At 39.1% G+C, this 72,089-nt stretch overlaps 1 protein-coding gene across 2 annotated transcripts; it reads right to left on the bottom strand.

Moving 5' to 3' along the window:
* Window positions 1-38,110: 38,110 nt before the first annotated feature.
* On the bottom strand, window positions 38,111-71,270 carry MTMR6 (myotubularin related protein 6). Of its 2 annotated transcripts, XM_044381700.3 has the most exons (15): window positions 71,055-71,238; window positions 59,539-59,655; window positions 55,560-55,722; window positions 54,157-54,314; window positions 53,518-53,646; window positions 50,876-51,010; window positions 50,119-50,232; window positions 48,599-48,731; window positions 47,766-47,875; window positions 47,237-47,362; window positions 44,442-44,491; window positions 43,820-44,020; window positions 41,956-42,087; window positions 41,744-41,870; window positions 38,111-40,303 (listed from the first exon to the last, which is right to left on the bottom strand). In XM_044381700.3, exons 1-15 carry the CDS (start codon window positions 71,076-71,078, stop codon window positions 40,043-40,045), a joined length of 1,980 nt encoding a protein of 659 aa, XP_044237635.1. In that variant the 5' UTR covers window positions 71,079-71,238; the 3' UTR covers window positions 38,111-40,042. The 2 variants fall into 2 exon arrangements, with proteins under 2 accessions (XP_044237635.1, XP_026348802.1); XM_026493017.4 differs by lacking the exon at window positions 50,119-50,232 and having other exon boundaries at window positions 71,055-71,270.
* Between the last annotated feature and the right edge of the window lie 819 nt (window positions 71,271-72,089).

Below are 72,089 nucleotides of genomic sequence, written 5' to 3'. Positions count from 1 at the left end.
CTTCCAGTCATTTCCCAGTTTTCTTAGGACAATCAAGTCTGAAATCCTTAACCTAGTCCATATATTCCCTGATGACATGGCCCTTGGCTCTCTGTCCTCCACTTCCTACCACTGTCCCCTTGTCCACTAGGCTCCAGCCACCTGGCCCTGAGCACACACCCACTCCTACCTCAGTCTCCCCATACACCAGCTCCTCACAGCCCCTCCCACATCCTGCTCCAGGTGAGTCTGGGACTCAGCTCACAGCTTGCCAACCCTGAGAACCTTCTCTAAGAAGGTCGCTTGCTAAAAACTCTTAGGTACCCTGTGCCTTCACAGCATGTCCCTCCATTGGAAACACGCTCTCCGTGGTGTAATGGTCCTCTCCTTTTAGACTGAAAACTTCGTGAGGCACAACCTCATCTTTCTCATTCTTCTCCACCCCAGTAACCAGCACACGCGCTGGCCCAGAGCGGGCTCACAGTGACTACTGCGAGCGAGGGCGGAGAGAGGAGGAGGTCCGCAGCTCCCTCTCTCCCACCCACTGACTTACAGGCATAATAGGAGGGGCCAGGGACAAACTGATGGCTTCCGCAGGGGACTCATTTCATTACATCCCGTGCTCGCCCAAGAGATAGTCATTTTAGGAAATTTTTCTCATAAAATGATTGGTTTTACCATCTTAATTACATTTTAATATTAGTCTGTGTCATTAAAGATGAATGTTCTCAAAGGCTCTCCACCAGAAAAGTGGTATGGACAGCAGTGTTAAGCCTCTTAAATAAGCCATTTCTATAAAAGAAATAATTTCCACAAACTGAGCATAATGATGTAGATTCTCTGACAAGAGAATAAACATGGGTGAGGCGCCTGGGTGGCTCAGTCGGTTAAGCGTTTGCCTTCGGCTCATGTCATGATTCCAGGGTTCTGGGACCGAGCCCCACGTCGGGCTCCTTGCTCAGTGGGGAGCCTGCTTCTCCCTCTGCCTGCCGCTCCCCCTGCTCATGCTCTCTCTCTGTCGAATAAATAAATAAAATCTTTAAAAGAAAGAGAGAGAATAAACGTGGGGACTCTTGGAAACTGCTTTCTCCTAGGTTTACGTTCAGAGGCCACCCCGCCCCCATGGGGCTGGCAGAGGCATGTTCTGAATCTCCTGGTTCTGTGTAGCAGACGAGGGCTGTAAAACCGGGAGCCTCTGTCCCTACCGGGCCTCACCATGTGCCAGGCACCCTGAGAGGTAGGACTGACCACCTGTCCACCGCTCCGCTGACAGGTGACCTGAGGAAGGGACCTCACCCCCTGCACCCCAACTTTCTCCTTCATAAAGTGAGGATAATAATACTACCCCTCTCAGGGGGTTGTAAGGATCAAGTGACAGAATTCATGTCAAATGTCGAGCCCGCGGGAAAGCGCTCGGTGGGAGTTAACTGGGGTTACTGTTCAGCAAACCATCTTATCACATCCCCGCAGCACACTCAGGACGGATGTGTGTGCGTGTGCACGGTGCATTTATTTATTACAGCCCCAGTGTACCCAGGAGGAAACTAAACTTTGGGAGTGGGGGGGAAAGCAACTTTCAGGGAGTCAGGCTGACCACATCAGATTGTTGGGGGCTGGTTAGTCCACCAAGCCCTCCTCCATCACGGCTGTGATCTGGAAAGAGGAGAGGAGACAACGCACTGACAGAGCAGGATGTGAAATAGCAGAACGAGCAGCCCCGCAGCCAGCCTGGCCATGACCAGGCGGCCCTTCTCTCTCTCTCTCTCAGGAAATGGGCCCTACATGGCGCAGCCAGGAGCAAGGTTCAGCACCAGCTTACACTGGGTCGCTGGGCTTTCTGAGCTTTCCATTCTTTGACTCAAGTGAGAACACTCCTTCCTGCTACACCTAATCTATAGGGTTGTGGTGAATGTGAGCCCTGGTACCCACGCAGCTGCCCCAGGGTAGGACCTTGATCCAAGTCTCGGGACCTCTCAGGCTCTTCTTCCTCACTTGCAATGCGGGAGTCAGCACAGCCCGTCCCTGGGGAGCTCTGTACCCCTGATACTCTACCGGAACATCTCAGGCCATTATTCCCCCTGGGGGTGGGGAGCCCCGTTCTGCTGTTCTCATTCCATGGCTCCGTAAATTGCTTCGCTGTGTGCCCCCTGGGCGGGAGGGAGAACTGGACCTACCCAAAGGTCTTTTCCGGTTCTAGTTCAGACTTCATCCCTCCCGCACATGATACTGGTGCTGATGGAGTGGAGTGGAAGCCAATGTTTCCTTTCCGGGGGCGGCTCTCAATACAACGGCTCCTGGGGCCAAAGGAAAGGGTCTTGCCTGTTGCACGTGTAGTGTGAGGCTCCACGCATAACTCGGGTCTCACGAGAGCAATTGCAGAGAGAAAATATATGACCGATAGAATACTTCTGGAATAGTGATTCCGCAGGCTTTGATATAAAATAATATTTATGAAATATTCTAGGCTTTGGGTTGAAAGTGAAACATGAGGGTCATAAATATATCATCTAACTCATTAGGCAAGCCACGGTGCTCATGTCACATAAAGTAGGTCTATAGTTCTGCGCTCCATTCGTCACATTATTCAGTGATTATCTCGAAACCAGTGCTGAGTCCCTTTCAGGGGGAGTGATGATTAAAGATGAAATTTATAACTCGGGAGCACAGAAGTCCATCTACACTGCTGATACTTATGGAAGTACTGGCATGTGAAAGTTAGACCATGGCTTTGGGGCCCCGCCATAGCTGTGGCAGAGGATGAAAACTATACTGGGGTGCAGAGCCTGTGTAGCAGGGCCCACCTTTACCCCTCCTCCAGAATGAAGCCTTTCTCCGTGCAGGGAGGGAAGCTGGGGTCTACACTTCCCCAGACTCAGTACATTCAGTCTCATATAATCATTCAAGCATCACCTTTGCTATATGCTCAGTCTCTTAAGTAAAATGCTGAGTCTCTCAGGTATTCCCCCCTCTTCCTGCGTTTCTCCAAGACGGTGAATGAGAGGTGGGCGTAGCTAATGACAGTGTGCAGTGGTGCTGGGGAATCTTGTCTCCCCTGGCACCTTCCACGGACCCTCTGGTCATGACTACAAGAGGGGCTAATGGGGCCAATTCCCCATTTGCTGAGGATCACAGGACCTGTCTGGATTGGGGGTGGGGGCAGGGATGTGCCAACACCCTCAACAGGGGTCCTCGTTACTGCCCCTGGTACTAAGTAGGCCTGCACCTGTCAGTGGGCTCTCATCAGCACCCTCCCACAGGGGCCGCTGGGCCATGGCCTCCTGCCATACCAAACGGGATTCACTGGGGACCAGCAATAATTACAAAGATACCTTCACAGAAAACGCATCTGCTTCTCAGCAATGGCAGTGGGAAGACTGACGTCATTATAGGCAGTATGTCTTATGGCAGATGGTTTATCAAGGATAGTGGTGCAAATGAGGACAAGCAAAGGGTGTTGGGATTGCTGTCCTGGGTCACAATTTGGGCCCCTTTCACTCACAGAGAGGTGAATGAGCAGTTCGCTGTCAAAAAGATAAGATAAAGTGAAGATCCCAGATATGAGCTCTCCCCTGAAGCCCGCCTCAGACCCCGCTCAGCAGGAGCTTGAGGGTTTGCTCCCCCTGCCCGGCCCCCAGCGCAGGGCTCATTCTCCCAACACCATCACTCACCCGTCCGTCCACACACAGCACAACCTCGACCACGGCACCAGCTTTTCTGGTGATTACCCCAAGTTTCCTCTCCCTGGTCTCTCTTTAAAAGATGGAAATGTGCTGACATTGTGATTGTCTTTTTTTTTTTAATTAAAGATTTTATTTATTTATTTGACAGAGAGAGAGGCAGTGGGAGAGGGAACACAAACAGGGGGAGTGGGAGAGGGAGAAGCAGGCTTCCTGCCTATCAGGGAGCCCGATGCGGGGTTCGATCCCAGAACGCTGGGATCATGACCTGAGCTGAAGGCAGTTGCTTAACAACTGAGCCATCCAGGTGCCTCTATGATTGTCTTTTGAGCCAAGTGTCCTCCTGGGGCCAGAGGGAAGGAGTCCAGCTCCTCCAGTCACTCCTGAGTCTGGAGCCAGGAGGTTTCGGGGGAAGCTCAGATCACCCCCTGCCATGCTTTCCAGCCATCTTCACTCCGGTCCTCTGGTCTCCATTGCTGAGCAAGACAAGGATGGTTCTCCTTGACCAAACTTCCATCAGGCTCCACAGTCCTCTTTTCGACTGGGTTTCGTCCTTGGCCCCGTCCTCGGTCTCTGGAGTCCAGTTTTACGGATGACTCTAAGTCGGCTTATTGAGAACCCCCACTCTTGAGATCCAAGCAAACTCCGCTTCCCCAGCCCCTCAACCTCAATACGTAACCACATTCCTCCTAGTAATTTTCCATCCATTGTCTCATCCTGCCAGTTGGTCATAAATCCCCACTTGTTCCTATTGTATTCCCAGTTGCATTCAATCTCTCTCCCCTGCTGCAATAGTCCACTCTATTTGCAATTGTTTTGAATAAATGCTTTATGCCATTTTCACATGTCAGAATAATTTCCTTTTAACAGTTCCAAAACTACCCCCAAACTTACTCTCTGGAAATTACCATTTGATTTTGTTCACAGTGCAGAAAGGCATAGCGGAGCAATGTGTCTCTGATCCATGGAGCGCCAAGTGGGAGGTTGGAGCTGGAGGAGCTGCTTCCGACACAACTTCTTCACACCCACGTCTGGTCCCCGGGTTCTAGGCCCCTCCGCCTCTACCCGGCTTCTCATCCTCGAGGGCCCCTCCCTGTGCTTGGGGTAGTCTCACTGTAGTCAGATTTTGTACATCCCAACAGAGGGATATTCTACAAAATACCTGATCAGTACTCTTCAAAACTGTCAAGGTCATGAAAAGCAAGGCAAGACTAAGAAATTGTCACAGACCAAAGGAGGTTACGAAGACACGCACTGAAATGGAATATAGTAACCTGGATAGGATCCTGGAACAGAAAGAGAGCATTAGGAGAAAACAAGTGAAATCTGAGTAAAGGATACGGTTAAGTAGTAACACACTAATGTGAACCCCTCAGTTGCGAAAGACGCACCGTAGTAATGTAAGAAGTTAACAACGGGATCCTGGCTACGGGGATGGGAGTCTCTGGACCATCTCTGCACCTCTTCCATCAGCCTAAGACTATTGTGAAATCAAACGTTTTCTAAACAATTAGATGAGCCTAAGCGACAGCAGCATGAAATCATTTATACAAGACTAAGAAATGGAAAATTGACAAAGTCTAAGCCTCGCAACACCTCCGTCCTGTACCCTCAAGAGTGGTGCGGATGACACAAATGGAATCAAAAGACGATAATGACATTACCAGATGCTAATTACCTCAGATTTGGGACTTAGGGTTTTGAAATGATCAGTGACAGTACTCGGAGTAATTAATTACAAAAGATTAACTAGACTAAGATTCAATTTGAATTTTGAGTTGCAGATTTTGCTTCTTTTTCTTCTGGGTAATCCCAGTTGAATACATCTCTGAACTGTGAATTGCATTTGCAATGATACCAAAGGAATGTGAATCAGAATGTTCTCCTCCAGGAAGAAGACTAAGGTTCAGGAGAGGATGGCCAATCAATCCCTCATCCTCTCTCCTGCCTTCAGGCTACCAGATGAAACTCACCACAGGCAGCAACTAATCCTAAATTATGGGAGCAGAAAAGGGGATTTAACTCCAAAAGTGCTGGTGAAGTTGATACTGGGGATGCTGGTCGGAGCAGCGGCGTTTTCCCACAGTGGCTTCCCAGTGGAGATGGTACCCAGACGCCCATTTGGCCATGGCAACGGGGTTGCTGACTTCCAGTCACGCTGCCATTTGAGTGGCAGCTCAGTGGGGAATCCAGCTCAACACAATGAAGGCCCCGCTCTTCAGAGCCGGCTCAGGCTTTAAGCATAGCTCTTTTCCCAGGCCTTCTGAGAGGAGAGAAGAGGCCAGGCCAAGGGCGCTGTGAAAGTGCCCCTTCTTTCCGCCATCCCACTGTTTCATTTGCCATCGCTGTCTTTTTCAACGAGCAAGCATTCATACCCGAACAGTGGTAATATCGTGGTTTTGACAGTGTATTTGATTTTGCGTTCCTAAGAAAGGATTCACAGAGAGGACAAAGGTTCTTTTTATCACATTCTAGTGTAGCACAAGAAGGAGACTGGCAGGGAAAGGCTACATATGCAGTGAGGGGGGTTAGATTTTATTCCAAGTGCACTGGGAAGTCATTGGAAGGTGCAGCCATTCAGGGACAGTGTGTGCTGGCGAAATTAAGAGACTTGCCTGGAACTGGGGGAACGTTTATTGGCTCTGTCTTCTCCCTCATAAATTTTAATGACGTGTTAGAAAATTGGGGTCAAAAGAAACAATTTCCCAATGTCTTGATTTCCTGAAAGGTTTACCCTACAAGCAGCTATTTTCATGGGATCCCAGCATAAGACAGAATCAAGGCTTAATTCGAGAATAGGATCTTGGCACTCTGGGCTATCATGCAGCACTTGTTCATTTCATCAGTTAGTAAGTACTGATTCGGTACTAGCAATGTGCTAAGCACGGTGCTAAACACCAGGAATAATGATGATCAAGACTCAGCTTCTGCGTTTAAGATGCCTACGGCTTCGTATTGGAGAGAGGCAGGAATGCGTACTGGTTGGGAATGACTCATTCCAATTTCATCTGGCTTTTATATGTTTTATAAGCTCACCCCAAGTTAGAACATCTACAGAATGATACCCAAATTTTCTCTGGTGTTGAGATCCTGCAGCTTTTCATGTGTTAAAGCCTCCTTCAATCACGTTTAAAGTCTGTGTGATTAAGAACAACTTCTTCGGTTGATGCTAGTCAACCCACCAAAGTCAACACCCATCCACTCAGATGCCCGGAAAGTTGGGACCATGGCCAAGTTTGATTTGGTGACTTCCTGTGCATCTTTCCATATCTTTTCCACTCTCTTTAGAATTCCAAATTCTCTCACTCTCTCTCTCTCTCCACTCCAGCCTCTCAGGAGAGAATCTAAAACTTACCCACATTGAAGTTTAAGGAAATGATGAAGCTTGAAGTGTGTTTCAATAGGGGCCAAGTTGTTTTTTCCCCTTTTGGCCTGAGATCCACCAAATCCCATGGTTGGTTAATATATGTTGAATAAAGGAATAAATGAATACACAAGCAATAAATAAATAAATAAATAAATAAACAAATAAATAAACAAATAAATACAATAAGATGTATTAGAAAGACCAAAAGGGAAAGTAAGTTAGGCAGATAGAACGGTAGCATCCCATGATTCCAAGTAAGGTCATCAAGCAATGAGCAAACGAAAACAAAGAAAGGAGACGATAACAGCTAAAAATGTAGAGATGACATGTTCTCAGAAACAAAGATCATCCATCCCAGGAGAAGACAGTTCGCAGCCTGATCCAAACACATCTGTACACATCACGCTGTCCTTCAATCATCTTGCCAAAGACTGGGAAAACCTTACGATGGCCTGAAGCCAGCAGCAGCCCACAGACTAGCTAGTGTTTGGGGCCACTGGGCCAGGAGATGACCCTCCTAATAGAAACTCTCTTTTTAACTAGAAGGGATAGAGAGCGTGATGTGGAAGCAATAGAATTTTGCACTCAATGTGTGTGCTGCTCTTTTCTTGCAAGCGGAAACCTCTGATTTGCAATATCTGCTACAGTAAAAGGTAAGGACTGCTAAACTCATAGTCTCCTGATGCCTTTGCTTGGGAAGAGGCTGCCACCCTCCTTCCTCCATTCAATTTCACTGCCTCATAGGGTTCATCATTTCCAGAGATCAATTAACTCTTGATTTCTTTTTCCAAAAAGGAACACTTAGAGGTCTTAAATTATTCAACTTGCACCAATTGATATTGACTCCTTGGGTAATTCTTTTTGCAAGCTACCCTTACATAGCACAAGAACACTGCGTTTTGGGTGTGCAAGAACACTATGTTCTTGCCCCTCTACTTTATCTAAGTGGCTCTTATCTTTAAGATTTAGAACTGCTTCCTTAGCCTCCAAACTTCTCTGTAGGGCAGTGGACTTCTTAGAGAGAAGAAGAAAAACAAAACCACAATCAATGGGGAATAGTAATATTTTCTTAGTGAAGGCAACTCTGGTTCCACTTTGGAATTATGACAAACTGTTTGTTTCAGACCAGGTAAAGAATGCAACGATTTACCGGTATGGATGCAAGTTTTCATCAATTTTTAGATATTTATCTTGCATTCAGCCTCTTTGCTGATTCTTTATCAAATGAAATGGGTCTTTAATTGACTATTTGGCACTTTCTTAAGTAGACAATATTGATTGCAATTTTTTCCTCCTTTTAAATAATTATTTATCCTATTTATATTTGATATTTAATTTATTGCCCAGAACTTCCAGGTAATGGTGAATAATAGTAACAGCAGACATCCTTGAGGTTCCCCCACAATTTTAATAGAAATACTTTTAGGATTTCATATTTAAGTTAGCTGTTGTTCAATAAAATAATATATTCTATCCCAAATGTGCACCTTCATATCCCTAGTGTTTTAAAGATTTTCTTATCTCAATAGGACAAGAAGAGCCTTGAATTTCACAAATATCTCTTCAGCATCTAACAAGATAAACTTTTTCCTTTTTAAGTTATTGGTTTGGTTTATTAATACACTTTAATGTAGTTATTCTTGAATTTCTGTAATAAATCCTACATGATCATAATCAATTGTTCTTTAAATGTGCTGTCAAATTTAATTTATTAGTATTTTACATAGGATTTCACATCTATCTTAAAAGATGAGTCTGGGGGCACCTGGGTGACTCAGTCAGTTGAGTATCTGACTCTTGGTTTCCACTCAGGTCATGATCATGAGATAAAGCCCCGCATGGAGCTCTGCGATGGGCAGGGAATCTGCCCGAAGATTCTTTCCCTTGGTCCCTCCCCCTGTTTGCATGCTCTCTCTCTCTCTTTCTCTCTCTCTCGCAAAGAAATAAATAAGTCTTAAAAAAAAAAAAGAGTGAGTCTGGTCTACAGTTTTTTATTCCAGAATTTGGGGGAAATACATTTGTAACAAAATTTTTAAATTTATTTTGTATTATTAGTCTATTCAAGTGTCCCATTTTGTCCAGTTAAAGATTTTTCTATTTATTAGCATTTATTGCTTGTAAATAATATTTCAAAACTCCACTATACTTATTCATTTGTATCTTCACTCAACAAATGGCGATTGAACCTGACTTTATAGATTGAATTCACAGTAAGATGTCTGCGATGGAGACTTCACATTTTAGGGGTTCAATCACTGTGCCGGGTGCTGATTTAGCTGCTGGTGACACAGTTGTGAATGTGCCTTGAGAAGTGTTTTCCAATAAGAGCTTACATCCTACTGGTGGAAACCATAGATGAAGTAAACAGATTGATTGCAGTGACAAAAAGATGAAAAGACAAGATCATGTGAGACATGGGCAAGCATGCCTGCCTGGAACACAGTGGCCAGAGGAGCTGATTTCATGGGAAGCAGGGTTCCAAAGGCCAAGAATTGCCAAGGCTCCAAAGTCAGAATAAGTATGGCAGGATAAAGAGCAAAAAAAGGACAGGAAGAAAGGGCAGGCAGGTAATGATATAGGAGGCCAAAGAGGCAGGCACAGGTGAAATCACTCAGCCATTGCACGATGGGAAGATAGTAGAGGGTTTTATGCGTGGTTGGGCATGATTCAATATATTCAGAATATTTGTTTGGCTGTTATTCAGAGTGTTGGGGCAGGGAATAAGAGTGGCAGCTGAGAGACTAGTTAAGGGGTTTGGTGGCTGCCCAGGCAAGAAGTGAAAGTGTTGCCATATCCCTTTTCTCAATGCGTGTTCGAGTTCTTTTCCCCCTTGAGCAGGTATTCTGGAAGTTTGCCTATTTGATTGCTTTTGTCTACGAAACAACTCTTGCATTTCCTGACTTACTCTTCTGATGTTGTCTTGTCAATAATTCAGTAATGGTGTTTTTACCTATGTGATTTTTTTTCTATTTTTCTTTTATTTCTTGTCCTTTTGCTCTTCCGATTCTTAGCTCATTTGTTTGTTGCTTTCTTTAAAATCAAAGATATTTAGAGATTTCAGTATATCCCATAAGCCTGATAGGAAACAAAATCTTAGTTTCAGCAGACACTGCCAGTTGGGGTGCTAATGGCATCACATTAATGGTCCAGATTTCACTAGGTCAAGGTTCCACGTGGATAATTGTTATTCTTTTTGGACCCTGTTATGTTTGAGGAATTCCTTACCATATGAAACACAACCTGTCTACCCTATTTCAAGTGGAAATCCCAGATATTTTCCCACCTCCCCTTGCAGTAGGACATGGACTCTAGACTCTAAATTAGAAGCCAGTGCCAAGAAGAACTGGTGGCTGTGAGAGCCCCGCTGAAATGAGGCAGCAAGGGCCACAACCAGACACAATGACAGAAGAACTTACAGAAGCTGACAGCAGAAAAATTTCCATGAAGGAGGGATGACTACATATATTCAATATTCCTAGAAAACTAGATAAGGGCAGCAATGAAAGCTGGCCATTGGAGGTGGCAACAGGGAGATTGGGGGTAGCTGGAAGCTAAGGCCACTTTTTCTGATGGCACCTCAGTGAGTGCAGGCAGGTCAGCACCTGGGAGGAAGGAGGCACAGGGAAGGTTGGAGGTTTGAGGAAAGGTGACAAGTGGGCCCACACTGAAAGGAAGACCATCAGCTACTGTGGTTGGCATCATTTTGAGATTTCTTGAGCATTTGAAACTCCCTTGACATTTCAAAGTTTTTGTAGCAGTCAATCCTCATAGCACATGTGTGCTTTTGTTTCAGAGGATGTAAGAATGAAAGCTGGATAAACTGAATCGCACTCTAAAGCTGGTACTGAGAGAGAACCCAGGTAGCTGGAAAGGTCTACCAGATGCCCAGGGTCTGCAGAGGGTAACAAGGATTGCTTAGACGGACAGACTGAGCAGGCTGAGCAGTGGGTCACCCAGCAGGGACCATACTCCCGACATTCCTAAGCAAAGCAGAACCACCCACCGAGGTAGGGCCTCATCTTCCATGAGGAAATTGGACTTAATGTATTTGGAAATTATTTGACTTTCACTGATGTGGACCTCTGATATTTTTCTTCTTCCATAATATCCCTATAATTGCAAAAACTAGTGAAGGCTATTTTACATACTTGCTTTTGCTTTTACTGAATAAAACATGTTTCTTCCTTCCTGAGAACACATTTTTAGCGCTCCCCATCAGGGACCTCAACCCTTCCCTGTGGTTTCAATGCTTATCTTTGAATGTACTCCTATTCTGGGGCACCTGGGTAGCGCAGTCGTTAAAGCGTCTGCCTTCGGCTCAGGGCGTGATCCCGGCGTTCGGGATCGAGTCCCACATCGGGCTCCTCCGTTGGGAGCCTGGTTCTTCCTCTCTCACTCCCCTGCTGTGTTCCTGCTCTCGCTGGCTGTCTCTCTGTCACATAAATAAATAAAATCTTTAAAAAAAAATAAATAAATGAATGTACTCCTATTCTATGGGTGAGTTGAATAGAAGTCAAGTACATGAATATTTGAGATGGCTAAAAGCAGGCTCTCCCTGTCAAAACAACTGTACTTTACCATCGAAAGTGAATCCCAGAACTTAAAAGCCTTCCTTGTAGCCTGTATGCCCCGGACATCACCTTTAACCTTATCCTTTGGCTTTCTGATGACTGACTGTCACTCTTAAAAGACTGAGACATTTTCCCCTTGCACATTGCCTATAATGTCAAATCTCTATGACTGAGACCTAGTTATGAGTTGAATCTTAAAAGTGAATGCCAGAGACTAGAATCCTAGGTTTCGCCACATTACTATTTATGAAAAGACATTTGACCCTCTTTCGTTTTCATGTCAATGTGAACTGTGAGCTGTACACTATGAAAAAATAGACACAAGAAGTCTGTATTCCAGGAGTGACCTACTGTATTTGATTGTGGATGCGAAGCCACACCATTGAGTGGGGATGTTTGCAATGTTGCATTTGAGCCCTGTGATAGGACTATTAAAAATAATTCTTTAAATAGCTTATTCTCACCTATTTTCCAAACACACTGGTAAAACCCCTGTGGAGAACAACAGAACATTCTCTAGGTCAGACCTTGAGACCATAAGTAAATAGAAGATGACAAAAATAGATAATTCAAATGAATAAGAAAAAATTCTTTATAGCTTCAATTTTAACTGGGCCCATATTAAATCAAGACACAGAAGCCAGAAGAGATAGCCTTTCACAAGTAAATAAAGCGACCAGAGAAGGATGAAGACGGTTTAATTTTCCAATCACACAGAAAATTTGCCTTATACTCAGAAGTTTTTTTTTTTTTTCTTTATAGGAACCTATCATCATGGAGAGGTTACCAAAGTCAAAGGTTCTTTTCAGGGGGTATTTTCTTTTGCTGCTTTGTTGCATTTCACGTTATGGATCATTCTCCTTTCCAAACCTTGCCGCCTCTTGACTTCCTGTATTTGCTCTTTCATTCAACAAATCCTCGAGTGTCCACTCTACACTAAGCCCCTGCGTTACATCACACACATGAACATCCTTGTCCTCATGGAGCAGATATGTTCACGGGAGCTCCCTGAGAGTTTAAGGGCTATGCTGCAAATGGAGCAAAAGGATGGGCACAAATGGGGCACACAGAAACCAGTGTCAGCTCGCACCCACCCTCACCCTTGTTCCTCAGGCCTGCCAGGCAGCTCCTGCCTTGGGGTCTTTCTATCTGATGGCCAACTCCTCATCCCCTGCCCATCTCTGTTCCCATGCCACCTCCTCAGTGAGGCCACTGTTATCACCCTATGCAACCCACAGCCTTCCCCTCCTCCTAAGCCCAATTTTTTTCATAACACTTACCAGTTTCTACCATACAATACAAATTACTTTCAATGGTTATAGTTTATTGACTGCCTCCTTCCTCCCTAGCAGCTCCTTTGAGTCTCCTCCAGTATCTCTTGTCCTACCCATACTTTACATATTCCCTTGGGTGTCATACTTGGTTCTTTTCAACAATGATTTAGTGCCTGTGATATGTTAGATATGTGGGCATTGAGGAAACAAAGATGAAATAAGCCTTGGCCCCTGTCCTCAAGGAACTTATACTTGAGGCAGACTCAGACATTTTCACTCCACAGTGCTATGCTGAAGATATACACAGATTTATCCGAATTGCTGGGGGATCACAGGTGAACCAGTCCTGTTTGATCACGAGTTCAAGGGTTCACTAACCCCAGAGGAAATTTGAAGGGTGAGAAGTTAGCTAAGAAGAGTGACAAGAGGGAGTATGACAAGGGTTACACCGGCAGAGCCAATAAACTCCCCCGATTCCAGGCAGGTCTCAGTTCCCCAGCACGTACCACCCTTGGATGGCTGCATTTCCCAATGACTTCCCAGCACTCTTGGAATAAAACCCAAGCACCTAGCCTGTGAACCTGCCTCTCTGCCCTCCTCTCCCTCCTGCACTGCTCTCAAATGTGATCAAGGAACTTCATCATGAGTCCCTTTCTCAGGAAGACAAATTTAAATAGAAAAGTATGATAACATAACTTTTAACAAATGAACACTGTCTTAGTAAAACAAAATGAAAACAAAAGCAAAACAGTGGCATGATGGGAACTTAAAACAATGGGATGCAGGAAATAGGGGTACTTTCAGGGCACTCTTAGCCATACCCTGACCTTTCCTCTCAAAGTCTGGGGAAAGAGCTACATTTAACTGATATTAGACCCTCAATATATGTAGGTGCCCTCTCCTTCCTGTATGCTTACGATTCACAAAACTCCCAGGCAGAGACCTCTTTCCTGAGCTCCAGACTCTTGAATCCAACTTCCTACTAATCATCTCTATCTGTATTTCCCACAATGCCTTAAATTCTTCACATGGAAATTAGAACCCATATTCTCCCCCACATACACCTTGCTCTAACAGCTTTATTTCTCAACTTGGTTAATGACTCTACCATCCTCCTCAGCAATCCAAGAGACATCAGAAGTCCCTCCTTTTCCACCCCACACATTGAATTGGCCATCGAGAACTTTCCATTCTCACTCCTACAACCCTCTCCACTCCTTCCCCGATTTGACATCCTGGCAATTAATATTTTGCTTTGATCCAGGGCGCCTGGGTGGCTCAGTTGTTAAGTGTCTGCCTTCAGCTCAGGGCCCAATCCCAGGGTCCTGGGATTGAGCCCTGGATCGGGCTCCCTGCTCTGCTGGGAGCCTGCTTCTTCCTCTCCCACTCCCCCTGCTTGTGTTCCCTCTCTCACTGGCTGTCTCTCTGTCAAATAAATAAATAAAATCTTTAAAAAAAGAAAAAAAGAAAAGAAATATTTTGCTTTGATCCTTTATCATCTTCACCTGAACTACGGCAAGATCTTCCTCTTGGTTACCTTCTGACCCAGCCCGGGTGTCCCCCTTCCTGTCCTAACGCAGAGTTTGATTAGAACCTGCTCAAGGCAGCAGGAATGAGGGAGCTGGGAGAGTGGTGGGAGCAAAAGCCAATATAAGGATAGGCGACTAAGATCACCTCTGTGGGTAGCTGGGGCTTGATCCCATTCACAGACACATGCAGATTTCCCTCGGAATTATTCACTGAGGAGAGAACAGGAGAGGCATTTAGCCACTGACTCCCATTCCTCACCATGAGGGTGTCAAATCTCCTATACCTGGGAGCCAGGGTGAAAAGGTGTGGGGCCAGGTACCAGCGATAGCTGACACCTACCCTGTTGAACCCACCTTTCTTTAAAATGTCTCTCTAGAATATAAATCTGATTATGTAACTCCCCTGCTTAAAATCCTCCAGTTGAGTGAGCTTACAACACAGCACCCATACCCATTAGAACAGAGTATACAGCCTGCGTGATCGTACCACCACAGCCTTCCTGACCTCCCCTCCCACCTACCCATTCCCACCAATGCCCTGGCCTCCAGCCATACCAGAGGTTCCCCCTGGACTAGTCGTGATTCTTCTCTCTCCTCTGTGTTTGCTCATCCTTCCATCTTAAATGTTGTTCTCTACTGGGTGAATTCTTACTTACCATCTAAAACCCAACCCAACTACCACCTCTCCTATAGAACCTTCCTGATGCCCCCCAGCTTGGCCCACAAAGACCTAAAGCTCCCCTCCTTTGCTCCAATAACAGGTAATTATAAGGAAATCTTAGAGGGGGAATAATATACACACTTTGTATTTCCACCTATCTTCTTGTTATACATGTGTGCCCCCCTTCCCCACTGTCTTGTGAGGCCCCTGAGGTCAAGGGACTACTATGCCCTATTTAATTTTTATTTTCAGTGACTTAAACAGTGTTTGACCCAAGGGTCATTCACTAAATATTTCTTGAATAACAACACAGCCACTTTGCTAAGCATTTAATGCATGTGTCATATAAGTGCATGGAGGAATCAAAAACATGCCCAAATAAAGTACACCTGAACCCTGCCATCACGTGGTCAGAGAAGTACTAAATGAACAGAGTCAGATACAAACAGCTGAAGGTTCCATCCCTCTACCACTTATCCTTCTCTGCATAGACAGCAGCTTCTCTCTCTTCTTCTTACATTTGACACTTTCAACTATGGTCCCGTAACAGCAACTGCTGTCAATGTTACTAGTTCAGAATCCCCGGAAACTTGAAAATGGACACTAAACCAGAGGCTTCGGAGATAGCATGGGACAAGGGCAAATGGAGACAATGGCAATACAGAATAAGAAACTGGATTAAAACATTCGATGGGAACAATCGGGGAAAACAGCACCAAACACAAGGTCTTCACAAAGAGGACAGCACTTTGTAGCAGCTGCACGAGAAGGAGGAGCATTAAACATTTATTAATATTGCCCATTTTCAGAAACCATTTGGCCAAGAGCCACCTGGCCTGACTCCTGGAGCAGTGGCCCCAGCGCCGCCTGCTAGGAGGCTGGCTTCAGAGCACACGAGCCTGCTAAGTGGCATCTCCACAGAAGGGCACAGGGCTCCGAGCAGCATTAGCTGTATCCCCGCTAGGATCCGATGTTCTTACTGTCCAGGAGCAACATACAAATTTTAAAATCGTAACTCACTTCCAAGCTCTAGAAGATACTAAAATATTTAGATTAAATACTCACATGAAATTATGACGGAGGGGAGAGAGAGCTTATTAGAAGAGAGAGAGAGAGCAATCCTGGCAAAGTGGGAAAAAATAGGCCATTTGAAAATTAAAAGCATCATTCTTGGTATGTATCAATATTTTAACATGGTTCCTTTTAGTTCCCTTTCTTTTGACTCCATTTGAAATTAGAAAAAAAAAATAATCTTAAAAATTCTGGGCCTATTAAATAAGTAAGTAAGTAAGTAAAACAAATAAATAAATTCTGGGCCTTTGTATCCATCTACCCACCCAATCTATAAAGCTCTCCTGCACAATTGCTGGGTGCCTGGCAAGATGCTCAGGGGTTGTGGATAAAACGAGGAAGACACTCCTTGTTATCAAAAGGCTTGTAGTCCAGGACCAAAATCCCCTATGGGACATTTTTTTCTTTTTCCATGTACATTCTATAGGATATGTTCATTTGGGTTTTTAAAATCAGTGACTTTAATACTTTGATTTTTTTAAGAGTTATATAAATAAGTTCTTTTTTTCTCCCAATTATAAGTATAGTTTCTAGTCATGGTCTTTACTAGCTCACCTCCCATTCAGCCATAAAGCCACTGAAATCTGATTTCTGCCTCCACGATCTAATATTGAAACTGCTCTTGCCAAATGACAAGGACATAGACAATTTCTACTCTTTAAATTAAATGACCTTTATGGCATTTGACACAGTAAATAACTTTCTCAGACTTTTCTTCCCTGGAGCCTATCTGACTTTGATTTTCCAATGCTCTCGCTATTTTGCAATTTTTTCTTGGGCTTCTCCTCTGCCTCCTTCTCAAGGTCTCAATCTCCAATCTCTTATCTTATTCTAAGACCTTCTGATAAATTTTGTGAATACCCATATCTTAATCCTCCACTAGAAACTGGTGGCTTCCAGACTTTCCATTTCTAACTGAGGTCTTTCCTCTTAATACCAGCCTCGTATTCCCATATTTAAGAAATATCTTCACTTAGATGTCTCATTAATATCTCCAGTGTAATATAACTAAGCCCATGAGCATCTTTCCCCCACATACCTGATTCTCCCCTTCTCTTCCCCACCTAGGTGAAGGGTAGTGCCACCCAACCTAGTTACCCTACCAGAGAAATCTGGAAGTCGTCACTGACTTGTGCCTATGCACACACTCAGGCTCTCTGCAATGTATTGGTCAGCAAACCCAGTCTACTCTAGCTCTCTCTCTATTCAGATCCCGCCTTATCCTTCATCAAAATCTCATTTCAGGTCTCCATACCTTTTCTCTTGGGTTATCTCAGCAACCTCCTTTTGACTCCCTCCAGTCCAGAGCTATCCTAAAATACAAATCTGACTTCACATCACTCTTGCTTAAAACCACAACTTTGAACTGCCTTCCGTTTTCTTCAACATAACATCCAACATCAACTCTTACTACTCTCTAGTAACACTTTTCATTATGATCATGTTCTGAACTATTTGGGGTTCCCTGCAAAAGCCATGTTCTCCCATATTTCTGTGCCTTTGTTCTAAATAGATAACATTCCCCTTTTCCTTACCTGGCCAAAGCCTATAAATCTAGCCCAAGCCTACTCATTCATGCAAACAGTTCAGAACAAAGCCTTTGATGGCCTCTCCCCAAGCTGGGCTAGGATTTCTTTATGCTCTGATGGTAATAACTCCCAGCAGCAGCAAAAATAAAACATCTAATATTTACTGAGGGCAAACCAGTCACAGTGGTTCTCAAATCTAAATGTGTAAAAGAATCACCTGGGAATGTTAAAATGATGGTCTCCAAAGCTCATTGCAACATTCAGATTCATCAGATTGGGGGCTGGGATCAGGAACTACATTTTTAACAAAATATTCAAACTGATTCTGACACAGTTGATCTAAGAACCATATTTTGAAAAACAGTGAACATCGAACTGGCTTCTCATCAGTTGACTCAATACTTTGCCACCAAGTTAATATATGCATAAAGTACCTTTTACAATCTTAAAATGCCAAGTACTTGGCACCAAACACAATTATGTGCTTCACACACACTTGTCAATTATCTTAAGCTCAGTAAGGTTGGTATTGTCTACAGATAAAGAAATAGAAGGTTGTGGAAATTAATTTTATCAAATTCACAGATAGGAATGGTAGGATTTAAGTTTGAGCCTTGTTCCAGGATACCATATCTTGAATTGTTCGCTGACATATAAAAGCAATAGCCAAAAGTTTCAATGGTGTCCCTATGACACTCAACTGAATTAAATCCTTGACCTGGATTTGAAGGCCTTTAACAGTCCTGCCCCTTGTGATGGTTAATTTCACATGCCAACTTGACTGGGCTAAGAGATGCCCAGATAGCTGGTAAAACATTATTTCTGAGTGTGTCTGTGAAGGTATTTTCAGAAAAAAATAGCATTTCAGTTGGTGGACTGCATAAAGCGGATGTTCCTCCCCTGTGTGGGTGGGCATCACCCAGGCCATTGTGGACCCAAATAGAACAGAAAGGCAGAGGGAGGGTGAATTTACTCTCCTTTCTTGACCTGAGACATCTGTCTTCTCCTGCTCTTGGACATCAGCCTGAGCTTTCACACTGAGTCACATCATCAGCCTCCCTCTCCCTCTTTCTCACATCTTTGGACTCAAAATGAATTACAGCACCAGCTTTCCTGGTTCAACAGCTAGAAGACAGCAGACTGTGGGACTTCTTGGTCTCCTCTACTTGCATGAGCTGATTCCCATAATAAATTTCCAAAGTCCATATAAAATTTATATCTCTATATATAAATACACACACACAGAGGCATAGTTCAGAAATATTACAGGTTCAGTTCCAGACCACTGCAATAAAGTGAATATCACAATGTCAGTCAAAGGAATTTTTTGGTTTTTCAGTGCATATGAAAGTTATGTTTACATTATACTACAGTCTTTTAAGTGGACAATAGCATTATATCTTAAAAACAATATACATACCTTAATTTAAAAATATTGCTAAAAATGTTAATCATCACCTGAGTTTTTAGCGAATCACAATGTTTTTGCTGGGAGAAGTTCTTGCCTCGATGTTGATGGCTGCTGACTGATCAGGGTGGTGGTTGCTGAAGGCCGGGGTGGTTGTGGCAATTCTTAAAATAAGACAACAATGGAGTTTGCTGCATCGAGTGGCTCTTCCTTTCATGAATGATTTCTCTGTAGCTTGCCATGCTATTTGACAGCATTTCACCCACAGTAGAACTTTTTCTAAATGCAAATCAATCCTCTCAAAGTCTGCTGTTCTTTTATCTGTTAAGTTGATGTAAGATTCTAAATCCTTTGTGGTCATTTCAACAGTCTTCACCGCATCTTCACCAGGAGCAGATTCCATCTCAAGAAACCCTTGCTTTGCTCATCCGTGAGAAGCAGCTCCTCATTTGTTAAAGTTTTATCATGGGGTTACAGCAATGCGGTCCCATCTTCTGGCCCCACTTCCAACTCCAGCTCTCTTGCTGTTTCCACCACCTCTGCAGTGACCACCTCCACTGGCGCCCTGAGCCCCTCCAAGTCCTCCGTGAGGGTGGGAACAAACCTCTCCCAAACTCCTGTGAATGTGGATATTTTGACCCCTTCCAATTGTTTGTAATGGCATCCCATTTCCAGGAGGGATTCAATTGACTTTGCCCAGATCCATCAGAGGAATCACTCTACATGACACCTATATAGCCTTATGAAATATGTTTTATTAATTTATTATTTTTATTATTTTATTATGGAATGCAGGATGGATATTGTGTGAGCAGGCATGAAGACAACATTCATCTCACCGTATATCTCCATCAGAGCTCTTGGGTGACCAGGTGCATTGTCAGTGAGCAGCAATATTTTGAAAGGAATTTTTTTTCCTGAGCAATAGATCTCAACAGTGGTCTTAAAATATTCAGTAAACCGTGTTGTAAACAGATGTGCTGTCATCCAGGCTTCATTATTCTATTTATAGAGCATAGACAGAATAGATTGAGCATAATTTCTTCGGGCCCTAGGGTTTGGGGAATGGTCTATGCGTTTGGCTTCAACTCAAAGTCACCAGCTGCATTAGCTCCTAATGAGATAGACAGCCTGTCCTTTGAAGCTCTGAAGCCAGGCATTGACTTCTCCTGTCTAAGTATAAGGGTCCTCAATGGCATCCTCTTCCAGTAGAAGGCTGTCTCATCTACACTGAAAACCTGTTGTTGCGTGTAGCCCCATCATTACTATTGTGGCTGGACCTTCCAGGGAACTTGCTGGAGCTTCTCCACCAGCACTTGCTGCTTCACCTTGAACTTCGTGTTACGGAGCTGACTTCTCTCCTTAATCCTCATGGACCGAACTCTGCCAGGTTCAGACTTTCCTTCTGCCGCTTCCTCACCTCTTGCAGCCCTCACAGAATGACAGAGTTAGGGCCTTGCTCTGGATTAGGCTTCGGCTTAAGGGAATATTGGAGCTGGTTTGATCTTTTAGCCAGACCAATCAAACTTTCTCTGTATCAATAATAAAGTTGTTTCACTTTCTTATCTATCATGTGCTCACTGGAGTAGCACTTTTCATTTCCTTCAAGAATTTTTCCTTTGCATTCACAACTTGGCTTGCTGTTTGGCACAAGAGGCCTCATTTTCAGTCTGCCATAGCTTTCAACCTGCCTTCCTCACTAAGCTTTATCATTTCTAGTTTTTGATCTAAAGTGAGAGGTGTGCAACTCTTCCTTTAACTTGAACACTTAGTGGCCACGATAGAGTTATTAATTGGCCTAATTTCAATATTGTTGTGTCTCAGGCAACAGGGAGGTCCAAGGAGAGGGAAGGAGATGGAGGAAGGGCCAGTCAGTGGAGCAGCTAGAACACACACATTTATGGATTAAGTTTGCTGTCTTCTGTGGGCATGGTTCGTGGCAACCCCAAACAAATTACAACAGTAACATCAATAATCACTGATCACAGATCACCATAACAAATATAATAATGAAAAAGTTTGAGACAATGCAGAATTACCAAAACGTGACCCACAGACGCAAAGTGGGCAAATGCTATTGGTGCCAATAGACTTGCTTGACATGGAGTTGCCACAAACCTTCAGTGTATAAAAAACACAGTATCTGGAAACAATAAGCTAAAGTGAGGTACACCTGTATGTCCTGTTGGTTCTGTATCTCTGGAGAACCCTAACACTCACAGATTTTGGTACCAAGAGTGGCTCTAGAAGAACAGAATTTTAGGGATGAGTTTTCTGAATTGGTTCTTGGGTTTGGGGAATTGGCATTCTAATCAGATTAGGTTTAAAGATGCTAATGAGGGGCGCCTGGGTGGCACAGCGGTTAAGCGTCTGCCTTCGGCTCAGGGCATGATCCCAGCGTTATGGGATCGAGCCCCACATCAGGCTCCTCCGCTATGAGCCTGCTTCTTCCTCTCCCACTCCCCCTGCTTGTGTTCCCCCTCTCGCTGGCTGTCTCTATCTCTGTTGAATAAATAAATAAAATCTTTAAAAAAAAATAAATAAAGATGCTAATGAATCTATTTCCAGTAGTAAAGAGAGCACTGATAGTCCATGGTATGAATCATCTATAGAAAGAGGCAAAATGGCTGCATTAGATCTTCTAATTAAACAATTTTAAGAAGTAAGATACTAAATGACTCTGCAGATGATATTTTGGAACATTTTTGGAAAACTAAGGCATATAACAAGGTTAGTTGGTTGATTCTAATGTCACTGGACAAAGTGCTGAAGGCAAAGGATGAGCTACTTAATCGCCACCATACTGCCACGTGAATGCCTTCTAATAATTTTCTGATCAACATTCCCTTTCCTGTTATATTTTGTATCTCTTCTCTAATCCTTTCTAAGTGCCATAGATATTCGGATCTTTCTTAAAGAAAATTTTAAGATCTTAGAACTGTAGGAAGACTTAGTACGCATTGTCCCTTACATTACACGTGAGGAAAGTAAGAGCCTTGCCCGGCGTGCGGTGGCAGAGCTAAGACTAGGGCCTGCTTCTCCTGGCCCTTGGGTCAGTGTTCCTTCCACACACAAAACCGCCTCCCTTCATTTATCAAGAAAACAAAAACACCTTGCTCTTACTAAGAAGGAGCTGTATGGAGTGATGAAGATGTTCTGAAACTGGATTAAGGTGAGGGTTGCACAGCTCTATAAACTTATTAAAAATCACTGCACACTTAAAATGGTTGAATTTTAGAGTGTGCAAATTGTGCCTCAATAAAGCTGAGAAACAATGAAAACTTATCCTTCGATAATGGCATTTGGTCAGAAGCAGGCTCTACACAGACAGCAGTAAATTACAGTTATTGCCTATTACTGTTTCCTCCTGCAGCTGAGGTCCCCATCCCTCTTTTAGTATCAGCCTTCTTGCTTGCTGCTACTAAAAGGTAAGATTCTCAAGGGCAGGGACTTTTTATACCTTGTTCCCTTCTATATCCCCAGCCCCTAGAATAATCCTAGAGTAATCTCTGGTACATGGTAGGCCTGCCAAATATTTGCCAAATGGATGAATAAATGAGAAATATGCAAACCTTTATTTTCTTACTATGCACTCTCTCTACCACATAGATTTTGGCTTCTTCCTCCAGGGAGGACTTGACAACCAGCCCAAAGTCTACAGATACTTAGGGGCTTGGGGGCAGAGCTGGGATCAGCCAGGCTCCGACGTCTGTGCACTTAATCCCTGCTCTATGGTGGCTTCCATAGCACTGAATAAATGTTAGCTGCTCTTATCACAACTCTGCAAATAGCTAGTTTCCCTACATCCCAAGAGATAGCCAAATTGGCTTGTATTTCTTCATTTAAGAGAGGGATGTGTAAATTTTTGTCTAAATAATAAGGGTTTTGGAATAACAGAAAGAGAGCAGATTTTGGAATCAGAAAGGTGAAGCGTGAATCCAGATCGCTAGCTGTCTGATAGGGGGCATGTCACCGAACTGCTCCAAGCTGGTCCCTTCACGAAATGAGGAAAATGTCACCATCTTTGCAGGGTTACTGAGAGACTTCAATGAAACGATATCTGTGATGTACCCAGCATCCTACATGGCATGCACTAGACGCTCAGCTAATGCCAAATGCCTGAAAGAAAAGAAATGGGGAAAAGCACTGAAGTGGGAAAAGCATCAAAGGAAAAGATAGTGAGAAGGCAGCATGAGTGAGACAAAGGTAGGAAAAACAGGCAGGAAGGAGCGCTCAACGCATTTACATAAATGTAAAACACACAATTTTTAAGGACAAGAATGACACCCATTAAACACTCTGAATGGATGTATTGGAGAGTGGAATATAAGTAAGGTGGAAGGGAAACAGCTCCAGACAGGGACTTGTGTGAACTGCTGCTGCTGTATACGTAGGATCCAGACACCCAAGGTCCTGCAGACTGCACTCCCACGTCCACACACTTCCCTCATATTCACATGGGCACAGAAAGAGGGAAGAAAGGCCAGCTTCCCCGGCCCCTCAACTTTTGTTCCCAATCCCCCTGATGTTTTGTTCCCCTATCTACCAACTGCTCAAGAAATCTACCTCCTGCTGGATCCAGTGAGCCTAAAATCCTCAACAAATTCCCTTAGGCCCTCACCTGCCACAACTACTTAGCCATCAGACCTCCTGCCCCCTCCACACATGCCAAGATTGCTTGCCAAGGACTTGTTTCTTGACAGTCTGTCCAATGTCGGCTATTTCTAAAGAATACATCATTAGATAGAGACTTCAGGATTGATACCTTCCTACAGAACCACCTTGTAGAAGAGCATACAGTTGGATCTGTTAAGAACAGACAGCAGAAAAACTAACACTTTCATCTGTCAAGCTCTGGAAAATTAAACTGATAAACAGATCTGGACAAGTGAGATCCCACTGTTTAGATTTTTACTGCCCAATATGGTAGGCACATGTGGCTACTGAGCTTGTAAAATGTGGTGAGTCCAAGTTGATATGTGCTGTAAATGTAAAATATACCAGATTTGGAAGATTTAGTATAAAAAATATGTTAAATATCACATTCATAATTTTTATATCAATTACTTGTTAAAATGATAATTTTTTGATGTATTGGGTTAAATAAAATCTATCATAAAAATTAATTTCATCTGCTTCTTTTTGCTTTTTTAAATGTGGCTCCTAGAAAATTTTAAAATTACACATATGGCTTGCATTATATTTCTATAGAAGAGAATTAAAAAAAATTTTTTAAAGATTTATTTACTTTAGAGAGAGAGAGAGAGCATGAGCATGGGGAAGGGCAGAGGAAGAGGGAGAGGAAGAGAATCTCAAGCAGACTCCCTGCTGAGTGCGGAGCCTGACCTAGGGCTCCACACAGGGCTTAATGCAGGGCTCACCCCAGGGCTTGATCCCCCAACCCTGAAATCATGACCCAAACCAAAATCAAAGGTCAGGTACTTAACAAACCGAGCCATTCAGGCACCCCTCTATAGAAGAGTATTAATCTGGACTTTCCTTACAACTGTTTCTCCTTGACGACTTTACCACAGGAATATCCTCGATAACACCATCAGATGATCTTAATATAGCGGCTTCTCACTCACCCAATTTCACACTCATGTGTGCTATTCAACTTGTCTCCAACTTCAGTTCATTTACAATATTCTGTGTTTGCTTTCAGATGATTATGAGTCTAGAATTTCTTATATATTTTATACGATCCGTTTAGCCATGTTTATTTTAATTTTCATCTTTTTGGTAACCATATCAAAACAAAAATTTAAGATGAGTTGAAGGATGATGGCTCAGTTAATGCAGCTCAGAAATGCTGTTCTCTCTTCTTCCTTGCTGAAGTGTCAGCTTTTCCTGATGGTCACTCTTCCTCTAGCTTTTCAACCTATACCGAGCCAACACTAGAGAATGACTGGGCCAGAGCAAAGACACCATAAGAAAAGAAAACTAGAGAGCAAAATGCCTTATAAACATTGATGCAAATATCCTCAACAAAATACTAGCAAACTGAGTTCAACAGCACATTAAAAAGATCATAGACCATGACCAAGTAGGATTTATTCTTGGAATGCAAATGTGGTTCAACATACAAAAATCAGTGTAATACACCACATTAACAAAAAGGGAAGAAAATCACATGATCAATTGATGCAGGAAATTCACTTGACAAATTCCAATGCCCTTTCATGACAAAAACACTGAACAAACTAAGAATAGAAGGAAATGTCCACAATATGGTAAAGGCCATATATGAAAAACCCATAGCTAACATCATACTAAATGGTGAAAGACAGAAAGCTTTCCTCCCAAGATTAAAAACAATACAAGGATGCCTGTTTTCACCATTTCTATTCAACATAGTACTGGAAGTTCTAGCCAGAGCAATTAGGCAAGAAAAAGAATCAAAAAGTATCCAAAGTGGAAATAAAGAAGTAAAATTATCTCTGTTCATAGATGATATGATCTTACATGTATAAAACCCTAAAGATTCTACACACACACACACACACACACACACACACACACACACACACACACACACATGTTAGAGCTGATAAATGAATATAGCAAATTTGTAAGACGCAAAATCAATGCACAAAAATTACTGGATTTCTATATGTTAGCAATGAACAGTCTAAAAAGAAAATTAAGAAAACAATTCCATTCAGGGCACCTGGGTGGCTCAGTCGGTTAACCGTCTGCCTTCAATTCAGGTCATGATCCTAGGGCCTGGGATTGAGCACCACATCTGGCTCCCAGCTCAGCGGGGATTCTGCTGCTCTCTCTGCCCCTCTCCCTGCTCATTCTCTCTCTCTCTCTCTCTCTCTCTCTCTCTCTCTGTCAATAAATAAATAAAATCTTAAAAGAAAAGAAAAGAATTCCATTCATAATAGTATCAAAAAGAACAAAATACTTAGGAATAAACTTAAACCAAGGAGGTGAAAGACTTGCACATTGAAAACTATAAAATGTTGCTGAAAGAAATTAAAGAAAGCTCAAAAAAATGGAAAGACAGTGCATGTTCATGGATCAGAAGACTTACTACTGTTAAGATGTCAATACTATCAAAAGCAATCTACAGGTTCAATAGAATGTCTATCAAAAATCCCACAGTATGTTTTGCAGAAATAGAAAAGCACATCCAAAAATTCACATGGAATTTCAAGGGATCCTAATAACCAAACAACTTTGAAAAAAGAACCAAGTTAGAGGACTCAAATCTCTGACTTCAAAAATTACTTCAACACTGCAATAATCAAAACAGTGTTGTAGTAGCATAAAGGCCAATATGTGCACTACTGGGGTAAAATTTAGAGACCAGGAACAAAGAAATAAACCCTCACATATATGGTTACTAGATTTTCAATAAGTGACAAGACTGTTCAATGGGGAAAGCACAGTTTTTTTTCAACAAACAATGCTGGGAAAACTGGGTATCCATATGCAAAAGAATGAAGTTGGACCCTTACCTTACCATATACAAAAATTCACTCAAAATGAATCAAAATGAAAAATACATTAACTGAAATATACCAGACACAACAGGACATACACTGCATGATTATACTTACACTAGGTAACTAGAATAGTCAAATTTATAGAGACAGAAAGTAGAAGAACAGTTGCTGAGGGCACTGGGGAGTTATTGATTAATGTTTGGGATGTTTCTGTTTGGGATGTTTAAAGAGTTCTGCAAATGGACAGGGGTGATGGTTTCACAACATTGTGAATGTGCTTAATGCCACTGAATTGTACATTTAAAAACAACTGAAATGGTAAACTCAATGTTATGTATATTTTACCACAACAATAACATAAAAAGAAGAAATGCAGGACTTCTGGGTTCCTCTGGGCTAACTGTAGCTATCTCTATTAGTTTGGGTTCCACAGACAAACAGAACCAGTAGGATATACATAGAGAAAGAGATTTATTATGAGGAATTGGCTCACACGATTATGGAGGCTGAGAAGTCCCATGATCTGCCATCTGCAAACTGGAGACCCAAGGAAAGCCAGTGATATAATTTAGTCCAAGTGTGAAGGCCTGAGAATCAGGGGGACCCAATGGTGTAAACCCCAGTCCTAGGGCTGGAGAAGACAAGTGTCCTAGCTAAATCACTCAGGCAAAAGAAGAAGGTAAATTCTCTCTTCCTCCACATTTTATTCTACTCAGGCCCCCAGTGGATGGGAAGGTGCCACCCACATTGGGGAGGGCAACCTGCTTTACCAATTCAAATGCTAATCTCAGAAACACCATCACAGAACATCCAGAATCATGTTCAGCCAAATATCTGGGTATCCATGACCCAGTCAAGTTGACACGTAAAACTAACACCACAAGCCCACCCCTTGTCAACCTAGCACCCATACACATCTCCTTAAACCATACTTAATTTTCAAATAAAGAAATAACTGTATAATTCTGCCTAACATGATACAGCTCTACCGCATACAACTGAAAAAGCACTAACCCCTTCCCCCAAAAAGGAAATAAAATCCTTGAGTGATGTTTGCTCTTTTCCTTGATGTTCTGGAACTTAAACACTATGATATAAAATTAACAATACTTAGATACTACAATACAGTCAATACATTAAATGTTATATAATAAGGAATAAGACGGGAAAGAAAACAAAGATATTTGCTTTATATATATATACACAAATGTATTCATAACAAAATAAGAAGGAAATACTCATGACAATTACAGTCCTCAATCTATAAATGGTCACATGGTCATTTCTGGTATACCCACTACCCATTCTGTTGTCCCTTTGCCTTCAGCCAGCACCTCAGCTGGTCATGGTTATTTTCCTGGTGGAGTGACCCAAACCTATATTCCTAAGGGTCTGGGCTGTTAGTAATTCTGACTGGATTGGGTTGTTGTAGTTTCCCGCTGATCTTAATCACAGGCCATGGTAGTATTAAGGGATGCTCACGAGGATCTCCTGTATTTTAGACATACTCTTCCTTACCTCCATTGTGTAACAGCAGTCTAATTTCCCCTTGGTAGCCAGGATCAATCACTCAGCCAGCATAGTAACTCCCTTCTTTGCCGGTTTATTCAGTGGCATGAGGAGCTCAAAGTGACTGGGTGGCAGTCTTAACCTCCAGGTCAATGAAATCATTGCTGTGTCTCCTGGTGGAAGCACTCCTCCCTCTCAAACTAAGACCATGTAGACCAGGATTGTCTGGGTGGCTCAGCTGGTTAAGTGTCTGTCTTTGGCTCAGGTGATGATCCCAGGGTCCTGGGATCGAGTCCCGCACCAGGTTCCCTGCTCAGAGTGTTGCCTGCTTCTCCCTCTCCCTCTGGTGCTACCCCTGCTTGTGTGCTCTCTCTCTCTCAAATAAATTAATTAAATACTTATTTTTAAAAAGCCTTTATAGACCAGCAGAGCATGATATCATGGGAATAGAAAGCAAAAACTTTGCTAATGGGTCACTAGGAGTAATAGTGAGTGATGCCACTCCCATTTCAATCCCTTGATTCCTGGAATCGTGAATGCTGGCTATGGAATTAAAAACAAAATATATTGGACACTGATTCAGAGCATATACAGCCTTCTGGAGAACCTTGTCCCAGCCCTGCAAGGCATTGGAACCTGGCTGGCACTGCAACTGAATCTTCAAAGGGCCATTCCATTGTTCTATCAAGCCATGTGTTTCTGGATATTAGGGAACATGACAAGACCAATGAGCATAAACTTTTCTGTTTACACAGATCAAGTAAGAATTTAGTAGGTTTCCTATCTATTTGACTTCTAGAAACACTATTATCAACTAGCCAATGCCATAGGTCTTTATGAGTCAGACTATTCTGATTGCTGTTTTGAGTCCACCGTCCATTACAGTAACCATACCCACATTGCCTTTGGCAGTTGAGTGCAGCCACTTGACCCCTGCCACCTTTAGATCCAATTACTTCCATTAGAACTTCCACAAATTCATCAGTGTAACTGTAAAGATCAACAGGGAGGGCTAATTAAGTCCCTTTTGGCACTCACTTGCAGCATAACTGAGAAATTTTTATAAATTTCAACTTAAATGTGACTGGGGAAATAAAGATCTGAGGCCAGCAGAATTGGTTCCAATTTCCAAAGTACACACCAACAGTGGAGAGTCAGATGGAAAATGAATGAGAGTGCAATGAGGTCTCAGTGGACAGTTAACACCAGCTACAGTTCATGCCCATAGACAGATAATCCCTATCTAAGTGAAGAAATATTGACAGCATTTCTGAAACTATAGAGTCAAAAAGAAGGGGTTTGGAACATATGTTGTGGTGATCTTAGGAAGATGTTACCTCTAGGGGAAAGAAAGCATTTTGAAAGGTGGAGATATTGGGAAAGAAGACAACAAAAGATAAGCTGAGACAAGATAATATAAATAAATCAGAGGACAGACAACAAAGGCACATTTATTAAAGAAACTGTACTTCACTACAGCAACAAAAGAGGAAGTTCTTGAACTGAGAAACCTGGTATGACGTGCTAATTCTTCCATTCTTCTTCATAGGATCACCTGCTATAACTGTTTCAAGAAAATTCTGCACAAATACTTATGAAAACAAAAAACAAGCATCCATGTGCAGTTATTATAAGAGGAAAACAAAGATGCGAGTTAAAACTTTTCAGTAGATGAAACCCCGAAGAGAAAGTCTACAAGTAAAGGTAAACTGTAGTAATACTAAAACATGCATTAAAATATAATTAAAAGAAGTGCCGATAAGATAAACAACCACTAATCACAAATTCAAAATCTCAGAATGGAAATGGACAAACAAAAAGATGTGAAACAAGAATTAACGAACTTGAAAAAGAAACTGATGCAAAAGAAAACAATTCCAGAAACAAAGATTAAATTTTAAGTTTCCAAAAGGAGAATATGAATAACTAAAAACACAATAAGCAGCATAGATGAAAGAAATAAAAAATGTAAAAAATTAAGCAGAAATGGATAAAATGGTAAAAAGAGAAACTGATACAGAAAACTGAAAAGATCCAACACTTAGGAAATTTGAACCCCTGAAGAAGTAAAATAAAACAATAAAATTAATATTTAAAGGATGATTCAAGAAAACTTTGCTGAAATAGAAGACCTGAATCTCTATGTTGAGCTGGGCCCTAGTGTACCTGGAAAAACCGACCTAGAAGAGGTAACTGCAAGACATAAGTTTATAAAACAACTTGACTTTAAAAAGAAAAAAAAAATGCACTGGACCTCCAGGGAAAGGACCAGGTCACTTATAACGAAAAGAAATCTGGCTGGCATCAGACTTCTCAACAATAAATAAAGTAAGCAACATTTTCAAGAAACTCCAGGAAAAAAAGTGTGAGCAAAGGATTTTATATCCAGCCACGCTACCCTGAAAGAATAAAATCTATAGAAAATATTTGAAACACACAAGAACTACAGAAAGATTGTACCTACAAGCAGCCCTTTTGAAGAATCTTCTCGGGGATAAGCTCCACTGGGGAAACTTTGGCAAAAGACTGGTGTTTTTTATTTTTTTATAATTTTTTTTATTATATTATGTTAGTCACCATACAGTACATCCCTGGTGTTTGATGTAAAAGACTGGTGTTTAGCATCTAAGATATTTAGTGAAAAATTCTAGAGTACAACAAAACTGAGGATAAGGGTGGAAGGATATTTTGGTAATGTCATATGCTCTGACAAAGTGGAAATAAAACAGCTGAACAAGGCTGGAGAAGTGAGAGAGAAGGGGAAGAGTAGAATCAACTCATTGATTGACACGTAAGTAGCAGATGAGAGCCAAGGATTATTACATATAGAGGACAAAAAAAAATCAGACACCTAAGTAAGGTAAAAAAATGAACTAGATGCATCATATAAAGTATCACTAAAAAGGCAACCATTTGAATACAAGTCCAAATATGTAGTAGCTAAAAGAAATGTTTAAAAATATTTTTTAAATAAAAAAAGTCTACATAGTAAAAAGATACAGTAAATACAGAAAGCTGCAGTAAGTTACACACAATAAAGTAATAAATTGTGGCAATGCTAACACCAAAGATGAGTCCATGTTAATATAAATAAATGAATAAATTGAAAATTTGATGATAAAATTTACACAGGCTCAAAGAACTTTTCCACAAAATACTAATATAATTAGTTTTAAAGAGGAAAAAGTAATTTCACACTGAAGAAACCTGGAAAATATCACTTTTTAAAAATATCTATCATCTATCTATCTATCATCTATTTATTTTTAGAGAAAGAAAGTGGGGGGCAGAGGGAGGAGAGAATTTTTTAAAAGATTTTATCTATTTATTTATTTATTTATTTATTTATTTATTTATTTAGAGAGTGAGAGCAGGTGGGAGGGGTAGAGGGGGAGGGAGAGAGAGAATCTGAAGCAGACTCCACACCCAGCATGGAGCCCAATGTGGGGCTCAATCTAACAACCCTGAGATTATGACCTGAGCCAAAACCAAGAGTCAGAGGCTCAACCGACTGAGCCACCCAGGCGCCCTGGGACATACCACTTTAAACAAGGCATCATAATGAATATCCCCAGTGGCAGAATAAACTGATTTCACCTGATAGTACAAAATAACTCATGAAATTCAAGAAGACACTGAGAAACTGCTCCTGAATGAAGAAGCTAAAGAGACGGGAGAACCAAATTCAATGTGGATTCAACAGCTGGGTTGTCTTTTCAAATAATTTAGGGGACAGCTGGGAAATTTGAACGGGGGTCTGAGGATTATAGAGTGGTTATGTTAACCTTCTGGTTTTAATGGCTGCATTGTGGTTACATGAGAATGTCTTTGTAGGGAAAATACACTAAAGGCCTAAAGGAGAAAGGACAGCATGTCGGCATCTTACTATCAAAGGGGTTCAGGAAAAATGTTCCTTCTGTACTTGCAACTTTTCTGCATAGTTGAGATTGTCTCAAAATAAATAATAACAATAATGGTAAAGAAAACCCTGAGAAAGAAAAGTGACAAGGCGGGGTAAGCTTTACCCTGTAGCCTTGATAAATACAGCTCTATGGCTTTGGTGCGTGAATAGACACCCCAATGCTAAGGAATGGAATCCGGAAGTACATAAACATGATGTCTCAAATCACTGACAAGATGAATTTACTAATAAATGACTGAAACAACAAGATAACCATTTGGGAAAAGATAAATTTGGATCCATATTTGTTTTTACATACCAGAACAAACCCCAAATCGATCAGAGTCAAATGGGAAAAAAACAACAAACCTGTAAGTACTAAAAGAACATGGGTGAATTATTTTATAGCCTAGAATTAGAAAGTCTAACTATCACTCAAAACAAGGAGTGTAAGATGAATAGCATTCCACCTCCAAAATATAAAACTCTCTTGCATGGCAAAAAGCACCAGAAGCAAATGACAAACAAGGAGAATATATTTGGCACATTATGTCATAGAGAGTTAGTCTCCCTAAAATATAAAAAGCTCTTAAGTAAAGACAAAATAGAACCTGTTCAGAAAAAAAACAGGCAAGCGATGAACACACAACTCACAGAAAAGTGCAAATGGCCTTAAATATATGAAAAAGAAAAAATATATTGATTCCTCATCCATCAATATACAATATCTTTACCATGCCTTCTTATCACCTGTCTATTATCTATCATCTATTTTCTATCTATCTATCTATCTATCTATCTATCTATCTATCTGTCTATCTACCTATCTATCTATCTATCTATCTATCTATCTATCTATCTATCTATCTATCGTCTATCTATCTATCTATCTATCACCTACCTATCTACACACACACACACACACACACACACACACACACACACACACATTTTGAACTATTTGGGTAAAATAGCATGTTTGAAATCTGTTTTAATATATGCCAACAATAAAAACGGTGGACTGTCAATCAAATGTGATTCGCAAACTGCCATTAAAAATTGATTCTAGAGAGAACATGAAGGTTCATTGTACTACTGTTATTTTTGAACTTTTGGACATTTGCATAATAAAGTTTTAAAAATAGGAACGACTTGAATTAACTAGTTTAATAAAATCTATACAATGAAGTATTATGCAGCCTTAAATAAGCAATGAGCAAGCTCTATTTGTAATGATATGAAGTAATCTCCAAGAGTCAAGTAAAAAAAAAAAAAGCTTGCTTTTTTAGATATAGATAGTATATATCTATTCAAGATATAGAATATATAGTCTATTCAAGATATAGAATAATATATATAGTATGTATCCTTTGTTCAAGAAAAAAGGGAATGGGGCACCTGGATGGCTCAGCTGTTGAGTGTCTGCCTTCAGCTCAGGTCATGATCCCAGGGTCCTGGGATTGAGCCCCCAACAGGCTCCCTGCTTGGTGGGAAGCCTGCTTCTCCCTCTCACACTCCTCTTGCTTGTGTTCCCTCTCTCTCTGTCAAATAAATAAATAAAATCTTAAAAAAAAAAGAAAAAAGGGAATAAATATATATGTGTATATACATGATGTGAGTATGCACATATATTTACAAAAAGAAACATTGGAAGGGTAATAGAAACCAATAAAAGCAGCTACCTATGGTGGGGAGGATGGAAGAGTCATGGAAAAAAACAAGGAGGAAGTGAAGGTAATGAAAGTAAGACTTCTGGATATACCTTTTAATATAAATTTGAATTTTGAACTGTCTTACCTATTTAAAAATCCACTAAATCAAAATTAGAAAGCCTAAATTTGAAAACAAAATCTCAGTTGTATTTCAAATTTCTACAGGCATACCTTGTTTTACTGCACTTCATATATACTGCTTTTTTTTTTTAATTGAAGGTTTGTGGCAACCTTACATCAAGTCTATTGGCACCATTTATCCAACAGCATTTGCTCACTTCATATCTCTGCGTTGCATTTTGGTATTCTTACAATGTTTCAAACTTTTTCATCACTATTTTATTTGTTATGGTGAGCTGTGATCAGTGATTACAACTCACTGAAGGCTCACATGATGGTGAGCATTTTTTAGCGAAAAAGTATTAAGGTATGTACATTGTTTTTATAGGCATAATTCTATTGCACACTTAATAACTATAGTATAGTGTAAAAATAACTTTTATATGTACTGGAAACAAAAAAAATCATTAGACTCACGTAATGTGATAGTCACTCTATTGCAGTGGTCTGGAATCAAACCCCAGTATCTCTGAGGTATGACTGTAATGCATACAGAGAAATTTCAAGTGACTTCTGAATACAGTATTTTGTACATTCTTGGTAGGATATATATAAGGATAAAGAGAACTGCAAAGAAATCTTAAATTTTACTCAGTATTCCTATTATTAGTAGTAGTACTAATTATAATTTTGAAGCTATACTTTGAATGTCTTAGTATAAAGCAAAAAATGTCAATTTACACATGCTATTAGAAACTAAGATTTTTATTTTTTATGTATTTTTTTAGAGGGGGAGGAGAGGCAGAGGGAGAAGGAAAGAGAGTCTCAAGCGGACTCCATGCCCAGCACAGAGCCCAGTGTGAGGCTTGATCTCACAACCCTGTGTTCGTGACCTGAGCTGAAATCAAGAGTCGGACACTTTAATCGACTGAGCCACACAAGCACCCTGAGAAACTAAGATTTTTAGTATAAGGGAAATAGAGATACACATCAAAGAAGAAAACACTGTGGTAATAATAACTTGAATTACTATGATTTAAACTCATTATTTTTAAAAATACATTTTCTAGCTCTGTCCATTGAAAGGGCCTGGGAGCAATGATGCCCCAGTAGCAATGAGCACATCTAATATGTCCAGAGTTTGGTTTAAATATCATTCCCCACTAAGAGGAACAAAGGTTCCTTCAAGAAATGGCTGATTCCAAAACTGGAGTAAAGAAAGCACAAGATGAGCTTAGGACACCTGCTCATGTCAGAAACCAAAGATGTGCTCAAAACTAACTGGTACGTGAAAAGGGTATGGAAGGACCTTGGAGCTCTTCTGGACAGATTATAAAAATACACATCCTACAGAAAGAGAGAACACTAGTGTTTGGAGGTGACCATCACAACTCCTTATTCTGAAAACTAGTGATTAAAGGGAAGATTTAAGCTTTTATCACATCTTTCTTCAGAGGAATTTTCTGATTTGATGAATGAAAGCATTTCTTTAAACAATACCATCAGGGGGCGCCTGGGTGGCTCAGTTGTTAAGCGTCTGCCTTCAGCTCAGGGTGTGATCCCGGCGTTGTGGGATTGAGCCCCACATCAGGCTCCTCTGCTATGAGCCTGCTTCTTCCTCTCCCACTCCCCCTGCTTGTGTTCCCTCTCTCGCTGGCTGTCTCTCTCCCTGTCAAATAAATAAATAAAATCTTAAAAAAAAAAATAAACAATACCATCAGATAAATGTAAAAGGAAAGACAAATTTAAAAAATCACCATTTCGGAAGACCTAATGAAAATAATTGATTCAGGCAAATATTATCAATGGGCAGGTTGTTAGGGAATGGGATATTCATTTTGATGTCAAAATAACACCTGGCAGAGCATTTGGTAAGTGCAAAGGGAAAAAATACATATATACCTTTATAAGGAGAGGCCAACCAAGTGACCAAACACCATCAAAATAGTGGAACAGCCTATCTTACCCTCCTGAGTAATTCAATATGAAATGCAAAGCATCTTTCCTAAAATGCTTGATCTGCATCTCATTTAATGCCTATTTTCTAGGAGGTACAGCAGATAGGGGACAAGTTAAACTACACCCGGCGGAAACAACTGGGCAAATGCACTAAGTGGTAAGATACTCCATAGCTGGTCTGGTTCAAGACATCAGTGCAAAGGAAGGTGAGGGGCTGTTCAAGATGAGGCTAAAGAGCTACAAGCAAATGCCATGCGCGAACCTTAACTGGATAGGAGTGCAAAAATAAGCCAAAGGCCATCTGGAGTCAATGGAAGACTGAATTTTAGATGAAATCCAAGGATTATTAACTTCTGAGGTGTGCTAATGGTTTCATCACTCACGATGAACTAGGTTATAGCACAGTAACAAAGAGCCCAAATTCTCAGTGGCCTAAAACAAAGGTTAATTTCTCACCCCTGTTGTGTAGCAGTTTCATAAATATGATGCCCTCAAGCTATTGCTCTTCACACAAGAGGAATTGCATTTCCTTTAAGAGCAAGAGAGATGCTTACGGATTGGGGTGGGTGGTTTAGAGTGTGATTCTCCCACTATTCTGCCACAGAATCTCCAAAATACTGTTAGATGCAAACGCTTCTGAAAGTTGCTTTCGGTTACACGTTCCACTATTTCGCAGAAGTTGCTGTGCAAAGGGATATTTTACTTGCTTAGAAATAACTAGAGTAGCACTATAGTGTTTATAAAAATGGCAGAAATTGGTGTTTTTTTCTTAGAAGACAAGTACAACAGCATATATTCTGTTCTTCAGATATTCAGTGATTTTAGATTACAGTTGATCTTTTTCTACAGATTTCTAAAGCTTATAGTTATGTATTTTTAAAAATAGGTTCTGCATTTTAACTAACCAAAACATGTTAATGCCAATTGGACTACTGCATGGAAAAGCCAACAAAACAACAAAAATTTGGCCAGTGAAAATGGATCAACATCACTGATAACAGTCTGCAATTACTCTCAATAGTTCTGTAAATGAACAGAATTTCATACAACTTAGAATGCCAACTGAAAAATTTTCAGTACTCTCAAGCTGACCTTAAAAACAAAAAGACGTCAGAAAAGGCTATTGGAATGGTCAAAATGCAGAACACTGGCAACACGGGCAACACTGAACACTGGTGAGGCTGTGGAGCAACAGGAACTCTCATTCACTGCTGGGGGAAACGGTGCAGCCACCTTGGAAGACAGTTTGGCAGTTTCTTACAAAATTAAACATACTCTTACGACAAACAACCCAGTAATTACATTCCTTGGTATCTACCCAAAGGAGATGAAAACTTCTGTCCACACAAAAACCTGCACACGGATGTTTAAACACAACTTTATTCACAATTGCCGTAATTTGGAAGCAAGTCGGGTGTCCTACAATAGGTGAATGAATAAACTGTGATACATCTAGACAATGGAATATTACTCAGTACTAAAAAAGAAATGAGTGAGCTATCAAGATATGAAAAAACATAGAACCTGAAATGCATTTATTATGTGAAAGACGTCAATCTGAAAGGCCACACACTATATGATCCCTCCTATGTGACACTCTAGAAATGGTAAAACTATGGAGACAATAGAAAGATCAGTGGTTGCCAGAGGTTGAGGGATAGGGAGGGATTAATAGGCAGAGCATAGTGGATTTTTTGGGCCATGAAAAATACCCTGTGTGATACTATAAAGGCCATTATATATTCGTCCAAAACCCACAGAATATACACCACCAAGAATGAACCCTAAGGTAAACTATGGACTTCTTGGGGTGATTATGATGTGTTAAGCAGGTTCATTAATTGTTACAAAGGTCCTACTCTGGTGGGGTATATAAAAAATTTCTGGACCTTCCTCTCAATTTTGCTGTGAACCTAAAACTTCTCTTAAAAAAATAGTCTTGAAAAAGGGGGGAGGGTTCCTGATATTACCCCCTGCCCTGCTACTCCACCAAATAAAGAGAACTTTAAAAAAAAAAAAAAGCACTTCCCTCCATCTTTATTTAGTCAAGACTCTCTGAGCTGCTTCTAGCCGAGCTAACCTTTCAAAACACTCCCATATAAACTCTTTCCTGCAAGTCATCTTCATCATCATGTTTATCTCCAGATCTGCCTTTGGTGAGACATTTTACCCTGAATGTATATACTGGACATTGCCTTCCACCGAAATTAAGTGATATTATCACCTATGCTGAACCTTTTCGCCCACTATACCTATTTTAAATATTTTGGAAATTATTTTTACATATCAGTTATTATTTATCAACATCAACCTTTTAGAAAATGACTTGCTCAAACCTTATAGTGTTATGATTAGTATAATGTGCAGGTCCATTTGCCTAAGTGAGGAAAGAAAAAAAACAATCACAACTTGATCCCGTTTTTTTTTTTCAAAAGAAAAACATCCAAAGTAAAATACGAACATTTAATTACCTTTAAATAATATGTAATAATTTACATGCTATACATTCCCAAACACATTGAAAGTAAATTTTATAAGACATATACACAATCTGCTTTTTGCCAACATATACCCTGTAGGTCACTTAAGATGGTAACTGATTTCTCAGTCCATGTGTGAGCACATAAACACACATATATATGCCTGAAGTTGAAGATAATGAACCAAAAAAAAGTTGAATATAAGAAGTCTGCCATGGAAGATTCTAAAACCATAATCAGTAACTGGAACCAAGTAACAAGGCACAAAAGTTACCCTTTGTGGTCACAAAGATTAAGTTTCCTGCCCCAGAGCTTCAGTATGGAAATAGACTTGGCTAAATCACAAACTGTATTTTATAGTACATTTCTGTTACTGTTTAAAAAGGAGTATTTTTCTTATTACATAATGCATTACACAAAAGCATTGGAAAAATAAACAGGATTAGATAAGTTCTCATACAATAAAGCTTTTTTTCCCATTTGAAAAAGATATTTATGCTCAAAACTAATATAATAGATATACGTACAGTAAAGAGAAGCATTAGGGATCCTACCCAGGTTTCCTACTACCCCTGAATCATACCTCTTGCCAGTCATGTTACTTAAACCTTCAATTTTAAAGCCAGCTGGGTGATACTGTCAATTGCATGTGAATTGGTTTTTGTTTTTGTGTTTTTTGTCATTTACAGATATGTTACTGGCACACAGAACAGTTAATATAACATGGCAAAATGAAACTTTTCTTAGCATTAAGTTGTTTTTGCTAAACATTAACTTTGTACTAGGCTATCTTTAATTTTCCTTTTTTATTCCTATGTAAACAGAGAGAAAAAAAAGGTTCCACAGAGAAATGGCTGCTTTAAAATTCATGCAACCAAGCAAAGTCTAAACTATCTGTACTTCCCTTTTTTTAACCCCAAAATTTTGGGGAAACTGAAAGTTTGTTCTGGGAAGAGCAACTCATTGAGAGATAATGGTTTCTAGGAACAGTTTTAGAGCCTAGCTTTTTAAAGTTACACAGTTATCCAAGGAATAAAGCCAACCACAAAGTAAGAATCAAAGAATGCAGTAATCCATACATAAAAGAAAGTCAGATATGTTTACACATATTCAAAAAATCAATAATCTTAGTCGTAAATAAACTGGTCATCAAATGTAGCACTGCAGAAACTGTAATTGGAACGAAACCTTCAGTTTCATTAATTTTGAATATGGACGTGGGAGCAGCTGACCATGAACTGAACACTGCACTTCCACATCTGTTTATACAGGAGTGTTGTAGCATGCAGCCCCTGCAGAAACGACGGTGCAATTCTTTACAAATAAAACAAGGCTGACCAAAAGAAAAAAACCCAAAGAATCAAAAACCTGCTCTTGCCTATAAAACTTAAGAGTGAAGAATAAATTCAGATTTTAAGGCTTTCTTAGAATATTTTTCATGGCACTTCAACATTAAACATCACTAATAGGCAAAATATGGAAATATTCATAGTTACAGAATTATATAATCAAAAGTACATGCCATGTCAATTATTAAGTAAGAGAGAACTTTGTCGAGGTTTGTTTCCTGGCAATTAAATTACAGTTAAGGAAGGTTATTCATGTTTGGCTGTAATTAACATATAAATCATACAGAAATGTCAATTCACTAGCATACATTACAAATGGTGTTTTGAATAAATCTGCCACCACCACTCGTTTCATAAAGAACTGAAAGTCATTCCCTGCTGGAAATGCAATTAAACGGACTTATTTCTCTCACAAGAGCAGTTATTATCCTTTCTCCAACTTTTAAACTGTAAGATCATTATTCGACAAATTCCTTTTGGTTATGCGCACAGATCATTCTCACAATAATCCATTTCTCGCACTACAGTCAGTCCAGAAAATACTCTACAGACCTAACAGGTCATTCTGGCCACACCATACTCCAAGCTGACCACACCAGGTTCCGACTTGGAGAACTCTTCTGCGTATTCACTGTAGCGATTATCTGCTGGGTTGCTGCCCTCTATAGTTCGAAGAGCATGGTTCACAGGCAACAGAGTTTGCTCCTTAAAACACAAGGAAGTTTTGAGGGTAGGTGATTCCGGATGAACTGAATGTAACAATTCCTTGGTGAGAATTCCATCTGTTTGCTTATTTTTACGTTGCTTAATTTTCTAAAATCCAAATTTGAAAAAAATTACTAATTACACACACTACATGTTCAATATAGGTTAGATGAAAGAAGAAACCATGCTTTTGTAAATGTTGTGATATATATATATATATATATATATATATATATATATATATATATATATATATGACTAACTAAGAATTGATGTCTGGTGTATAAAGAACTCTTACAGATCAATAAGGAAAAGGCAAATATGCCAACAGAAAAATGAATGGAGGTTTGAATAAACCATTCAGAGAACAGGAAAAACTAAATGGCCAGCAAATATATGAAAAGTCATTTAACTTCCTTTGTTATCATGTAAATCCAAAACTGAAAACAAGTTAAATGTTCTGTAGTAGCTGAATGGACTGTGATAGATGCATATAAGAGAATGTTATACAGTAGTTATTTAATAAAACACATGAATCGAAGCTACATGTATCAACATGGATAAATTTCAAAACAACGTTGAGTAAATGAAGCATGACAATGTAACAACCTTTACATAGTTTTATAAACACGCAGTTCCTTACGCTGGGTGAAGGGTATATGTGCATTCATGTTTCTGTTGCTCTTTTATACCTTGTAAAAATATATTCTTTTGTATTTCTTCAATATAAAATAAAAATATTTCAAATCACACAAAGCAATATTATAAATTGTGGATAAAAAACATATATAATATAGTAGAAATATAGAAATATGCACAAGAACAATTAACACCAAATTCAGTACAAAGTAGGTGGGGAGGGGTAAGGAGGAGTATATTTCTTCAAATATATCTATCATGTTTCATTTCTTAAAACAAAAACATGAAAGATCTGAAATGAATATGATAAATGTTAAAATCTCACAAAGCTAGTGGTAGATTCCCTGATATTATGTTCATATCTCTACTTTTCCACATACAGTTGGCCCCTGAACAACACAGGGGTTGGGGGAACCAACACCCCGTGCAATCAAAAATCCACATATAACTTCTGACTCCCCAAAAAATGAAACTACTAATAGTCTATTGTTGACTAGAAACCTTACCAATAGCATAAAGTCATTGACACACATTTGTAAGTTGTATGTATTAATACTGTATTCTCCCAATAAAGTAAGCTAGAGGAAAAAAAATGTTACTAAGAAAATCACAAGAGAAAATACATTTACAGTACTGTACTGTATTTATCGAAAAAAATCCACTTATAAGTGGACCTGTGCAGTTCAAAGCTATATGGTTCAAGGGTCAATTGTACTTCAAATACTTCAATGTTGCAATTCAGGGAAAGCAATTCAAACTAACCCACTGAAAGTAGAGGAGATGTGATTCTGAAGCAGTCGTGTACTCAGGAGGTTTCTAGATATACTAATTTACACTGAGAACAGAAGTAAGGAAATACACTAATTTAATATTGCAAATATATTGCATTAGACACTTCAGGATACTTACAGATTCTAAGTCCTTAATATCTTTCTCTAACTGTTTATTTTGCTCATTCATATTCATAATTATATTAAACACGGACTGTCTAGGATGCAATGTTCGATCAAATTGGTGGTACATGTTTCTCCAAAACCTTTATGACAAAAACAAAAAATAACAACTCAATAAATTGTGTTTGAGAAAAATCAAGTATAAATACCTCAATGATGCCAACTTACTTAAAATTGAAAGATACTGTATTTGGCTCCAAAACTGCAAATTTCGGAGATTTGGAACTGTAGAGAGGATTTAAATACTTCTTTTGGTCATCCAGGAGAAATGGCCACAGGGAGTAAGTCTTTTCCTTTAACCTTAGTGTAATGAGAAAAACAAAGATCTATCCCACAGATGCTAATACTCATTTTTATCAATCAGGCAATTGTCTCTCAAGTAGATTTAAGTTTTTAATTTTTCCTTCTCTTTGCAACCTAACCTTACCTTGTCTCTGAATTCTGTATTCTCCCTTTTCTCCTTTCACTTATAATCATGAAATACATAAAACCATGTCTCTCTGAACATAACACAGGTCTATCATTTTCTCTCACAACCATACACGTTAAGAGATTCGACTCACACAATTTCATAAACATGGTCTCTGTCATACCTATTTCAAATCACCATACACATGTATATAGAGTAAGACACTTGTATCACTCTTTGGCCTCATTCTCTTAGCCCTATATCTGGGCTGTAGTAACATGTATTACAGAGCAGGGACAAGTTTAAGTGTGAGTGAGTAGCAAAAAAGGGAATTAGGAAAAATCAGGACATTATTCAACAGTAAAAAGATGCCAATCATATTGCAACTCTAAGAGTAAGTTAGGTAAAGTAAATGGATAAAGGGTAGAATGATTTAGATAGTATATTTACCAAATAAATATAAAATAGATGGGGGTACAGGGGGAAATGGAGAGTCTGCTCATTTTTCTAAACCCCTAAGATGACCAATAAGTAAGTTCTTAGAGAAAGACGACTAGGAAATAAGTGCTTTTATTATCATCTTCCTTTGTAGAGGACGTTTGGCACTAACTGAGAACAGTGTTTCCTAAAAGAGCTCTGTACTCTCGGAGTCGCCTGCTCCAAATTATGATACACTACTGTGAGTTACTATAGCACAGAGCGAAGTCTGAACGCTCTTTGATTTGCACCTCTGTCATACTCTTGTTTCACTTGTAGTTCCCTTTACACGTCTTTAGAATCTTCCAAGTGCTCCCAGTTCTGCCTTCAACTCTGTTGAGAGTGAGAGCATGTGGCTATCTTCAAACTACTACCAGATTTAGCTTCTCTAATACGTCACTTGAACATTCAAGGATCTATAACTGCTCTTTATTGACTTGTAAGAAATCTAAACTCAGAAACCCAACCTAAAAAAAATTTATATGTAAGCACTTCTCACAGCCTTATCCCACATTTCCTTTGTATCAAAATTTAGCCAGAAACCCCTACTCCCCAAAGACTGATTAGGAAAGAAGAGGCATGAGACCCAACTCAGGGACAGACACTACAGCCAACATAGGTCTATTTTCCCCAAAAAATTATCTGCTTAGAAATGTGAGGAAAACTATAAGGCTTCGTCTTACCTTAAAACCAACAGTTTTTAAATCCTTTACCAAACTTTAAAGCTTAATGACCAATACTTTCTAAGAAATAAAATAATGTTAAGATTTTTCTGTTCTAAATATACATTCAGACTAGAGAGGAGTAGGATGGCGGTTTCCAGGGTGTTGGTAAGGTTTCTTGTTCTGGGTGCTGGTTACATAGATGGATGAGTTTCAGATTTATTGAGCTTCACACTTATGCCATATGTACTTTTCTGTATGTATGCTACATTTCAAAACAAATTTTTAAAATGTTTTTACTATTAACCTGAGGATGTGAGGGATAGAGGGTACTTAGCTTCAGAAATACCAGTCAATAAAATCTTTACAATAAAATTCAGTTCTATTACATACTGTCAAGATATTTTATTATATTCCACTATGATTTATGTTAGACCTCAACCAAGTAGGGAAAAAAGAGCCCATTTTATGCAAACTGTCTTACTTGAGCTCTTCTCTTTCCTTCTGACAATTTCCAAGGAAGTTTCCAAATTGGCATGAATGAATATGTTCATGGATCTGAAGAAGAAATGCTTCATTGAATTCAAAGTCTTGTGGGAACTGTTCGGTCAAATGCCACACACACTCCAAGAACTGAGTAAACACCGGTGAGACTTCCTTTGGGTCACCATCCAAATGGCCACACCTAGCCCCCCAGAAAGTACAAGCTTTTAAAAATGCCTCTGAAAGAAGTCAATTATTCCGGTATTATCAAATTTAAACACATACACATGAACCTAAAACACTACTCTATTGTCATAAAAAAAGCATAATGTTTTTATTAAAAACAATTTAAATCTGTAAGTTTTTCAACAACTGTAAAGGATTACCTTCTAAGTACCACAGTCCAGACAAAAAGGAAGGTAATAAACTGCCACAAAAATTAACAAAGGTATGAGAATTGAAAGAAATGACAGAAAAAATTAAGTCAGTTTTCATACAAAAAAACCGATAGCACTCTCACCTACCACTGGATATGCAAGTTCATGAAGAAGAGAAACAGTCTGGCACTCTAAAATGGTTTTACTAATCTTACAAAATATATAAATGTAAAAACTATGACTCACCTCTCTGAAAACTTATGTCCAAAAGAGATCCAATCCTTTTCTATTAAAACCTTAATGAGAAAAAGCAAACCCATTTTACAACTACTTTCAATTCCTTTTGTTTAACATGGATTAAATCCTATTATCTTAACAGCATTTACCCTTTTAACTTATGGTTGCAAATAAAACAAAACAAACTTTTGTTCAATTATAGGCAAAAGACAGCAAGAACCTGGAGTAGAGGTTGGTTTAACAAAGACTAAAAATGACACAGAAAAGAAATATAGTAATCCTGTGACATAAGTCATTTCGGTTGTATTTATTATATTTTAAGTGAAAATTACATGTTATAAAGCGTTAGCACATTTACATTTCTGTATGTCTAATGATGGTATCTGCATAGAAAAAAGGCTACGAAAATGTAAATCAAGTTGTTAACAGTGTTAACTGTGGGTGGTAGACTGGGGTGTATGCTTTAAACCTTTTGGCTTACTTGTGGTACATTACTTATACAGTACTTACCAGAAAAAAAATGATAAAGACACCAATAAAAAGTGTATATTCAAATTCAGACGGTAATATCCAACCTCTTGAATGGACTCTCTTTATGTATTTTGTCTGTCACAACTCTACTGAAGTAATAGGCTTCTAATTTTTGTCAGTCTAACTTACACAACATACCTTCCTAGTATTTAATATATCTCATAATTTCATTACATAATCACCAAGTACATTCTTTACAGTGTCAAAACTGCCACCTGTAGGGGGAGATAAGATGGCAGTGGGGTAGGAGGGTCCCAGGCTGGTCTTGTCAGTTGAACACAAATAGATAATGATCAAATCATCCTAAATACCCCAGAAATCGCCTGAAGACTGACAAAACAAACTCCATAACTAAGGGGAGAGAAGAAGCATCATTGAAGAAGCACCAAGAGGCAACATGATCCTTATTCTCAGCTAAGCACACTCTAGAACAGGGAGGTTAAATTCCTACCGGACAAAATGACGGGATGGAGAAACTCACCCCAAAAGAAAGAAGGGAGGTAGTACTCACTGCCAGGGATTTTTTTTTTAAAAAGCCACCTTTAGCTTCTTTGTTGTAAATTTTGCAGAAGGCCATATAACGTGACAGGGAAAGATACAGTTTCTGGAGCCATGTTGCATGGGCTCAAATCCTAGCTTTGCTGCTTCCACAACTGTGTGACCTCAGGCAGGTGGTCTTCAGGCTGAGCCCCAGATTTTACTGCAGGCCATCTGCCGGTCCTCTACACACCCACATCGAAAACTTAACTCAGTATCTTTCTCACTGCACTTAGACTTCTGCTTCTCTCAGTAGAGAGCAAGAGAACAGCACCATCCATCCTAGCACCTGAGTCCAGAGACTGGAAATCATCCTGGAAAAGGCCTCCTCTCTTCTCCACATCCAACCCAGCAACAATTCTTACTGATTCTACTTTCTCAGCATCCCTGGAGGTTGAACCTATTACCTCCTCTTGCATTCATGTGATACTGCCTTACTCCTGGCCCTCTTTTCTCTCCTGAGTTATCCTACCAGTTTCTACACTGGTCTCCCCGCTCCATTTCCACTACCCTCCACCTTGAAGACATCAAGCCATCTTTTTACAAAGCAGACCCAAGCAAGTTACTGTTTCCTCTATTTAAAGCCCTTTAATGGCTCTCACTATCCAAAGGGGGTAAAGGCCAAATTCCAGTCTCCTCTTCCTGAGCCCTTCATCCCACTATATCCTTCTGCACCCAAGCATCCCACTCTAACACCCTGAACTCCAGCCATCACATATCATCTGCATTCAGCCTACGGAGCTATGCTTTGGTTCTCATTGTTCCTTTTGCCTGGGAAGCTCTCACACTGTCCCTGGGCATTTATTACATGATTTCATTTGAATGTCTAGCAAACAATTAAAGCCAAACATGGCAAAGAACATATTCCTCATCTTATACTCTTAAGGTAAGCTGCACATAATTTTATTAGCAGCACTTCCATTCAGCCTAAGATTCAGTATGTCAGTGCCACCAAATAATGGTGCTGAAAGGGAGCTGGTGATGTTAAATCTTCCCCTGCTTCAAGATGGCACTGCATTTCATTATTCTAAACTAATGAAAACTTTCTACGATCTCTTTACTTACTTTACTTGTCATGAATTAAGATGTAAATTTTGAAAACATAAGTTAATCTGATCACGTGTTAAAAGACAAACAAAAAACAGGAGCCAGGGCTTTAGCTTCACAAAGCAGAAAATCTGTTCAACTAGAAATTTAATCTTCGGATATAAAACATGCTAACTAATGTGTAATTACAATTAGCGAATGAAGGCATTTTAAATAGAAAGTTTCCTCTAGAACATAATTTTTAAGTACTCTCATTTGTGCCTTGTTTTACATCACTCATATTTGTTGGATAAAAATGAAGGAGAAAATACTGAATATTTCTACTGTAACGTTTTAGAAAAAAAACTTAGACAAGATCAGGCGCGTTCAGGGTGGTATGGCTGTAGATGAAAAAATACTTTTAAATTTAAAACTTATTGTCAAAGAGATAGCACAAATGGAAATCAGTCTAACTCAAGGTGTTTCAGCCTCAGCACTATACACCTTTTGGGCCAGTTAGGTCTTTGCTGCAGGGGCTAGCCTCTGCAGGACAGAATATTAGCAGCATCCTGGGCCTCTACCAGCTAAGTGCCAGGTGCACCCTTTTCTTTGTAACAACCAGAACTGTCTCCTAACATTGCCAAATGTCTCCTGGGAGGACAAAATCACTCCTATTTGAGAATCACTGGTCTAGCCAAATCACTCCTTACCATGAATCCTTTGATTGTCCTGTAGTAGGAATCCAATAAAAGAGAGCCAAGGGAACAAACCTGGGAAGTCCTATCCCAACCATCAGAACAATGGACCAACACACTTGCATTTTCAACCATTATTGCCTGAAAAGGAAGATCACATACTTAGATTACAGCAGAATACATTTTAGGTATATCAGTTAAGTACTACTGACTCAAAAACTATAATAGCAAGTACTGCATTACAAGGAAGAGCAAGGACAGCAAGGACAATGCTGTCACAGCATAACTTCCAAAAAACAAGACAAAACACAAAGCAAACAAAAAACAAAACCAAATCTGCTGTTTCCAAGTGTCTGGGGATTTCTTTTTAAGTCCCTACATGAAGTGCTACATGATCTTTTAAAGCTTGAATTAAAGTAAGCCTCATTGAAGAAGTAAAACATAAAAGTTCTGACTGGAAAGGGTACCAGCACCCAACAGAATAAATGCATTCCTTCCCAACCATTATAAATCCGCAAACAAAATATGAGCGAAGAAGAGTTACTTTGGCTAAGAAGATTGCAGCATCCATAACAGCTTTGATATGGCGAAGCCATCCTGAGCTCTCCAAACCAGAGTAGAAGTCACCGACAGAAAGCCCTTTGGTACCATTGACTAAAAAGGGGAAAAAAAACATTTCATTAGAATGCGGCTAGAATCTCCACTTCTCCTATTCAAGCTCTGAGTGAGTGAATGGGAGGAAGAGGACAAAATAAAAAACAAGACCCTGTAAATGAAAAGATGCTATTAGAACCTCAATATTGGATTTTTGGGGTTCATTTTTCTGTCATTCTTTGTGCTTAAAAAAAGCTCCAATCTCTTTTAAAAAAAAAAAATTTGGAGGACTAAGTGTTTAAAAGTCTGATATGTTAATTTTTAAAATTCCGCACCACGACTGGAAAGATACCTTAATACTTAAATGGAGCATTACTATTAATCTTCACTGTACAGACTAAGCAAAAATTTTTATCTAATAATAACCATTTTTTTTTTGCAAAACCATTAGAAGTGTACTGTCCAACACAGTAGCCACTACCCGAACTGACACATGGGTAGTCCAAACTGAGATGTGATTTAACAGTGTAAAATACATACTAGACAATTTTTAAGACTTAAAGGAAAAAAATCTAAAATGTGTCACTACTTATTTTTTACACTGATTACATGTTAACATGTTTTTAATAGATTACGTAAAATATATTAATTTCAACTTTTTTTTTTTACGTTTTGAATGTGAATATTGGAAAATTTTAAATTACATAGTTTTAAATTTTATAATGTGCTAACATTATATTTCTATTAGATAAAAGTTGCCTCAAAGACAAAAAATAATCATACCTTCCAGTAATTTCTGAAGGCTGGACCGCATGACATGAATATTTTCAATTCCAACAAACTGAAATCTAATGTTAGAATAGTTGTCTTCATTTTCATAACCTTTTCCAGCTGCTCTGTTGGCCATAGCATTCAGCTGAAATTTAAAGTTTTAGAAATTTAGAGACAAATTGCTTTTGTTTAGTTTACCAAAGCATCATGAAAATACTAAATAAACCATATTTTAGCAGAGTTTAAAGAACTCCTCAAAACTGAATATGCTACCATTTTTAATAAGTAAAAATGTCACGTATGTTATTAAGAGTAAGGACACTTTATATAAAGTAACAACACAATTGCTATATAATGGAAAGGTCAGACAAGAAGTTCCCCCACAAATAATTTATGAAACTAATTCACTTATGTTTTTAGTTTTCCCTATGTTTATAATATTTCAAAATTTAAAAAAGAAAGAAGTATCTCTTATCTGAATCCTAAATGATTCAGAGATGAGCCGAGCTGGGAAGTTTTCTGTTACAGGATGAACCTATTAGATTCACTTCAGAGCAAGCCTGTGTGGAACACAAGATCATTCAGAGAGCCACAGGGACCCTGAAAAATTTGGATCTGAAATAGACGTCAGATTATTTGAGGTTCTCCATATTAGAGATTACTGGAGGCCCACACAGTACATACCATGGCATATAATCCACTAGCTCGATGCATCTCCAAAAATTGGGCCAAAACTGGTCTCTAAGGAGAAAACAGACTGCCACTGGCCCATGGTCTTTGGTCACTAGATCAAATGCTATCAGAGGTTCATTTAAGATTTGGTATGTTTAATTCTTTCAGACTAGGATTTCATATTGCACATTACTACAGTTTACAAAATATTCTTATGAACTTGGATGAAACAAAACCTAAATTGGAAGAAAAAGTAACTTTTCATTCAGTAGATGGGGGCCCAGGTTGGTAACAAGAACAGTTCAATTCTACCTACTGACTCACTGGTTATTCAGCACCTATGATGACAAAGGTGAGAGTTAGATATTAAAATGGTTCCACAATATTACCAGTCAAGTTGAAGTTTAAATAGTACAAACAAAACTACCAAAGAAAGGCCTATTTTCTGTGTAGAAGTCAATTATATAAATAAGAGGTACTAGGTCCTGGGAACAGATCACCCTCAGGCCTCATATTCAGAAAGTCTTGTATTACAACCATCTTTTATATCTAGTATCACCTGGAAGTAATTCTGACCAATGAATCCACCCAGATTAAACAAGGAAGAAAAATAAAATTTGTCTTACAAGAGATATCACCAACATTCTTGACTTCTAAGAAAGTCTTTTCTTGTTAACAAGATAAAAAATTATCAAATTATCAATTTCTAGGTTTTAATACTTCTTAATTTACTCAAATTAATCTCATCTTCTGTTTCCTCCATTATTTTTTGTGAGAATGCATAATGATGAGAATAACTTCTAAAACAGCTACCATTCCTTTCAACAAAGCTGCCTAAAATTGTGCTCTATATCGCTCACTCGCTTTTTCTCATCGCTTTCTCTTATTTTCTCATCATTCCAGATTTTTGAAGAAATCCTCACTATAATTCTGCCAATGTCCTTTTGTGTAGCCCACCAGCTCTGCATTCGATGCTATAATAAAAATTAAAAGTAATGTTAGCTATTACCATTCAGGATTTTAACTACTTTAGTTTCAGGATCCTATATGAATTAGTTGCTTAACTGTGTTTATAAAAAGAAAAAGGGATTCTGACATTTGTCTCAATGATAAAAATTGAACCTAACATTACAGATGCCTAACAGAACAACTATTTCCTGTTCACTATTTATAATTCTCTAGTTCAGTGTTTCCTAACTCACTATTTTCCTTATTTTCTTGAATATTTCAAATTAAGGCCCATTATTTTAACACAAAGTGTTTTGACAATTAAAAATTCTACCAAAAGAATAAGATTTTCTAATTTTTCACAACACATACACTATTTAATATTTCTTCATAATAATATAAGACTTCCACACTATCAAGAGTTTCCAATATAAAAATCTGTTTTTCTAAATTTATATATAAATCAGAAGACATGAGAAATCACCATCTGGGAAACAGGTCTCCTAAGCTGGTATCCTTTAAAAGACTGCTTTCCTCAGTATCATTAGCCTCAGTTAATTTAAAACTGGGATTCAGATAGGTTAAATATGGGTAAATTGATCAACTCTCATTAATTAAAGTATCAAAGATAATTAAACTAACAGACTGTACTAGATTCAAGACACATACTTTGGGCCTGGTATCCATGACATACATATAGCGATTGACTGGATTGGCTTTACTAATGGCTTGAAGCAAATGTTCATCCTCCAGGCACCTGGCACTGAATCCTGATAGTGGTTGACTACATCGACAAATGGCAGCCTAATTTTAAAAGGACAGAAAACAACAGATTATCCAAAGATGTCTAAAACATGTCTTAAACAAAAATGCTTAAAAGAAAAACAAAAGTTAAAATCAAATGCGTAATCTGTTTAAGTTGGCAGGACAATTAGAAGATATTCACCTTGACATCCTATTTGAATTAAACACTACATGAACATCTCGATGTTACATAAGCTTTCCCAATATTATGGTGGATTAGATATTTACTCTTGTTCAAAGTCTTAAAAAAAGATTAGAAGATTTAGACCCATATATTTTTTCTCCAATTTCATCAATACCAACTCCAACTTAACCATACCCAATCATTCCAGCCATAGCATCATTAAGGAAAAAAAAAAGTATACATAAACTCACACATTTTAAATTCACATACAAAATAAAACCATGAGAATTTAGTAAAATAGAAGAAAATAAAATATAAAATATAAAATTCTTTTCAGACGTACTTTCTAAGTTAGGCACTGAATATCTATTTTCAGCCCAGCTTTCCAATAAACAATGTACACAAACATGGGTGTGTCAAACAGAGGCCATAACCAGTCATAACTCCCTATGACTTGCTATGAAGAACAGATTAGGAATTTCTGTTTAAAGTTTTACTTTTTACCTCTGGCTCCCTTCTAAAACCCAAGTAAAGTTCTAATGAAGACATCTAAAATGTATAAATCAAAAGATTAAAGAGAACGGAAAAGGAGAGAAAAATAGAGTAGAGATGTTAATAAAATTTCAGGAAATGAAAGCAATCGATTGACAAGTTAGTAATGACCAATTTACCAGAACAAAAAAAGTGGCCAAGTTGTTATAAGTCAACAATAAGCAAGCATTGATTTGGTACCTCTGAAAGCCTGAGCTGGAGTGTAACTGAAAAGAGAATTGGTTGAATATTCAGATAGAGACTAGTTAAGGCTCCCCGATCTTCCCTCACCTTGAAGACAAAGTTTATTCTATGAAAAGGATTAACCTGAAGACTCTGGACAATATGCACAGATGTGGGTGGGAGCGAAGCCCTATACCCCCCCAAAACAAGAGGATGAAGTAAAGCCTACAAAAAAATGTGAGATCCTCGAATCTGCCTTCCCACACTTGAATCCTGGACAGAACTAACACACATATTGGGATGAAAATTAACAACAGAAAGAATCCAAAGACAGAAATCACTCATGCACACAAACTTCTAAATAGCTTGTGGTACCTCACTCTTTAAGTATGAGAGGCCAGCCAAGAATCAGATATCTGAAAGACATGAAAAACAAAAAAAGCAAAATAAACAGCAAAAAGGAACTCTGAGCAACAGACAACTAATGCAGTGAGCAACAGACAACTAATGTGGGGAGCAAAAGAATTCTTTTAAAAAAATTCTTAATGTCTTCAGAGAACCCAGTCATCACAGCCAAGAATAGAAAAATGTCTAAAAAGTTCAGAAAATAGGAAAGAGTTCTTAGATTTTAAAAATGGTTGAGCAAAAATAAAGAGGTGGACTGGAAACAAAGTTGAGGAAATTTTCTAAAAACTAGAAAGAGATGGAAAATCGGAGAGAAAACTAAGAAAAACGGAGGCTTACAGAAGCCCACTTGCCAACTAACACACACACACACACAAGTACAAAGAAAAGTAACAGAAGAGAGGAAGTTACCACAGAAATAGAGAAGTAACTTCCCAAAAGTGAGTTCCCAGATAGAATTAAAAAAAAAACACGCCAAGGCACTTCACTGTGAAATTTCAGAACACTGAGGAATAAAGATTCTAAAAGCTTCCTGAGGAGAAAAAATCAGGTCACAAAGCAGTGGGAGTCAGTACTGGCATGGAACTCCACAACCTGCTAGCTGTTAGATATAGGAAAAGTGATTTACCCTCTCTTTACAGGATGAAAGTGACAATTAGCAGAGCCTACCTTATAAAATTATCATGGGACTTCACGCATATAAAGCATCTAACACATAGTACCTTGTGGCCTACTCTTACAAGCTACAAAGGAAAATTTTGCTGTAATGAGCAATACCTATTAAAGCATCTCAGTATAAAGATGTCTCCTCCCCCTCTCCGTATTGCAAAATCCTTCTGATTGGAAGAGCTTTCTATAAAAATTGTGAGCCTGAAATACCGTTGGCTCTCTTCTTTTTCTCAATAGTTGATTTGTCAAAACCATCTGGTTTCCCCAAATATAAGCAGGATCAAAAGAGAACCACAAGAAAGAAGAACCTAACTATTCACTAATTTCATTATTTTCAAACCCCTACCAGAAGAAAGGAAAGACTGAAGGAGGATAGGGGAGGAAAGAACAATGACAAGTATAAAAGTTTCTATATCTCAGGGTAATTTTAAAATTTCAAAAAACGTAATCAAGAGAAAAGCCAACACTTCTCTATCAGCAACATTGTAATAATGACCTCCCTATGTAAAAATGAGTGTTCGCTGGATACTTAAACCTGAAGGGGGGTTATACCACATTTGTAAAAGAAAAAAAGAAAAAGAAAATCTCTTCTTACCTCTTTATTTTGATGATAATAGGAAAGAACTGGGAATCTTCCCTTGCTCCGGAACTTGGAACTACCAACAATTATCGGTTTGCTTGCTATTCGGGGAACATAAAGTTCTCTGGGATAAGTTTCACAAATCTGTAAAAATCAAATAAAATATAACCATTCTACCCACAGTTCAAAAACTATGAAGTTAAAAAACAGCTTTAAAACTTACTAAATGCAAGAACAGTACGTAGCAATATATAGACAACTTACTACTATGACACTCTCTCAGTACTAACACTTTCTGAATTTCTCCAAAGGGTTGCTAAGTCGAAATAAGTCAGAGAAAGACAAATACTGTGTGATTTCACTCATATGTGGAATTTAAGAAACAAAACAAATCAGCAAAGGGGAACAAAGAGAGGGCGGCAAACCAAGAAACAGACTCTTAACCATAAACAACAAACTGATAGTCACCAGATGGGAGTTGGGTGGGGAGATGGGTGAAATAGGGATGGGGATTAAGGAGGGCACGTGTCATGATGAGCACCCGGTGTTGTATGGAAGTGCTGAATCACTATACTGTACACCTGAAACTAATATCACAGTGTATGTTAACTGGAATATAAAAAAAAAAGTAAAAAAAAAAAGTTGCTGAGCTACCTTGTATTCTCGGTTGCCATCAGACAGCTGCCAGTTTGAATTTGGCACTCCCATCCTCTTATACTCCTCGGCAAGGTCAATGAGCTGCCAGCCTCGTAGTCGTTCCAAATCATTTTGTTTGGGATTATAAGAGAATGCATAGAGATCTTCATATTTTGCTATAGTATACAAAATACATAAATGTTATGATACGACTAGGATTTAAAACTCTACAAATAACAGTAATTTTTCAGTTTTATCCCTCCATTTTTTCTTTAAAATTTTCAAAGAGATAACTAATACCTGAACATATTTGAACTCAATTTATTTTCTCAGGTCTTTAATTCAAATGATCGCATCTAAAGGCATACATATCAATCTGAGATTCAATTTATATCATCAACAAAAGCTAAGAAACAATACTTTTATATTAAATAGTATAATATTTCCTTTTCTTAAAAGTATAATTTTAATGACACAGACACTGCTCACCCACTACACTTCCCAAATGAGATATAAAATTGAAATACTAATGTTGTGATAGAAAACTAGAGATGGCATATAGAACATGAGATTGCATAAATGTTCCCACACGACAGTGTCGACCAAAACTGGCAACGATTGCCCAGAGCTCCAGAAAGCACTTACTCCTGAATAATATTAAGCCCCTAAAGTGACAGAACTATCTTTACTATAAGATCTGGCTTAACTTGGGACAACGGGATAAATGCTACAGGCTTTATGTGTTAGGAAAGAAGGGTGTATATATACCTAGACCACTGCAGTCCAGGTGTTCAATGACAAAGTAACATTCAGTAACCAGTGTGCTTTGTCCCCTGGAAAGATCTACATAATTCAAGTCATGTTGGGGGAAGGAAGCCTCCAGATCCCAAAGGCATAGTGACAGGATTCCTTTTTCCAGCCTACACTCCTCTCACTCCTACCTTTAGTAAAGTAGGATTCACCCTCTCTTTTCCCTCTGATCATCTCCCTTATGCTCCACTCTGGTCAATTAAATTCATTGGTCCCACTGCTACCAGAGGAGCCTGAACTTCCTTAACTTTTCATTTAGCAATCAATTTCCAAGTTATTCCCCTTGGTTGTGGATACCCACTTGAGGGGAGGAAAAAAAAAAAAAAAAACCTCTGCTGTTGGCTACCAACAAACTTTAAAAACTAATATATATCTATGGTTTTTAAAATCTGTACTCTAAATGTTTAACTTTTTCCTTACTCCTACCCCTTCTGTGGAAACCATTCTTACAATTCAGATCAGAAGTATCTAATTATTTCCAAGCCAAATTTTTTGGAATAGAGTGCACAAGAACTTAAGAGTAACTTCAAGCAAAAAGTAACAATGGCATATTAAGTATCTTAGATAATCCATCTCAAAATTAAGTAAGCTTTGGTCTCTAAAAACAGTACCTTGTTTTGAGAGTTGTAGCAAAGAATTGTAAATATCATGGCAATCTCTTTCTCTGGGAACAATGAAATGCACAATCCTGAAGTTCTTGCACTGAATCACAAGTGGGCATCCAGAAGTAGTCAAAGCTAGTTTCTCTACTAAGGCAATATGGTGGTGCAATATCTACAGCATGAAAAAAATGTGATCATCATCATAAAAAAGCACTAAATACTGTATTCTCTTCCAGAGCACATAAATGCTAGAAATGCCCTCTTTAAGCAAAGTACTCAAAACTTGTGACTGAATGCCTAAGCCAGAACTACGCTGATACCTCCTCCATCACTCCACATATTCAGTACACCATCAAACCCCGAGAACTGCATCTCCTGCATACTTCTGTAACCTGTCCACTTCTCTCCATGTCCACTGTCACTCCCCTAGCTGCAATGCTTCCACTATTTCTCACCGGGTAACTATAAATAGCCTCCTAACAGCTCTCTCCATATCTACTCTTGACCCCCTCTAATCCATTTTCTATAAGGCAGGTGAGAGACCATTAAAAAGCGATTAAAGAAAAGTAATCTAGTCATGTCATTTCCCAGACTCTGGCTCTAGAGTCATTTCAAGTCCCTTCCCACATCAAGTTCGAGTGACAGAGTCCTCTTTTGGCTCCTCAAATGCACCAATCTCCTTTACACACACAGAGTTGCTCCTACTAACTGGGAAATTGTAGATCTACTTCTTCACCTAGGAACTTCCAGTATTATTTCTGGCCTTTGTTTAAATCTCATCACCAAGAACAGCCTGACAACCCCCACAGCCTTTCCCAAGTAAGTTAGGTCCCCCCCATTTTCTTATGCCTATAGTTTCCCTTCATAGCACTTAGAACATGAGTAATTCCTTGCATAGTGAATGTCTATTTCTCCAGCCAGAGGCTGGGAACTTCGTAAGGGGCAATATTATGGCTAAGTTGAGCACCCTTTTATCTCCAGCCCCTAACACAGTATCTGGACCATTACAATGACCCTACTTAAATTTTAAAAAGTTTCAAATGTTATATCTTTTAAACCCAAACTTAAAATTTGACCAAGTCAGCAATACAAGTGTCATTGCTTATACCTCCATCACAATGTTTACTGAATGAATGAGTGAATAGAAAGTCCTACTATAAACTCACTAGTTAATGGCATTTTAAATATATGATAACCATTCATATCAGTTCTAATATTCTGCTTGCTACTAAAAAAAGTTTTCTTTTTCTCAATACCATTCCTTTGAATTTAAAATATTTATTTATATATTTTTTGAATTTAAAATATTTATAGAAAGTTTTTCTAGAAAATCAAGGATCTTAGAGTCATAGCAGGTTCCTGAATGATAAAACTCATATCATGACAAGAAATCAATTCATCCCAAATTAATTTAAAACTTTAATATAAGTTCAGTAAAAAATTCCAAACTGCTTTTTGCCTTTTTCTGTGGCAGGGTAAGAGATGGATGATTATTTATATCATACATATATATTACAGAATTATAATATTAAATGTTGATATTAATCATAATAATTATATATATTTTCTCAAGTTCTCATGCAAGACTAAATGCAAAAAATTACCAAGAAAAGCTTAAAAAAATTGATAAGAACTTGTTCTACAGACATTAAAAGTATACATAACACAGATATTTAGTACACATTACACATAGCCCAACTTATGGCTAAGATTTAGCACTATTAACATTTATATTAGTAGGGCTGTGCCAAGTTACTACTCTTGAAGAGACCTGGCTCTGCCACTAACTAGTTATGTGATCTTGAAAAAATAATTATCTGTAAAATAAGAAAAAGATAAAGTTAGTAAGTCCCCTTCTAGATCTAAAATATTCATTTCTATGGATCGAGTGTATTAAACAGATTTCATTCAGGAGAGACATATGGGAGTATACTGATAAAAAGGCATTTTAAGGACAATAATAGGAGATAATAACACATGTTTTTTCACTGTCCCCCAAACTATGTTCCCAACATCTCCAAGAAGAGGTCTACGGGAAACTTCCCTATCTCTAGGAGATGGAAAACATACTGAGAAGATACTGAGGCATACGGACAAAGGAAGGGTAGACAAAGTGGACGGTAACATGACTAATGATTTTACAAGAAGGCCCTGCTAGGTGAAACCCTTGACAGTTCCTGGGCCAACACTGGATGGGGAAGAGCACCAGTGCCTCAAGGGAATACAACTTCTCTGAGATCAACATCTCAGGTAAATATCTTGACTTACTTATTGCAATCACGTATCAACTGGATGGCCTTCCTGGGGAAATCAAGAGAGTACAATAAAAGAGAGATTGTATTAAAAGCTACAGTCAGGGGCGCCTGGGTGGCTCAGTCGTTAATCGAGCCCCGCATCGGGCTCCCTGCTCCACTGGGAGCCTGCTTCATCCTCTCCCACTCTCCCTGCTTGTGTTCCCTCTCTCACTGGCTGTCTCTCTGTCAAATAAATAAATAAAATCTTTAAAAAAACAAATAAATAAATAAAAGCTACAGTCAACAAAGCAGTATGCTATTATACAGCGGAATCAATATATCAAAAGAACGGAACAGAGTTCAAAAGCAAACCCTCACTTTATTTATGACAGAGTTGATACTACACATTAATGCATTGAAACTGTCAATAAACGGCACCAGTATCTATATAAAAATAAAAATAAAAGAATAAAAATAAAAATGAATCCCTAAGTTATATCATCCAAGAAAATATTTCCCATATGTATTAACAACTTATACTTGAAACACAAAATGTAAGCTTTTAGAAAAAAAGTACAGGAGAATCTTTATAACTTTAAGAATCCCTTAAGTCAGGGGCGCCTGGGTGGCACAGCGGTTAAGCGTCTGCCTTCGGCTCAGGGCGTGATCCTGGCGTTATGGGATCGAGCCCCACATCAGGCTCCTCTGCTATGAGCCTGCTTCTTCCTCTCCCACTCCCCCTGCTTGTGTTCCCTCTCTCGCTGGCTGTCTCTGTCTCTGTTGAATAAATAAATAAAATCTTTAAAAAAAAAAAAAAAAAAAAAGAATCCCTTAAGTCAGAAAACAGCATAAACCATGAAAGAAAAAATGAAAAATCTAATACACTAAAATTTTAAACTCTAATTCAAAGACGTGTATACACACAAGATAAGCCACACACTGGGAGAATTACCTACAACACACATACCTGACAAAACATTAACAACCAGACTCTTATAAAGCCAATAAAAGGACAAACAGCCCAAGAGAAAAATAAAGGGAAATCTAAAGGCCAAGATATCTGAAAAGACGACTTCCTTGTAAATTAAAATTACAATTAAATTAAAATCACAACTGCACATCCACCAGAGAGGCAAAAATTTTAGAGCTAACAATATCAATGTTGCTGCTGCTGATGGACAATGTATCACACTCTACTGAGAATACTTTGAGACAACTATTTTGGAGAGGGGCCACATTAGTGAAGAAAAATATGCACTTATCTAAGACCCAGTAATTTTACTCCCAGGCATATACAGGAAGAAATATATACAAAATATCCATTACTGTATTATTTGATCTACAATCAATCAATTAAAAAACACCATAACTGCAATTTGGTATAAAAATAACATGGATGGGGTGAGCTCTCATTCTCTCTCTCAAATAAATAAAATCTTTAAAAAAATACAGTGGACTATGCCATTTGAACTATTAAATATGTACATATATTACTCAAATTTTTTAAAAGGAACAAGTAGGTATTTTATAATTATTAATGCAGATAAAAAGAGTCTTGCCATATCTTACAAGAGAGCTCCACATTCTACATGGTATCCTTGTTTTATTAGGAGGGAAGGTAGAAGTGATCAGGTGACTTTGAAAATTTTTTTGTTGAAACAGGTAACCAATGATTAAATTTTTTGTACATGATTAAAATGAAATACAGCAAGAGGCCAAGTCCATTACTGCAGTACAGCAGATGTCCTTCTTACCCAGGTTTCTTTCTGATGAGAATCTATAAATAATAGATGTGTGGCCGTAAGATAGAGTGTTCCCGTTAGTGACTTGTTGCTGGTACTGAATCGATCAAGTAATTTCACTTGCTCAACCTAAAAAAAAGAAAAGTTATTTCTCATTTCAAAAGTAATACAAATTCTTTGTTATCCCAGGATTTAAATGTACCATTTTCAAATTTTTTCCTCTTTTTATTCAAAAACATAAGTTCATTTAATGTTGAACATTAAATTTCACATATCTTGGGGACTGTGTAAACCACAAGTAACACAGGTACTATTTAGAGTTAGAAATAAAACCAATAAAGCAACTCTGTAAAAAAAAAAAAATAACACAAATATTAAGGGAAACAGGAAGGAGGCACATGATAAACAAACAGTTTTCATATCCAAGAATCCATACATTTTTAATTTAAGTATTAGTTAACATACAGTGCACTATTGGTTTCTGGAGTAGAATTCAGTGATTCATCACTTACATAAAACACCCAGTGCTCATCACAACAAGTGCCCTCTTAAGTATCCACCACCTATCTAGCCTATCCCCCACCACCTCCCTCCATCAACCCTGAGTATGTTCTCTATCATTAAGAGTCTCTTATGGTTTATTTCCCTATTTTTCTTTTTCCCCTTTCCCTATTTTCATCTGTTTTCTTTCTTAAATTCCATATATGAGTGAGATCATAGGTATATGTCTTTCTCTATTTCACTTAGCATAATATCCTTCAGCTCCATTCGCGTCATTGCAATTGGCAAGATTTCATTTTCTTGATGGCTGAGTAATATTCCATTGCATATATACACATCTTCTTTATCCATTTATCAGTTGATGGACATTTGGGCTCTCTCCATAGTTTGGCTATTGTCGATAATGCTGCTATAAACGTTGAGGTGCATGTACCCCTTCAAATCTGTATTTTTGGATCCTTTGGGTAAATAGCTAGTAGTGCAATTGCTGGATTATAGGGTAGCTCTATTTTTAACTTTTTGAGGAAACTCCATACTGTTTTTCCAGAGTAGCTGCACCAGTTTACATTCCCACCAACAGTGCAAGAGGGTTCCCCTTACTCCACAACCTCACCAACACCTGTTGTTTCCTGTGTTAATTTTAGCCATTCTGAGATGCAAGAGTTCATGTATTTAAGTCATTAGCAAATCAAGTAATAGATATATACAGTTATTATCTAGCATCATGGAGGTAAATTACCAGAAAAATTATATCAAGAAACACTTAAATGGTTGCAAAGTCCAACTTAATCTCTATATTCTCCTCACCACTCCATCCAAGACAATGTTTTGTGGTCAGCTCTGTGCTTTTACTCATACTGTTCTCCCTTCCTAAGATAGTCTCTTCTGCTTAGCTAAGTGCTAAGCATTCTTCGGGGCTCACTGATGCCCGATCTCCTGACTGGAATACTTCTCAGAAAATTAATTGACTTACTTAATGTCTCAGCTTTGTAGTTACTTCCTCCTGGCTCTGAATTCCCTGTCACAGATTATATCATGTGCTACTTCTTTGTCCTCTAGTGGCTGAGACAGTGAGGTACACAGTACTTCTTTATTAATAGTACACACGCACACACACACGAGGTTGCCACTGGAGAGTGGGGTTACAGTTGGCCAGGACTGTGTAAGAGACCACTGTTTTGAAAACACAATTATTTATTTGTGCCCATTCTTTTGGGGAGGGAAAAAGAGTAAAACAACCATTACCAACTTAAAATTTTTAATCCACAGCTATAACAGCAGGTTGTAGACAGTTTTTTAACTTGTAGGTCTTCAAAGCCAGATTACTAACAATTACCTCATTCATTCTGTACTTCCCCCCCACATATATTTTTTTTTCCCTTACTAAAATTGAAGAAGCAAATGCCCCCATTATGAAATTATTATTTCCAAAATAATAACTACCATGTAAAAAGCTAATTAGCTCTCCCAAAGAAATTTAATTCCAGAGTTTTTTTTTTTTACTTATAACAGCAGCTGTTCAAATAAGTTAAAATTTAAATGTAAAATTAAAATACCTGTTTTTGATACAAAATTTTATTTGTATGGGGCAGCAATGAATTGAGTTTTAACATTTTTTTCTGGAAACTCAGAGATATGATCTAATTTATATAGCTCAAGTCTGACAGTTGATCTGACATATAAAAACTGTCAGATCATTATACACATTGCCCTTTAAGGTAACAGGAAAACCTCCTTCTTACAAACCTGTATGAAAATTTCTCTTGGAGATCAGCATTTATTTCATTGTTTAGGACCATTTCTTCCTTAAATAAAAATCTAATTTCATTATACAACCCACTTTGAATAAAACCTTAAATGTAAACACTTAAAATGGGATCAGCTACTGCTGACTCCTCTTCAATTGTGCTAGACTTGAAGCCAACCAACAGCAATACCATAATATAAATCTCACCTGCCTTACCTCTGAAGCAATTAAAGCGAAGTGTTAATGGCTCTAAAGAAAAGAGAATTAATGAATATATATGGAAATAAAGGTTACCATGAAGTATCAACACTACTCAAGCAAACAATTTGTGCCAACATCATTTTGTAGCACTTCACATAGTACTCAAAAAAGATTAAAAAAAAAGATATTGGCAAGTAGTTTAAAGGGAGTGGTGGCTGATGTTATTATCAGTAATTTAACTGAAAACTAAGTTTGTTTTTTTTCAAGTCCATATGAAGTTTTTTAATCTGTGGATTTTCAAAAGGTCATAAATATTTGTTATGCTTCAATCATAAGCCATAAATAATTTTTTGACAAGGCACAAATTCTATACACACAATTATCTACACTCAAAACAATCACATCACTTTCATTTGAATTTTAACCCTCTTCTGTCCAACCCCTATTCCTTACTATTCATCCTCAGGGGCTCCATTCTCTATAGGCATTTTATTCACTGTCATTATTTTAACCTATACGTTAATGACTCTCCAAACTAAGTGCCCAACTCTGAGCTCTGCCTGCTATACACATAATAACTATAATAATTCCTGACATAGTACTGAGGTCTTACTATATGCCCAGTGCTATGATAAGTGCTTAAGATACATTATTTCTTTTAATTTTCACAATTCCTATGTAGTAAGTACTATTAATCTCTGTATAGAAACTGAAACTTAAGAGAAGTTGGTTAAATGTCCCAACACCACACAGCTAGTAACATCTAGTAAGTGGAATAGCGCGGTAATAACCCTTTGTTACAGTTCTGATTCCTGAGGTAGAACACCTTCCCACCATGCTATACTGCCCCACTTGGATATCTTAAGACTCATATTAAGCATACAGAAAATGAAACTGATTTTCCCTCACCCCTCACAAGGTTCCTAATCCTGTATTTCTGATCTAATATGACTCCATCCTCATCCAGTCACCCACATTAGAAATCTGGGAATCATCTTACAACTTCCTCTTGACCGCCCAATATTCAATTAATCACCAATTCCTATCAAGTTTATAGCTTAAATATTTTTAAAATCTGAACCTTCCACTACTGTTAGAATAGTTCCTACATTATAAAGCAACTGTTAATGTGTACATCTCTCCCACTAAAGCCATAACATACCCCAGGGCAAGAACCGTCTCTTATTTACATCTGACTACCTAATGACTAATATAGCATCTGACACAATAAATGTTCGTTGAACTAGGGTGAAAGGCCATAGAAACATTTCCCACAGGGAGAAAACAGAAGGTGTCCACAGTTTACCAGTTGTCTCTTGCTGAAATCATCCAAGAGATTTATTATATAAAGTTCTTCTTTGTTACATTATACTGTCCCTCATTTCTCTCTGCCACCTTTTCCCCACATACATGAACGGTAAATATTCAGTAATTTACGAATAAATGAACAAACTTAAAATAAGTAGAAAAATTACCAAGAGCGTATAGCTATAGTTCAGCTTTTTTTGTTTTTAAATACACGTGTGGACTCTCAGTCTGCTATTTCCACCCCATCACCCAATTAAGACAAAGTCACTCTTCCTCTAGAGCTGCATAACACTACGTAGTTCTTTCAGGCTTGTTGTCTATCAAGATTGGAAATTCAAGTTAAAAATACTCTTCCTAACACTCCACGCCTATTTCTTGATTCCCCCTAATTTCTACATCCAAAATTATCTGAAATTCCATTTATTAGATCTTTTAATTCTGGTTACCTACATTCAAGTCCCACAGCCTAGCTGTTCATCTGAATCATCTCTGAAACTCTGCATAAATACAAATCCTAAGCCCCATTCAACTTCACTCATCTCCAAAAATCTGTATTTTTCTTAAAGGTTATTTACTTATTTATTTATTTGAGAGAGAGTGAGAGAGAGCACGGATACAAACAGGGTAGTGGCAGAGGGAGAAGGAGAAGCAGACTCCCCACTGAGCAGGGAGCCCCATGTGAGGCTCAATCCCAGGACCCTGGGATCAGACACTTTAACCGACTGAGCCACCCAGGTGCCCCCAAAGATCTGTATTTTTAAGAAGCTCATCAGGTCATTTTTATGCAACTGATATTCCTTCTAACTCCAAATTAATCCCTCTTGCTCTTAACTCACATTAGGCTAGGTTCCTTCTCTATCTTTATGCTCCATTCCCAAATATTTAAGGCCCCAGCTTGTGTAGTCCTCCCATTAAAAAGAACTTCCTACAACTATGGTCCCTTAAAATATACAACTGCATTATGGGTATATGCTTACCCCCCCCACACACACACACATACACACACATCTTTGAAGAACATCCACATAAATATACACTTTCAGGAAAGAGAGTTTACTGATTCACTCCACAGAAATTTACTGGCTATCAACTAAAGGCCAAATAGTCTGGGTCTCATTTTCTTTATGTATAAAATAAGGACAACAATCTCTTCCTCGAGGGCTGTAGTAAGGTTGGATAATAAATATAGGTACTTTACCCCACGTTTGCAATAAAGTGCTCAGATGTTTGCAAAAATGACTACTGTTAGTAAGTTAATAAGCTGATGAGGTTAAGTTGAGCCCTGACAGTCCTCTGTATTAAACTAGTGTTCAAATTCAAATGGAGAAAGGACAGAGGAGGCACATAGCCTTTAAAAGCAAATTCAATATTCTAATGTGTCCTACAGCTGGAAAAAACTGTTTTCCTAATATAATATTGAAAGCAAAGCTGAACAAAATTTTCTTAACTCTAACACAGAAAATATAGAATTCTCAGAAGAGAGAGAACACAAAAGGGGAGAGGCACTAACATTTAATGAAAAAGAAACACCTGTAAGGTACAGCATCTATGTTGTAGATAAAAGGATACAGAGGATTTTAAGCACAGTAGCCCATGACCAGGTATGTTTTTTAAGAAGATCTTTCCAATGGCAATGTGGAGAAAATGTTGAGTAGAGAAGAGACAGGAGGTGGGTAACCAGGTAAAAGGCTAATGAAGTAATCTAGGGGGGCCTGGGAGAGATATGATAAGGGCCGAGATTAAGCTGCAATAGACAGCATAAAGAGGAAGCCCTTCTTGAAGATGTATATTAAGCTTGTCAGACTGGTTGCCATTCACTAAGATACGGTATAAAAGGAAATGTAAATCTGAGAGAAAAGAGACTACATAGGACTTTAATAAACTGAAGATTATTACCCTAGTAAATGGAAAATTATATTCAAATCAAGAAAATATAATAGAAAGTCTATCATTACATGACTGCTCCAATATGGCAATTGCTATATGGATATGACTGATAATAAAATTAATCTGAACATTATTGCAAAACATTTATTTAGTACGTTAGGTTCTGGAGAAACTTTAGGTTCTGAGAAAACTTACTGATTATTCTGTTCTTAGCTGTCAAGTCCCAAGGTAAATGTAAAAAACAAAAGAGAGCAGAGCTTTTTCTTTGCTAAAATTATCAGCATACAAATTTCAAACCAGAGACTTAGCCAACTTGTAAGCACCAACTGCTGCCTCATATTTCTGTTTATCACCAAGGAACTGACTTTACAGATGTTGCTACAGATTTTTCCCAATGCTTTCCTGGAAATGTTTTAAATCAGGTATTTAGGAAGCAATCCCGACTCTTTCAAGTCCCCAGCACTGAGACACTATGGAAAGAGTGGTAGGACCCTTTAATTATAGGTATTATCACAGGCAAAAAGAGAATGGGGAAGAAAAACAAGGTTTTGGGAAGAGAAAAAATAAGCAAAGAAGAAACAGAGTAGGGAGAAGAGAATTGGAGGGTATAGTCATTATGGTAAGGATGGGAAATGCCAACACATTACTTTAAGGGCCATTTAGTTGAATTATTGCCAACTCCGGGCCTGCACTAAAAGGTACTCGAAAAGGAAGATCAAATTTCAGCTGATTACAAAAGCTGGAAATGAAAAAACACAGGATATCTCACATACTCGGTATTACATCCTGAAAATTCGGACACCAAGTGGCCTCTGGGACTAGAAAGGACCAATGGCCATCTTCATTCAATCAACGTTCTGTAGCCAACAGCTGTACTTTACAACTACATGACAAGGGCTATTGAAGCAGACAGAAAACACACTGTCACAGTTTCTCTCACCTGTTGTGAGCCGCCCCTTTAGCTAGGCACCCATTCGGGACTCTCAGTATCATTATTCCATACTCCATAGCACTGACATCTTTCAAAAAGAAAGAGCTTCAATTTGCCTTTGTGAAGGCAAAAGGGCAGAGACTTTCATCTCTCTTTGTTTGTGTATCCCAAGTTCCTACAACAGCGTCTGGCTGCATAACTCACCAAACAAAACAGATCATAAAACCAAGGGCACTTTTCAGTCCTATCTTATTTTGCTTTTCTGCAGCACTGGACACAGGTGACTTTCCATGAATGGCTTCCTGTCTCACTCAATAAAAGCAAAGATTTCACATTCATCTTCAAGACTTGCCCGTCCCCAACTTTCAATCTCCTACTGTGCTCTCTCCTTCACTCACTCTGATCTAGCCACACTGGTCTTCTTGCTAGTTTTTACTAACCAGGCATGCCCACCATAGGGTTTTTGTCCTTGCTGTTCCCTCTGTTGGGATTCTCCCAGCCTCCCCTCCCCAACTCCTGCCCCTGTGAAGATGGTTTGCTCTCTCTTTCAGTCTGTATTCAAGTGTCCCTATCTCTGTAAAGACTTCCCTATTTACAACTGCCCTCCCCCAACCTCACCCTGGCACTCTCCATAGCATTCACTACCATCTGCCATATTATATATTTGACTTGTTAACTTTGTTTACTGTTATGTCTCCCCCAACTAGAAAATAAGTTTTGGAATGGCAGGGACTTTTGTCTGGGAACCACCATTTCCCCAGTACACAGAACAGTACCAGGCCCTAAGAAAAGGAGAGAGCAGAGAAGAGGGAACAAAGAAGGAAATTAGAATAGGGAAGACCTCCCTCCTTGTGATTCCCCTCTTCCCGTTATATCCCTAATACTCTTTCTCTGACTCCTCTTCCTCTGCTTGCTCCTTTTTAAGTATTCCCAGGGCTCTAACCTTCACACTCTTCTCCACAGAGCCTCTATATATACGCCTCGCATAAACTCATCCATAAAAGAAAACATTGATGGGGCGCCTGGGTGGCACAGCAGTTAAGCGTCTGCCTTCAGCTCAGAGCGTGATCCCGGCGTTGTGGGATCGAGTCCCACATCAGGCTCCTCCGCTATGAGCCTGCTTCTTCCTCTCCCACTCCCCTGCTGTGTTCCCTCTCTCGCTGGCTGTCTCTATGTCAAATAAATAAATAAAATCTTTAAAAAAAAAAAAAAAAACATTGATGATTACCTAAACAGTGACAACTTCCGAATCTATTCTTCTGGAGCACACCTTTTCCCTAACCCTACACCCTCATAATAGGCTACCTACTAGACAAAATCCTACCCCCTAAGTTCCTCTCCTCCATCCCTTACCTTCCTTCCAGTCCTACTCACACTGACCTACTTCACTATTCAAATCTATCTATCTATCTATCTATCTATTCATAAAAGATTTTATTTATTTACTTGAGAGACAGGAAGAGGGATCGTGCACAGGTGCACGAGTGGGGGCAGGCAGAGAGAGAAGCAGACTCCCCACTGAGCAGGGAGCTCTACGCAGAACCCTGGGATCATGACCTGAGCTGAAGGCAGACACTTAACTAACTGAGCCACCCAGGCGCCACTCAAATCTCCTGATTAGACAATTACTCTGTGAGGCAGAGGAGTGTTATGGTTAAGAGAACAGGACCAGTATCAGAAAGACCTGGATTCAAGTCCCCAGCTCCACCTCTTCCTTATTAGAACTAGCTGTTTGAGTCAGGATAAGTTACTTAATTTCTGCAAATTTCAGTTTTCTCACCTGTATAATAGGATAACATGAGTGAGTCAAATAGCACTTTATGTGAGGAAAAGCATTCAGGTGCTCCCCACAATCTACTGGCTCTTATTCTTAGTCATTCTTAGTTTGCATCTCTTTGTAACTGATTACACATATTTGTGTACATACACCTATGATCGCACATTCTAATGACAAAAATGGGTAGCAAGCTAAGAACAAACTAGGCATTACTAGGCATAATTCAACTTGAGCCCTACTGGGGTCAGATTTTCATGGGACATTCCATTCCTTAACAGATTCTAGAAAGCAGTCTTCCATATATAGTTTAGGAAAACATTCTTCCATTACATTCTGTAAAGTTCCATTCACAAACAGCACAACATCATTCGACATCAATAGATGATGTCAGCCGAAGCACTGGAGCCTGGCAGGGAAAGGAGAAAGACTGCATAAAGAAGAACTGTCTCTGCATATTTCCCATTGTTTCTTGGCAAGACTATCTCATTATGGTGAAATCAGAGCTGAAAATGATAGGCAGAGCTTGGAAATAGTCTTTCAGAAATTCAAATTCAGACTTGACACCTTTAGTTATGCCATATAGTAAGTAAACCAAATGTTTATCTGATAAATCTCTGGTTCATAAGCAATAGTAAAAAAAACCCACACACACAATGACCATAACAATACAAAAATAATATCACATAAATATAATTTACTTATGTCAAAAAGAGGTTTACAGGAAAAAAGCTCTTAGAATTATTATTATTAGGATTCATTTCTGAATATTAATACATTTTAACAATTAGATTAAAATTAGAGAAGTAATGAAAAAAAAATATGACAAACCTTGGTTTAAATCCTAACTCTACCCTTCATGAGATAATTGTGCAGATTACTTCAATTCTCCAAGCCTATTTCCTTCTCATCTGCAAATGCTGACAATGTACCCAACTGGTAGGGTTATTTAAGAAATTAGTGACAACTGTGTATAAATTAGCATGTTTGTGAAATTATAAATATTGTAAAGTAATATTGCACAGTTGGTTACACTGACATAGAGTTGCTCAAGAAATGGTAATTACTACCTTTCAAATACAGCTGTCTCAATATAGAACAAATAGTTACATAGGACTACTTTATCATAGTGACTAAACTGCATACTTCAAAACAGCTAAGTAAACTTAAAGCAATTCATTTTTAGTTCTGAAATACAATCATTTTTGCAGTAAATTAACCATGTCCAAGTGAAGGTTATGGAAAATAGTATAATAATGCAATAGGCTAGGGGCGCCTGGGTGGCTCAGTCGTTAAGCGTCTGTCTTCAGCCCAGGGTGTGATCCCAGGGTTCTGGGATCGAGCCCCCATCGGACTCCCTGCTCCGCTGGGAGCCTGCTTCTTCCTCTCCTACTCCCCCTGCTTGTGTTCCCTCTCTCACTGGCTGTGTCTCTCTCTGTCAAATAAATAAATAAAATCTTTTAAAAAAATAATGCAATAGGCTATGTTCATAAATATCTTTTAAGAATAAGTCATAATTTAAGAAAATATTATAATTCACACATCAATTATCAGAATGTACAGTGAGGTCCATGTCTATCGTGCTCACTGGTCTATAGCCAGTGTCTGTCCTGTGCCTGGCAAATAACTGGGACCTATTAAGTATTAGTTTAATTGCAGTCTACCTACAGCCACTTACGATTATTCTGGAGTACCGGTGGTCCTACGCTAGAAGAATAACTCAGTAATAAAAGAGCACAACTTGAAAAATAATTTTAATAGAAAAGTATTCAGAAATCTTCTCCCCCTTAAAAAGTCATAAAAGCACCTTACTAAACCATCAGGATAGGCCCACTGTGAAAAACTACTATATAATACACATTTGGAACCCTGGAACCAGGACAAGAACCTGATCTCATGCATGCTCTGGTCCTCTTTTCCATCTTTGTTTTCTACTAGTTTGGTTATTTACTTAACCACCCTTCTATTTTCAAACTTTAAGAGCCAGCAACTTGAATTATACAGTTACTTTACCATTCTTCTCTTAAGAAAAAAAAAAAGAGAGATTTTCAAAAAGGGGTTAGTTTTTAGAATCTTCAGTTATTATAGTATGTGCAATGTTATAAACAAGCTCTAACAAAAATCCCTCACACCTTAAAAAGGTTCGTGAAACATTTTAAGGACATAGACCTCGAATTCTCCATGGAACAAATGAAGACAACGTATGTCTGCTATTTCTTCCAAATGAACGGTAACTTTAGGATGCGCAGGAATTAAGTGATGGCTTTAACAAAACATGAGGAGTCAAGATTCACAGTGGGTCCTCTTCCTGACTTTGTTAGGCTCCAGGCCATCTTAAAATCATGTTATTCAATTCTTCTTGTCTTGATTTATGTCTTCTCCCTCCCTAGGCTGAAGCTGAACTTAATTCTTGGCAACGTAACTTGGTAATATTTTGATGCCATTTCCTTCAGTTTCAACATCTGTCATGGAATTATAAGAATACTTGTTCGTGCCTAAAAATAAATGCCTTTCGCACGCAAAAATTAAGCGTGGGACTTAATAAGATCAACTAAAAAAGAGTTCCATCAGACACTTGAAAATATGGGATAACGTTTTCCTTCTCAGTAACTCCTCTGTTAAACTGACTACTGGCACTAAAGACAATGAAGTTCTGAAGCACAAAGACGGAATACCAAATCTAAATGACTGGTTGGAGACCGAGACAACAAAGTGAGGTGGAGCAGAGTGCTGATCTCAGCGCCTCCAAAACTTGCATCAAGAATCTGTGACACAAGACAATTCATGGTGAACAAGGAAAAGCTTACACGATATCGCAACGCTGATTTAAGGACCCACCCGTTTTCCGGTCTCTGGGGAGGCGAATGCCTGAAAACAGCGAAGCTAAAGCAGCCCCAATTTTGCCCAAGAAAGTGTAGCGCTGAGAGGACGGCGACCAATTTCATGGGACTTAACCCCCAGCAGCCCAAATCATCCACACCACACCAAAGAGTGAAAGCGGGACGCCCAGTCCCACAGGTACAGGAGGCCTCCGCACCCACCCGGGCCCTAAGTGCCCGTGCCCTCCCAGACTAGGCCAGGGCAGGCCCCCTGGTCCGGCCAGCCGAGCTACCGTCGCCCCCCAACCTCTGCCGGGTCAGACCGTGGCTAGAGCCTAACAGTTCTCCACGTCGGACTACCTTGGTCGTACGGATGTGCTCCATCCCGAGGAGACGTCCGTCGGCAACGCGACTCACGGGCGTACCATTGAGCGAGAGAACCAGGGCGGGCCCAACGACCCAGGCCCAGCAGGAACTACCAGCCGGCCTGCGCCGCAGCCCGTCAGCCCGCCCCCTGCTAGCGTCAACCGCGCAGGCGCAGCCGACGGCGCCGTCTCCTAGAAACACTTCCCCAAGCCCGCGGCAGCTGAGGGGAGAAGACGCGCGGGGCAGAGTGTCCTCAGAGGGAGAGCGGCGTCTGGTTCTTCCCGGCCTGCCGTGGGTCCTACAGCGCCCCCTGCATGTGGAGGCTCATCACCACCAACCCTCCCCCCCCCCACAAGAATCTATTCTAAGTATCATCGGGTTTATTTACTGTAGCCTTATTTGAAACAATCAAAATTCCCAATACTACACAATTAGTTATGTAAAAGTGTAGTATGTCCATGCACACAAGTTATCCCTTAAAAGTTATGGAGTAGATCTTAAATAAACAAATGTTCAATGGGCAAAAAAGTATGCGGTAGATCTTAACAAGTTAAAGCCGAACAAACTAAAAATCATCAACTTTTCCTAGATCTGCAAGAGAACTGAGGTCCCAGGCACACCGCTACCTCCAGAATTAGAGAGAGGGGCAGGCAAATACAGAGAATCACAATTTAAGAGAATAGGAAACCCACAAGCAATAACCTCCCTGGGATCTAGTGCCAAGCCGCAATCCTATGGGCCCAACCAGTGCTGGGCAGTTTCTTTTACTCAGTACATCATGTCCAACAATCCCGAAAAACTTACAAGGCATACTGAAGGGCAGAAAACAGTGTGAAGACACAGAGCAAGCATCAAAACCAGACTTGGATATGACAGGGATGTTGGAATTATTAGATTGAAAGTTTAAAACAATTAGGATTAATATGCTAAAGACTCTAATTTATCCGGATAAAAGAGACAACATGCAAGAACAGATGGACAATATAAACAGAGATGGGAATTCTAAGAAAGAACTGAAGAGAAATGACA

This window comes from Ursus arctos, unplaced genomic scaffold, assembly GCF_023065955.2.
Source record: "Ursus arctos isolate Adak ecotype North America unplaced genomic scaffold, UrsArc2.0 scaffold_10, whole genome shotgun sequence".
Classification (NCBI taxonomy): Eukaryota; Metazoa; Chordata; class Mammalia; order Carnivora; family Ursidae; genus Ursus; species Ursus arctos.
The sequence above is the reverse complement of the archived record's forward strand: the minus strand, read 5'-3'. Positions and strand labels throughout refer to the sequence as shown.

Bases quoted from the DNA above. Each gene is read 5' to 3' on its own strand.
- MTMR6 (XM_044381700.3), bottom strand. From the start codon at position 71,078: ATGGAGCACATCCGTACGACCAAG. The intron at 55,723-59,538 runs GTAAGAAGGACA...TTCATGCTGTAG, and splicing joins CTCATCAGAAAGAAACCTGG to ATATTGCACCACCATATTGC. The intron at 44,021-44,441 runs GTGAGTCATAGT...CTGGGGGGCTAG, and splicing joins GGACATAAGTTTTCAGAGAG to GTGTGGCCATTTGGATGGTG.